Source organism: Cnephaeus nilssonii (genome assembly GCF_951640355.1).
Source record: "Cnephaeus nilssonii genome assembly, chromosome: 22".
Classification (NCBI taxonomy): Eukaryota; Metazoa; Chordata; class Mammalia; order Chiroptera; family Vespertilionidae; genus Cnephaeus; species Cnephaeus nilssonii.
In genome coordinates this window covers 14595753-14659962 of record NC_137093.1, presented here as the reverse complement: position 1 = coordinate 14659962, position 64210 = coordinate 14595753, and the positions used below count along the sequence as shown (strand labels likewise).

The 64210-nt window shown below is 45.6% G+C and overlaps 2 protein-coding genes across 10 annotated transcripts; one reads left to right on the top strand and one right to left on the bottom strand.

Annotated features, from left to right (window-relative positions):
* The first annotated feature begins 28086 nt into the window (after positions 1–28086).
* On the top strand, positions 28087–62100 carry MSANTD2 (Myb/SANT DNA binding domain containing 2). Of its 9 annotated transcripts, XM_079762464.1 has the most exons (5): positions 39250–42894; positions 49238–49346; positions 51422–55356; positions 57105–57165; positions 60890–62100. In XM_079762464.1, exons 3-5 carry the CDS (start codon positions 55281–55283, stop codon positions 61740–61742), a joined length of 990 nt encoding a protein of 329 aa, XP_079618590.1. In that variant the 5' UTR covers positions 39250–42894; positions 49238–49346; positions 51422–55280; the 3' UTR covers positions 61743–62100. The 9 variants fall into 9 exon arrangements, with proteins under 9 accessions (XP_079618594.1, XP_079618595.1, XP_079618593.1 ...); XM_079762461.1 differs by lacking the exons at positions 39250–42894; positions 49238–49346 and adding an exon at positions 28178–29050 and having other exon boundaries at positions 55101–55356; XM_079762462.1 differs by lacking the exons at positions 39250–42894; positions 49238–49346 and adding an exon at positions 28179–29050 and having other exon boundaries at positions 55257–55356.
* LOC307093960 (endothelial cell-selective adhesion molecule-like) lies at positions 34876–39607 on the bottom strand (the record flags this gene model as incomplete). Its single annotated transcript, XM_079762334.1, has 3 exons — positions 34876–38348; positions 38948–39256; positions 39601–39607. 3 exons carry the CDS (start codon positions 39605–39607, stop codon positions 38098–38100), a joined length of 567 nt encoding a protein of 188 aa, XP_079618460.1. The 3' UTR covers positions 34876–38097.
* Positions 62101–64210: the final 2110 nt, after the last annotated feature.

Sequence of the window (64210 nt, the reverse complement as noted above, 5' to 3'; positions counted from 1 at the left end):
CTACACCTGTAGGCTTTGTATACCACATATCACTCAGGCTGTCCCTACACCTGTAGGCTTTGTATACCACATATCTGTGAAAGACTTGCATCTGGGAGTAGCAGAAGGAAGACTCCCCCTGCTCCCCTCCTCTCCAACATGTTACTCACAAATATATAATTCTAGTAACAGAATGACTTCTACAGTCCTCTGCTGAGGATAATCCACTAAGACCGCCAGATCTTTTTCTATCATTCTGTTTTTAGTTCCTAAATCCCTTAGTCCCTGCTACCCATCAATAATTAAACCTGCTGCTCTTTGCATTTGCTCATTTCTGTGACTGCCGGCACTTTTGCAGTTAGTCAGAAGTGGACTCTATTCTGTATCACTCTCCGTCTCAGTTTGTCTGTCTTCATGCCCACCCCCCCTTCCTCCCTCTCTCTCTGTAGGTGAGCACCAACTTCACAAAGGAAGAGACCAATTAATATATTCAAATCCCCTACATCCAAAGAAAGATGTCCCCTTCTTCAATGAAAAAGGATATTCCCTCTGCCTCTAATGATTTACATTCAAAGGAAGATGCATTTGCATTGAATACACATGTGAGAGGATTTCCCCCTTACACACTGAGTCTTCAGTCTGTGTTTTTGGGTTGCTTGTGCGGCTGTTGGTAGATGTATTTGTATTCCTAGAACACTGGGCCTATCTCCAATATCTGCAGGGATCCCTCTGCCCTGGAGTCCCTCTTCCCACATTGACCTTCTTACATCATCAAGGGCATTGTTTCCCCAAAATATCCTGGAGCTAAATTCCTTGAAGATGACTCCAAGATATCTCTGGGTTTCCCCAGAGAAGCGCAGTCTGACCTGGAAAAGTTCAGCCGCATTGTGACCTCATCTACACAATGGGTAGGATGCAACTGGATTTTAGGGTCATGCAGGGAAGTCACTCCTCTGACAAGTCATGGGAATGTACTTTTCTTTTACTTCCTTTCTTTTTAAAAAAAAAATATTTTATTGATTTTTTTACAGAGAGGAAGTGAGAGGGATAGAGAGCTAGAAACATCGATGAGAGAGAAACATTGATCAGCTGCCTCCTGCACACCCTCCACTGGGGATATGCCCCGCAACCAAGGTACATGCCCTTGACTGGAATCGAACCTGGGACCCTTCAGTCCGCAGGCCAACGCTCCATCCACTGAGCCAAACCAGTCAGGGCACCTTTACTTCCTTTCCTGTGTCCCTCTCCTTTTCCCATTGCGTCCCTTTCATGTGTCTCTTCCATCCTCCCTACCCCCATCCCACTGCCTGTTTATGTTTAAGGCCTTACCTCCTAGGCCCTGATTGCATCGCTCATAAATATTCAACATTTCCTAGAAGCAACCTCGGAATGCTGTTTCGCCATTTGGTGTTGTTCCCCCATCTAATCAGAAATGGGGCTAGACTTTTCTCAGGGTCACTTGCCTCCACCCCCTGAGCCCCGCGCTCATCAGCGTGGGGCCTTCTTTTCCTCCCCGTGGTCTTAATCATAAAGCGACTGCCCGCTGTGGCTTTGGTGCCCCTTATGGCTTCCAATCTTGATAGGCCCCTGTCTCTAAATGTGAGAATTTTCCAATATTCCATGATGAGAAGGTTTACCTATTCCATGGCAATAACCTGGCGTTTGGAGAGGAGAAAGAAAGCTAGGAATGGGTCTGGAGTTATGATCCAGGTAGAAAAATTATAAGCACCGTACCTGGCACACAGAAGACATGTAATACACACTTTCATTGTGCTGAGTGACTTCCTCTATGCATATAAAAGTGGAAAATACAACCAAAGTGCAATTAATGGTTGAATTAGGTGTGAAGGTATATGTACACTTTTTCCATCTTTCTTTCCCCCATGTAAAAGTATTTTGTTGTTAATATTGAAAAATATAAAAGTATCCATTTTAAAGGGTTAATTAGAGAAAGCCAGCAGGCACATTATGGGTCGAGGGGTCTCTTCGGGACACAGAGCTCCTGCCTCGATGGGCCACCCAGAGCAGCTCCAGCCCAGGCAGCACCCAGTCAGTCTCTCCTTCCCTCCTTTGGTTTGGAAGAGGGACCAGCCACGCTGTTTGTGTTGAGGGGAGGGGGCACAGAGAGGTGGGAACAGGAAGCAAGTGCAGGGAATCAGAGAGTGGAGGTTCCCTTTGCAAATACCCTCCCCAAACTCTCTCCTGAGATATTTTAAACAGATCTTAGCCGGGCTTGACTTGAATCCTGGCAGAGACAGGGAGCTCATAAGCTGGTGGGGAAGCCTGGTACAAGCCTGGTACGAGGCAGCTCCCGCGAGGAGAGCGGCTCTTGTCCGTGGATACCTGTCTCATGTCAGGGGCGTGGCTCTAGTTCTGTCTCTAAGTAAAGAATTGGTTGGGAAGTGGGTAGGAATAGAAGTCAGATCAAGAAACAGAGATGGCCGAAACCGGTTTGGCTCAGTGGATGGAGCGTCGGCCTTCGGACTGAAAGGTCCCGGGTTCGATTCCAGTCAAGGGCATGTACCTTGGTTGCGGGCACATCCCCGGTGGGGGTGTGCAGGGGCCAGCTGATCGATGTTTCTCTCTCATCGATGTTTCTAACTCTCTATCCCTCTCCCTTCCTCTCTGTAAAAAAAATCAATAAAATATATTAAAAAAAAGAAACAGAGATGGAGTCCAAGCATGAAGGAAAAGAAACCCTCTTGGTAAGATTCCAATAGGAGCTGAGACACTGGAGACTGAGGGCCCAGCACATCTTTTAACGCTGCCTTCAGCCAACCCACAGGGGACTTAGACTGGCAGAGGCTGGGGAGGGCTGGGCAGCAATGACGTGGGCCATTGTCCAAAGAAGCAGCTTCACAACCCCCACGCGGGCCCCATCTCGGCACAGCTTAGGTGGGAGGTGGGCGTGGGGGATATTCCATGGGCTATTTCCAAAGGCCAGGGCTGCTGGCAGAGGAAGCTGCAAAAGTGTGTGTGTGTGTGTGTGTGTGTGTGTGTGTGTGTGTGTGCGTGTGTGTGCGTGTGTGTGTGTGTGTGTGTTGGAGGGTCGGTGTGGGGACAGGGCCCATGTGTTTTTGGCTCTATTAACTAACTCCCTCCCATCCATCACAGCCTCCCCCCTGGGCTGCTGCGGCCCTGGCAGCTGGGTCACCCCGGGGAGGCTGGGCTGGAGGTCCCTGAAGGGAGCCAGGCTTCGGGCAGAGCAGCGGAGACACATGTGTGCCTGGCTGAGTTGGGGCTGGCGCCTCATTGAGAAGGGGGCTCTCCAAGCTGGGCTTCATTAGGGCAGTGGCACTAATAGGGGAAGGGGTGCCGGGGGCCGGGCTGACAGCCAATTACTTGCTCGTCTGCATTATGGATTAACCCATCTGGGCCTGGGAGATTGGCTCTGAAAGGGGCACAAAAGGGGGGGCGTGACCACAATCACACACTGAATTATCGCGTCTGAGCGCAATTGTCCACCGACAAATGGGCCTCAGGATGGGTGACCCCCTTGGGTTCTGTCCTTCCCCCCCCCAACGCCCCCCATCCCACAGGAAGAGCCAGAGATAATCTGCCGCCTGGTTAAGAGGCCGGTCTGGGACAGGGAGAACCAGGATGCCATTTCTGGGGACTTAGGGGCGGGGCTGGCTTTGAGGTTAAGCCAGAGGCGCCAGGAACCAAGACAAAGTTCTTCCAACAGACTTATTCCCGCCGCCCTCTACTTCAGAGGCAGAGCGGTCACGTGAAACTGACCTGTCTGGAGAAACTCCTGGGAGGCTCAGCGCAGCTCAGCCCAGCGGAAAGCAACTGGAGGCCCTCAGAGTCAGGGGCTCCTAGCTCACCCATCACCCGCCCGGGACTAATTGATTCCAGACATGAGTAAGGGGCCTTGGAGGACCCCTGCCCTGCGCTGGCATCTCTGATGCTCTCCCAGTAGGAGTGCCCGCCCCCTCCCCCACACCTCCTCCTTCAGGAATAAGCCCACTAAAGGACGAAGGAGGGGGCGCCAAGGGGGGTGAGTGGCTCTCTCCTCTGGCTAATCCCCTCATTACCATCTCATAATCAGAATCACGCTTTCAATGTAAATGGGGATGTTAAATATTGGTTTCTCTAGACACAAGCTCCTTCTCAGAGAAATTATGGATGTGCCCCGTGGTGCCAGCGCTGGCGGCTCCCACAGGGAGGGGGTGGGCGGCGGGAGTCACTAGTGGGGCCCGGAGGTTTCGGAGTTCCGTTGGTGGGGAGGCGGTGGGGTCTGACAAGAGGGGGGCAGACTGATGTGTTCTGAGTGGGCCTCGGTTTCCCTGATTCAGCAGGAGAAACTCAGCCAGAGGAAACTGGCTCATTTCAGGCTCATCAAGACATCGTTGGAGCTGATTGGCTTCTGGCCTCAAATTGCTCCTGACTGGAGGTCAATGAATTGTTGCAGATCCTAAAGTCAGGGTACTGGGCAGTGGGTGGGGGGCAGGGAGGGGTGTTGATTGGGCGGCCCAGGCACCTCGCCCTCTCGCCTATTGGTGGAACCCCCTGGCACACCCCAGGGAAGGGACCTGGACTTTTTTAGACCCAACCATTTCTAGACCCAAAGCACAACATCAAGTTACAGTGGCTTTTCACACGCAAAGCTTCATGTTGGTCCGTCTGCAGCAGCCTGGGAAGCAGGGTGCAGTTACTCCCAACCGCCAGGTGAGGCTCAGCGGCACCAAGCAACTCACCAGGGGCACACAGCTAGCTGGTCCATCGCGGATCCTACCGGAACACGGTTGGTTCTGGGTCCATACTGGGCCCCGTCCCTTGGCACCGGGCTCTATCCTTTCAAATTGAGGCCACTGCTCCTATGGGGACATGGAGACCGTTTGGTGCGTCCATAGCCTGACCAGAGGTGTGTGCACTGAGGGTGCATATGGGGGCTCAGGCCGAGGTCATTTTCTGCTTGGATCCCCCACTTCGGTTAGGACACAGCCACAGACTGCCAGAGGGGCACCCTGCTTGTTCCCTTTCTGTTCAGGGCTGGATCCCTTACTGCCTTGGCTAAAAACTGGGAATGAAAGAAGAAGAAGAAGAAGAAGAAGAAGAAGAAGAAGAAGAAGAAGAAGAAGAAGAAGAAGAAGGCGGAGGAGGAGGAGGAGGAGGAGGAAGACTGGCTTCTCACATTTACTTAGCATTTACAATTTACAAAGTCCTTTTTGTGGATTATATGATGAGATCCTTGAAACCTGCTTATGAAGTAGCACCATGGCTTAAGGACACAGGCTCTGGGGTCACTTGGAGCTCCACTGGTTAGCAGCTGGGTCCCCCAGGCAGGTAGCTGGGTGACCTCACGCAGGTTATATGTCCCATTCCCTGCCGCAATGCCCTTATCCATGGAATAAAGGTGATAATAATACAGCCTACCCCCCAGACTTTTGGGGAACAGTGAATGAGATTACCCATGCCAAACGCCTAGAGTAAGGCCCGGGACACACTAAGTGGGGTAAGGAGTATGATCCCATTTGACAGGCACAGAAACTGAGGCTCAGCGTACTGAGTAACTTGTCTGAGGTTACTCAGTACCGACAGAGCTGAGTTCTTCATTCAGGTGGGAATGAAAGCTGCAGGTGAGCTGGGAGGGGAGCCCTGCCCAGCGTCCCTCCAGGTGAGAAGAAGAGGGTGGGCTCTGTGGTCCCGTGCCGTGTCTTCCATGGCCAGGGCCTGTTCTTTCTCTGTCTATCTGGTGAGAGGCGGCGCCCCTTCTCTGCTGGGCCGGCCGCGCAGAGCCAGTGCACCATGTGGCTGCGCTCAGCCTCCCTGAAAAGAAAGGGCGGAGATGCCTTCGGAGTCCACCCGCCACCAACGCCCCCCTCCCCACTGCTCAGCTCCCTCCGTTTAGCTTTCTCCTCATTAACTCCCTGGCCTCATTAATCAACCCCATGAAACGCACCCCAGGGAACACTGCCTGCCAGCTCTGCAGCTTGGTGCTTTAATTATCCTCCCAGCGGGAGGAGGAGGGTGCCACACACACACACACACACACACAGCCACAATCTCCCACACTCATATACACACAAACATACATATGCAGAAACATGCACCCATACACATATACACATACACACACACAATCTCCCACACTCATATACACATATATACACATACACACAATCTCCCACACTCATATACACATATACACACACACACAATCTCCCACACTCATATACACGTATACACATACACATGCAGAAATACACACCCATACACACACACACATAGCCACAATCTCCCACACTCATATACACACATTCATATGCAGAAACATGCACCCATACACATATACACACACACAATCTCCCACACTCATATACACATATATACACATACACACAATCTCCCACACTCATATACACATATACACACATACACACACACACACAATCTCCCACACTCATATACACATATACACACATACACATACACAATTTCCCACACTCATATACACATATACACACACACAATCTCCCATACTCATATACACATATACACACATACACAATCTCCCACACTCATATACACACAAACATACATATGCAGAAACACGCACCCATACACATATACACATACACACACAATCTCCCACACTCATATACACATATACACACACACAATCTCCCACACTCATATACACGTATACACATACATACACATGCAGAAACACACACCACACACATACACACACAGCCACAATCTCCCACACTCATATACACACATACACACATACACAATCTCCCACGCTCATATACACGTATACACATACACATGCAGAAACACACACACACCACACACATACACACACAGCCACAATCTCACACACACACACACACACACCACACATACACACACAGCCACAATCTCACACACACACACACACACACACACACACCATGCAAGTGCTGTTCGCACAGAAAGCACAGGATGCGAAGGACGGACAAGGAATGCCGCCCGCAAAGCTTTCCCTCCGAAGACCGAAGCTTGAAGTGGGAGGAACTGAAGTGGGCGTCAGCGGGCGGAGGCGTGGGTGCTTGAGGAAGCGCAGAAAACCCCAAGGACACAATATGGACAGCACGGTGCCTGGCGCAGCCTGGGCGGAGGACAGGGGCTTGACAGGGGCACAGCGGGAGGTACGGAGGCAAGTGTGGCAAAGACCCAGGTGCTGGGGGCCTTGTCAGGCGCAAAAGGTTGACTTAGGTCTCCCCTAAATGAGAGGAGGAGTTACTGACGGGTTTTAAGGATTTTAAAGCCAGAGAGTGACATGATGAGACTTACGTTTTGGGAAAAACAATTTTGAGGGAAAAGGATGAATCGGAGGGGGGCAGACATGGAGGCGGAGAGGCTAATGAGCGGCTAGGTGACTGACTGCGTGTGGGAGGCAAGAGAGGGAGAGGAGTTTGGAATAGTCCCAAGTTTCCTCTGCAAAGGGTGTTTTGGGGGTTGGGAGGAAGGTTACCTCGAGGTGTTCCCAGGTCTCTGACTCAACCCACATTGAAGGTCAGGCAGAGTCTGGCCGGCTCTCTCCTCTGGCGAGGCAGCCCGGAGACTCGTCGTCCTAGGTCGGTTGAGGTACTTCATAGTTCTGTCATCTGCCAGATGAAACACAGATTGAAACTGCTTTATAAACTCACAACTGCAGGGTCCTGGGAGAGAGAAAAGATCTGGGCAGACCAGGGCAAGAATAAATGCCCACCAGCTGTTTATCCTGAGGTGCCTTTGGGGTAGGAATGGTAAATCCTGGCCCCCTTCAGCCACAGCCTGCTCTAGCCATGCTGGAAGGGGCCAGGACTGCCAGGCCATCCAGAGGAGAAGCCAGGACTCAGGATTTTTAATAAGTACCTCCTAGTTTTAAAACATCCATGCAGCCCGGCCGGTGTGGCTCAGTGGTTGAGCATCCACCTATGAACCAGGAGGTCACGGTTTGATTCCTGGTCAGGGCACATGCCCGGGTTGCGGGCTCGATCCCCAGTGTGGGGCGTGCAGGAGGCAGCCCATCCAATGATTCTCTCTCATCGTTGATTTCTTTTTTTTTTTTTTTTAATATATTTTATTGATTTTTTACAGGGAGGAAGAGAGAGGGATAGAGAGTTAGAAACATCGATGAGAGAGAAACATCGATCAGCTGCCTCCTGCACACCCCCTGCTGGGGATGTGCCCGCAACCAAGGTACATGCCCTTGACCGGAACCGAACCTGGGACCCTTGAGTCCGCAGGCCGACGCTCTATCCACTGAGCCAAACCGGTTTCGGCTCATGGTTGATTTCTATCTCTCCCTCTCCCTCTCTGAGATCAATAAAAATATATTTTAAAATAAAAAAAAAAAAAGATCCATGGAATCAAAAGGCACTTGGTGTGAAACACATCAAATATATTTCAATCCATGAGTTCATAATGATGTTTTCAAAAAAATCATTGCTCACCTCTGGAGGATGCTAGGGAGTCAACCTATAATTTCAAGAAATAACGCGTAAAGGAAACGAATCGAGTATTTACCTACCAATTCCTACCCCAAAGGCACCTCAGGATAAACAGCTGGGGCAGTTTTCTTCAGAGAAGTATCCCAGCGGATACAGAAAATGGACTCACAGAGGCAGAATGTCATGACTTGGCCGTTTCTAATGAACAAATGGACGTGGGCCACGATCATGGCTGGCTGCTAACACAACAACAACAATGAAACAGACAGGCAGGCATCACTCCTGAGACAATACTGCCTATGGAGTAGTCTTGCAAAAAAAAATAATAATAATAATCAAGTATTAATTGGTCAAGCCTCTTCTATCTAACAACCAATTTACAGGAAATATAGAGGCAGAAGAAGATGTTAAATGACACCACGGGGATATATTCAACAAAATCCAGACTGTGAAATGCTACAGAATAAATGACCCAGCTTCTTCAACAAATAAATTGCAAGGGGGGGGGGGGGGGAGAGATTAAGGGGGAAACATCAGGTTAAAGAGACAGTCCACTCGATGGACGCATTTGGATCCTAATTCGAACAACAACAACCATGAAGAAAAAGAATTGAGACAATTGGGGAAGTTTGAAAATGGATTACACCTTTTAGGGGCCATAATGGTATTGTTACTATGTTAGTTACTTAGTAACCTTCCACCTTCTCCCTCAGCATCCCAGAGCCCAAACAAAGGCATCCAGCGCCCAGGGAAAAAGTACTAATAAAGGCGGGGATCTCCTAGATCCGTTCGGGTCAGAGGAGAGGGTCTCAATGAGGGAAGACAGAGCATCTGGGGCGGGAAGGGGAGCGAGTGGAAGTCCCCTCATCCGCAGGCACCCGGGGACGTGTCGGAGGCGGCCACGTTGCCATGGCTGTTGGGTGTCTCCGTTCAGTCCCCCACCCGCCTTCCCGGGGCTCGTGTCTGCGGCGGGGAGGACGCGGCGCAGGCGGACACAATAGCCATCAGCGGGGCGGCGGGTCCCTGCACAGCCCCGTGGGCCTCTCATTGTCCCTGCTCCTTCTCCCCGGCCGTGGGGGGCCCAGGTCAGAGCTGGCCTTAGGGGTTCGGCGCGGGTGGGTTTCTTGGCGGCAGACCCGTGGCGCCCCCCCCCCCCCCCCCCCCGCCCCGGTCCGGCCGCGCGCCCCCAGCCCCTCCCCTTGCGCTCCGCCCCGGGGTCCGCCCTCTGCGCCCGGGCGCTCGGCCCTCCCCGCTCCCGCCCTCTCCATCATCCGCTCCCGGCAGGTCGGGGTAATGAGCCGCCCTTGGCCAGACCCCGCGCCTTTGTCTGCGGCGCGCGGGGGTGAAGCGGGGTCTCCGCGGTGCTCTGGAGGGTGACCGCGCGCGCCGCGGCGAACCCCGCTCCACACCTGCTCCTGCTCCGCTCCCAGCCCGGGGCCGGGGCGGCACGGCCCCTCCCTCCCCGCGGGAGGGGTCTCAGCTGGGGCTGCACTTGGTAAAGAGGCCGTGGAGAGGCCGGCGACGGCCCGAGGACGAGCTATAAATTTGGAGCAGATGCGACCTGACAGTCACCGGCCGGGGGAGGTGGGGGGGGGGGGGGGAGGGCCCGCGCCCCGCCCAGGCCCGCCTTCCAGGCCGCAGCTGAGTTAGATGGACTCCAGGCCCAGGTGCCCCGGACTTTGGAATCCGGAGCCTGTGCCCCAACACGGGCTTCGGCTCTTTGTGGGGCCCGGGGTGGGGAGGAGGCGCGCGGGGCAGGGAGCTGAGTGAGCGTGGGCCTCCCCCTCCCCCTAAAAAAAGTGGTTTCTTCTGAACAGACTGGCGAAGTCTGCGCCCTGGGCTCTGAGCTGGCACATTTTTGGCAGCCGCTAGGAGCAAATCTGAAAGCTAGCAGAAGCATGCTTCAGCTGTTTATTTCACATTGTTAAGTGCCCACTTCGGTGCTAGAAATGCCAGGGCGAGAGGCACAGACAGACGGGTGCTGGAGGGTGAGACAGGGTGGCAGGAAAAATACGAAGGAATAGTGCCCGCCGAGTGGCATCGCGCGGACTGCAACACCGCGCACTTAAGTAGCGACTCCCTTTAGTAAGTAGGTTGGTTGTTGTTTTTTTCCTTCAGCCGAGGAGGAAGCAGGGTACAGAGTGCCTGCGGGGTTGGATGAAGTTGGTGTTCAGTCCAGGAGTACCCGCCCCTGGAGGGGGTTTTCCCTGCACCACGCCCGCTGCCGCCGGGGAGGTGAGATGAGATGAGGCCTCCAAGGTCTGGAAGGCAGTGGAGAGCGTTGGAGCTGAGCGTGGGTGGGGTGGGCATAGCCTTGCTCCAGCTTCCCTGCCCTGGACACGGTAGGGCTCCCTCACTGGAGCAGTGTGAATTGAAGGCTGAGGCCATCTCCAATCTGAAGGTCTTGGTTCCGTAACCCATCTGACAGAGGGTGAGTTTGGGGGTTAGTGTCCAGGCACAAGTGCCAAACTGAGTTGGCCGCAGCCTCTGCAGTGACTGTCATCTCCCTCTGCAGCGGCTCCTCAGCTTCTTCTTCCACTCTGTGGGGTGAACTAGAGTGGCCTATGCAGTGGTTGGCAAACTGCGGCTCCCGAGCCGTGGTTTGCCGCTCTGTTGACTAATGAGTTTGCCGACCACTGGCCTATGGGGTCCATTGCTCTATCCTTGCCTGCAACTCACTCCCACCAGTCTCCCTGGTCCATATTGACAAGGTTTTCTAGACTAGTGGTCCTCAAACTTTAGCATGCATCAAAATTGCGGGGAGGGGGGGGAGGCGGGTGTTAAAACACTCCCAGGGTGTCTGATTCACTGGGTCTGGGGCAGGGCCTGAGGATTTGCATTTCTAAAAGTTTCCCAGGTGATGACAGCGTTGATGCTCAGGACCATTGATGCTCAGAGCCTAGATGGAGAGGAGAAGTAAGGGTTGGTGAACCGGGAAGGAACGGGAGTGTTTGCAGTGCTGGAGAAGGTTATTGGAAGCTCTCCCAGGGTCCTGGGGTATCTCCACTCCCTGCGAGGGATAATAGGCTGAATCCCCAAGGAATTGTGGGCATATTCCAGAATTAACCCAGTGTGTGTTTCCTTTCTGGAGACTTAGCACTCCCCCTAATGGACTCTTAGTGATGCTGCCCTCTCCTTGGCCTTCCCAAGGAAGCAAGAATTAATTATCTGATTTATCTTCCCAACCTAACATAGCCATCCACTGTCTCCTTGTCACTGAAGGAGTGTGTGTGTGTGTGTGTGTGTGTGTGTGGTGTCTTACACATTTCTATTTGTAAATTAATTATTGTCGGTTTGGGGACTCAGTAGTGACTCAATGAATGATTGTGTATGAATGAATGAATTCATGCTTTCTTTCTTCTTTACCTGCCAGCCCCTCCTCCTCCTCACCTTTGTTTCTCCTAGCTTTTCCAAAACATTTCAAAGGTGTTTTAAGATGGCGGAGCTCCAGATATTTGTGGGAAAATTCTCCCCAATGTGTCAGTGCCACTAGTGTCCGTTGGGGGTCTTTGGCTGGTGGCAAACAAGCAAGCCCCAAGTCAGAGCCTATGGATGGGTTTGCAAAGATGGAATTAAAAATAATGTTGTATAGAGATTAGATGAGAAGAGCTATTGGCATTTTATTTCTTACCGCCAGGTGGCAGAATTAACCATGCCCACACTTGAAGCCAGGCCTAAACTCTACTCCTTTCCCATCAGAGCCATGACCAGAGCCCGTTTCTCTCCTTCGGTGACTCAGAAGTGGAGGCAGGGAGAGCAGTTGCTTGAAGTAACTTTGGAACTTCCACCAAGGTACTGGGGTGGCCCCTTACATTCCTCGGTGACAAAGCTCGCTGAAACATCCTAGCTTTTTTATTCTGAGAAAGAGGTACATCCCTTTGTATAGGTAAGACAATGGATCGCTTATCTAGAAAAATGCAAAGAATGGAACTTCAAACTAGAGGTTTCAGACGCCACATGAACACGTGGCAGCCCGGGGCCACTTCACCTGTACGTCACCTGTATTCTTCCGCCAGCACCTGTCTGCAGGCAACCTCCTCTCTTCTACCACCCCCAAGAGTCCTCTGTTCTGTTGCTCATATGGAAGGTTCCTCAAAGTAAGAACAAAAGCTTTATTCTAATTCTAGAATCTGCTCAGGGGCAATCTTACTGAAGTTCGGTTTGCTATCTAATGGGCATGTGGATGGTCTTTATTATGCCCCAAATGATCATGACCCTCAGATGACATTCAACATACTATAACTATAGCAAGAGTTATACATGTACATTCTTTTTTTGAAATATTTTTTATTTATTTTAGAGAATAAGGGAGAAGGAGAGAGAAATAGAAACATCAATGACGAGAGAGGATCATTGATCTGTTGCCTCATGCATGCCCCACAATGGGGATCAAGCCCGCAACCTGGGCATGTTCCTTGACTGGGAATCAAACCATGACCTCCTGGCTCATAGGTTAATGCTCAACCATTGAATCACGCCGATTGGACACACATGTACATCCTTATACAATGGCTCAAAGAATGTTTGGGAGAAGAGGATGTGAAGGCGCCTTATACACCTTTCTTATCTCAGGTGTATGTACATCAGATACTGATAATATATTAGTATCCACCACAATGCCAAGGTCAGAGCAGATATATCCCTTGTGGAGAAAACAGGGAATTGTCTGTACCAATATTAGGTTCTCTAACGTAGGTGGGAAATTACCCTTCTGGGTCATTACTTCTCTCAGTTGATCCGTGTGAGGCCTCCTCCCTCATTTGGGGTGGACAGATCCCTGGTGCCCACAGACAATCTTAGACGAGGTGAAACTTGCCAGCCCAGAGTGCTTCATGGGTAACTCCCCTCTGCTGCAGCCCCCTGTTCACCTTACGTGCTTATAGATATCTGCACTAAAGACAGAGACTATGAGAAAAAAAGACAACTGAAATAGCACATATTTTTTTTTTTTCCTATTTGGGTTGTTAACAGAGTCAGTCAAAACATATTTATGGAATGCCCGCAGGGCACACAGCATGGAACTTCACCCTCCATTGAAAATCCATTAAAACAATTACCAGGTCACGCTTGGAAACTTTTTTTTCACGAAGGAATTTGCTTTAGTTACTAGGTTAGCAGGAACTAATTTGGGATGCAAAACCAACAACGCCGTTTGCACTAGGAAGCCCTTATGTAAACCATCCCACACTGTGAATAATACATGTGAATGTCTTTATACCTGTGTGAGTTTATGAACTTAAAAGCTACAAACCTAATGTGACAGTGTTCATATAAGGGAAGAAAAAAATTTTAAAGTTAGTGAGTGATTTTCTACTAGTGCTCCAAAGTTAAATGTTTACCTGGAAGGTGGTGCCCTGGTTATAGGCCATGAATGACCATAAGTAAATAAAAGTGTGTTCACATCTATAACACATCCTCCTGCCTCTCACACCAAGCTAAAAAAACCAAACCAGCTCCACCGGCATGGCTCAGTGGTTGAGCGTCTACCTATGAACCAGGAGGTCATGGTTTGATTCCCCATCAGAGCACATGCCTGGGTTTCGGGCTTGATTCCCAGTAGGGGGCGTGCAGGAGGCAGCTGATCAATGATTCTCTCTCATTGTTGATGTTTCTATCTCTCTCTCCATCTCTCTTCCTCTCTAAAATCAATAAAAATATATACATTTTTAAATTTTTATTTTATTGTTTAAAGTATTACAAATAGTAGTACATATGTCTTCTTTTTTCCCCATTGACCTCCCCCTGGCTTCCCCTACCCTTGGCACATGCCCTCACCCCCCCCCCCCAGTGTCTTGTGTCCGTTGGTTATGATTATATGCATGCATACAAGTCCTTTGGTTAATCTATTACCCGCCCCCCCAACCCTCCCCTGCCTTCCCGCTGTAGTTTGGCAGTCTGTTCAATACTTCTAATAAAAATATATATATATTTTAAAAATAAATAAAATGCTTAGTATAGTGTCTACTAGAAAGCATCAGTGAATGGAAGTTCTTGGTGTCCACCAGACCCAAAGCTCTGTGAGAATAGAAGACTGCTTCACTGCCGATGCTTCTGGCAGACCTTTCCCATGATCAAGAGGATATTATGCACTTGCAATTCTGCAGAAAAAAAACTCACTGAACTGTCAGTAAACCAAAGCACGGCATCATAAGAATTTTCCATTCGGAGAAAAAGCTCTACTTTGGGTAGAGTCAAAGATGAGCAACACTCTTTCCCTCCTAATCATTGGCTGGTTAGGTTAGGGCCTTCCGGGGATAGACAAGGATTAGAGTGCAAGGACTTTATTTGGGGGAAAGGATGTCCAGTAGGAGATAGAAGTGTGGGAGACAAAGGAAGAAAGCCAGTAAAGGATGAGTTGTGAGTAACTGGGGTTTCATTCCATCAGGGAACCCTGGGAGCTGATGTTGGGCACACTTCAGAGTTATCCCATATGAGGAGCAAGGAAGTTGGGATATTTATCTACCAACCCTCCCTCCATCATTGGTTAAGATTTGCTTCTGAGAACATTAACTATTATAGGCATGGCCACGCAGTGGAACTTTCAGGTCCACACTACAGCTTGGAAAAAAAAATATATATATATAATTGATTTCAGAGGGGAAGAGAGAGGGAGAGAGAGAAATAGAAACATCAATGATGAGAGAGAATCATCAACCAGCCACCTCCCGCACGCCCCCCACTGGGGATGGAGCCCGCAACATGGGCATGTGCCCTGCCTGGGAATCGAACCGTGATCTTCTGGTTTATAGGTCAATGCTCAACCCTGAGCCATGCCAGCCAGCCCACTGCAGCTTTTTTTTTTTTTTATGGAACTTGCAAGAGATTCTCCATGGCATACACATCTACAACAAACATTACTAACAACCGTGGAATCTACTGGTCATGTGGCCACTAAAACTGCAGCCAGGACCTGCTGCGGAGTCTATTCTTGCTCTGGGCTCCCCTCAAAACTTGTGTCCTCAGAGTCTCCCAATATATTGATTGGTGCGGTATTCCCAAATGTGGTGTATGCTGTCTCCATAATCCGAAGAGGCCTACCAGTACTCTGTCTCCGAGAGGTAGGAGCAAGGTACAATAATTGCCCCCAAACTCAGTGGATGTTTTGGCGTGCTTCAGACAACTGGCACCTACAACCTTCGCTGTATGGCAGGCCCCTGGATCATTTTAGGGTTTATTTCCTCTCCACTGGTATTCAAGTGGCCCAATTAACATAACGCCATCGAAATAGCACAACTTTGTGGTGTTCCATGTTATGTGTACCAAGACAATCAAGGTCTTTGGGGGTGCTACGTTGATGCTGCTGTGGGAAAACATCTTTAATAGTCTCAGAAGCCCTAGTTGAGAGAGTCCTGTAGGCATCGCCTTCAATCATTCAGGGGTCTTACTTAGCAAGGGTTCTTACAGCCATGCCCTTAAGTTGACTTTGGACCTCATACTCCTTTCACTTTGAGAAGTTAGTTCCAGCTGGAAAAACTGGTGATCTTACGAGACAGGTGTATTTGCCCAACCATCGAACCTTTTGGGCTTCCGTTTCTTCCCTAGATTCTGCCTGAAAGTTGAATAGTTCCTTCCTCAGCTCATTTCTCTCTTCCTGGACATTGAGTTAGAAGAAACACTTTTTATCATCCTGTCTGAAGATCTTATCGTATTTTTTTTTGAAGTTTATTAGGTGCATTTTCCTTCTTTCAAGTTTCCATTGGCAACGTGTTGCCGGTGATTACATCACCATATAACACAAGTTGTCCTTTCTCCAGCCTCTACTACCCATTTTCTCTCTGCATCCCCAGCCCCCGGCAACTGTTTATTCACCATTCCCCCAGTCTCTGCTAACAGCCTCTCTGGTGTTTTTCCAGCTTCTAACCACCAGCTGTTCTAGGGGCAGGATTCCAAGAGCAAGAGAATGGAAGCTGCAAGCCTCTTGTGGTGAGGCTCATCTCTTAATGGAAAGAGTGACACAATATTGTGACAATACTTCTCAATGTAGAGCAGACATCTTTGCACTAACATGTGGATACGTCTTTAGAAGAAATTCCAAAAAGTGAACTTGCTGAGTTAAGCGCAAATATGTATTTGTGAAATATTGCTAAGTCACCTTAACGGAGGTTATACCAATTTTGAGTCTCACCAACAACATAAGAGGGTGCCAGATGAGGTTTCCAATATATTTTCCTCTGCCAATCTGACAGGTAAAAATGACATCTTCTTGTCGTTTTAATTTGTGGTTTGCATATTATGAGTGCAATTGGGTACATTTTATTTATTAAGAACCAATTGTATTTTTTCCCCTTGAAGCTGCATATTTACATGTTTGCCATTTTCCATTTGGTTTGTAAGCCTGGCTCAGTATCTTCCAATGCGCTCCAGAACTTGTACATATTAGTAATGGGAGACTTGGATACCAATTCTGGGGCGGGTTCTCTTGAGTCTCTGAACTATAAATGTCCTTGCTTACCCATTCTTGGTCTTGCTGAAGGTAACAAATTCTCTTCTCCCTTGGAAAGGGCCATTTGTATGAGGAGCTCTAAGGAAATAATACCTGGTTCTATAGCAGGAAAAGACCTGAGTTTCTATATATTTCCTTCTAAATTTCACTGCCCCAAAAGGAGAAAAATCACAGGGCGGGAGGGTGGCGGTGGGGGGGGGGGGGGTGGGATCCTGAGTCCTAAGTCCGTAGTTGCTTCAGTTTCCTAAAACAGGCTAAAGGAGAGCTGATCCTAAAGATCCCCCTGCACATGTGTGGTCATTGCCTTCTGCAGTCCGTGGGCCCTGTGTAAAGAGCTCTGCATTTAAGTAGAACGCCTGTGTTTGAGTCTAGTGACCTTGGACAAGTGTCTTCCCCTTTACTTCAGTTGATTCACCCGTAAAAGGAGGGGAACATTGCCTGTTTTGAAGCTCAAATGTGAAAGCAACTTGCAAAGGTAAGTTGTACAAACATTTGGTTCTATGATGTTCACCTAGAGGTCCTGGATACCATCCAGGATCTAATGCAAGGTGTGGAAACTCAACGGTTCTAAACCATTGCCCACAAGACGCCACTATTTCTCTCAATCCGAGATACTAGATATTCCTGTCTCACCCCTTGTCATGCTCCCAGGAGTAGTCAAACTCGAGGTTAAGTGCGCAGCCTCCAGACTGCCATGTGTGCCCAAGACTTTAGGCACCAGCTGCAGTTCGGGGATCCCTTGGTTCCCCCCTCACGTCATCCCAACTGGCTAAAAATTAGGGGACAACCATGATCACCTTCAGGTTCAATGATTTGCTAGAATGACTCACTGAACCAAGGACTTCTGATTATAGTTTTATTGTAATGAAAGGATACGCATTAGAACCAGCCAAAGGAAAGAGACACATGTGGCAGGACCTAGAACTGAAAGCGTTCCAAATGCAAACTTGTGTGTCCTCAGGAATGTGGTTCCCTCCTGGCTTCGGTGTGTGGTAATAGGCGGAGTATTGCCAACCCAAGGAGCTTGTCCACGTGCTGTGTCTATTCAAAAAAGGGCAAGAAGGTTGCCCAGGACCAAACCAGAGAGAGTCGGACCTGCATTACCACCATTTGTCCACCATCCAGAACTGTAATGTCAGTGCCAACATGTACACATAAGGAACTGTTGGACATTGTAATTGGGTCTCAAAAGAACTGTTGGCCCAGAAAGAAACTCACTATAGACTGATTCATTTCCTGTCACCATAACCATTATTGCTTGTCTCATTTTCGGTTCTTATAAGTGTATTTCTAATAGCACATGATCTCACTCATCTAGTGGAAATAATGAACAACATAGACTGATGAACAAGAACAGACCCAGAAACAAGGAGGCACGGATCAGACTGTCGGGCCTCAGAGGGAGCGTAGGGGAGGGTGGGGGTAAAGGGAAGAGATCAACCAAAGGACTTGTGTGCAAGCATATGCACCTAACCAGTGGTTGGGGACAACAGGGGGATGGGGGCATGTGTGGGGAGAGATGTGGGATGGGAATGGGGGGATGAGGACAAATATGTGATACCTTAATCAATAAAGAAATTAAAAGAAAAAGAGCAAGAAGGCCTAGGGGGCAGCAACAGATGAGGTCTGAGAGGTCGCTGGATGGAAGCAGAAAGACCCTCTGAAGCAGTTCTTGAGGTAAACTAGGCAAGAGATCATGGTGACGCAGACCATAGTGAAAGTGGTAAGAAGTCCAGTTTTGGATACATTCTGAATGGGGACCCAATAGGATTGCCTGATAGCTTGGACACAGGGTGAGAAAAAGTCAATGAGAATTCAATGTGTTTTTTGTTTGTTTGTTTTGTGTGTTTTTTTGCCTGAATAACTGGAATGGTGACAAAGAGTGGAAGGAGCAGGCTTGGAGGGGAAGACAAGCTGCTTGAGAAGCCCATGAGGAAAGCATGTGTAGATGTCACATAGGCAGTGTATTGTATGAGGGCGCGCTTTGGAAGAGGCAGCTGGCCTGGAAATAACAAATTTGAAATCCATCAGCACGTGGGTGATTATTGAAAACCATGAGACTGGATGAGATCAAGGAAGTGAGTGGAAATAAAAATGATAAGAGGTCTACCCTAACCGGTTTGGCTCAGTGGGTAGAGTGTCGGCCTGTGGACTGAAGGGTCCCAGGTTCGATTCCGGTCAAGGGCATGTACCTTGGTTGCAGGCACATCCCCAGTAGGAGCTGTGCAGGAGGCAGCTGATTGATGTTTCTAACTCTCTATCCCTCTCCCTTCCTCTCTGTAAAAAATCAATAAAATATATATATTTTAAAAAATGATAAGAGGTCTAAGGACTGGTTCTAAGGCGCCAGCAAAGGAGACCGAGAAGGAGAAATAAATGTGGTTGGAGGAAAAGTAGGGACCAGGACGGTGAAGTGTCCTGAAAGCCAAGCGTTGAACGCATCTGAAGGAGGACGGTGACGTCAGCGGTGTCAGATACTGCTGCCAGGCCAAGTAAGAGGGAAATTAGGTTTTGACTCTAGAATTTAGCAACATGGAAGGCATTGGTGATCTGGACAAAAGAAGTTTCATTGGGCTTGTGGGGGAACAAAGCCTGACTGGAGTTGGCTCAAGAAAGAATTTGGCGGGAGGTGGAAGGAAAGAGACAGGAAGTGAACATAAAATGGTGACAAGACTCTTGAGAGGTTTTGCTCAAGAGGGAAGGAGACTGAGGATTGCTTCTGGATGGCAGTGTGAGGAGCTCTGCAGACTGTCCAGTGAGACAGCCCTAACTGATGACATTACTAAACAAACAAACAAACCCTCTAAGTCCCTGCAAATTGTTCTCAGGGCAGACAGCAAATGAAGAAATGTTTATTCAAGAAAAATCCACTGCCCAGCTAGTGTGGCTCAGTGGTTGAGCATCGACCTATGAACCAGGAGGTCATGGTTCGATTCCCGGTCAGGGCACACGCCCGGGTTGCGGGCTTGATCCCCAGTGTGGAGCGTGCAGGAGGCAACTGATCAATGATTCTCTCTCATCGTTGACATTTCTATCTATCCATCTCCCTTCCTCTCTGAAAGCAATAAAAAATATTTTTTTTAAAAAAGAAAGAAAGAAAAATCTACTAAATCCGTTTGAGCAGGGAGAGACTGTGGCATTTAAGCCACAACTCACTCCCTTTTTGGCCTGCTCCCCAGCTCAACATGATAGAAGCTCTGCCCTGGGCAGCAATGGCCTTTTCCCGCAGCTCCCAGTCACGGACCATGTTATCTCCCCGTGCGGGTCAGACCACCAGCATTTCTCATACCTCCAGGCTCCACGTTACAGAGGCTAAATTCCAGGGAAGTGCTGCCGAGAGGTTGGGGGCTCTTGTTTTCCACCAAGCCCCCATTTATAGGTCAGAGCCTCTATCCAGGCATGACAGGCCCAGAAGACGGGAGCCTAATGGCCCTCAGCCCAGTTCACATGGTGAGAGGCAAACCAAGACAAGAGGCTGACTACCCCTACCCGGTACCTTCTGAGACGCAGGCCACTCGGAGACATCTTGTCCACTGTCCTGGCCACCAGCTCTGAGGCAATAGAGCAGAGATTCGCCCACGGGAATGGTAGGCCACAAGAACAGAGAAGGCCGAGGCTTTCTATAAGGGAACCGACTTTATTTGCAACAGGGTGTAGGAAAGGTTAAGCCTAAGGGCGCTCTTGAAAATACTGGAGATTTTCGTGGTGAGCAATTAAAAGGAGGCCGGTAGATCCATGAGGATAATTAGCTGACTGTAGGCCACCACGTTTATCCCAGAGAACCAGGGGAAGAGACAGGGAAGAGCAGCTCTCCTGGGGGCAGGAGGAGCCTCAGACAGATCTCGAAATCTACCCTGAAAAGAGGACCAGATTGAACTGGTTCACACTGTGGAGTAAGTTGTGCCCCCAATGTCATTGTAGAAAACAGTAGAGCAATCCGCTGGCAATTAGCAGAGCCCAATAGTGGAGTATGAATATAGATGCAGAAATCCTCAAAAAAAAAAAACAAAAAACCAACAACAACACACACAAAATAATCAACAATTAACACACTGAATATATAAAAGGGATTGTCCATCATAACAAAGTGCAATTTATCCCCAATTGTTTAACTAAATATGAAAGTCAATGTAATTCATTATATTAATAGACAACAATCGCATGATCATTATATTTTTTGTTTTGTGTGTGTGTGTTTATTGATTTCAGAGAGGAAAGGAGAGGGAGAGAGAGAGGAACATCAATGATCAGAGAGAATCATTGTTTGGCTGCCTCCTGCATGCCCCCTTCCTGGGGATCAAGCCCACAACCCAGGCATGTGCTCTTGACCAGAATGAACCTGGGACCCTTCAGGGGTCCTTGGCTTCAAACAGCTTACATTCTAGATGGGGGTAACCCAATAAATACACGAAAGAAAAGTTAATATATATAAGTAAATTATTTTTTTTAAATGTGTGTCAACAAAGTAAAATGGCAGTGTAATAGAGAGGCAGTAAAAGATTTCCTAAGGGGAGGTGACATTTGAGGAGATGAATTATGAGGAGGAGGCTAGCACTTGAAGCGCTAAGAGAACAGTGTTCTCAGATAAGGATCTACAACAGAAATAACTTGACTTGTTCGATAGGACAGACACAAAGCCAGTGTGGCTGGAGTGCATTTAAGGTGGGAGTTGCGGTAGGTGTGGTAGGTAGGAAAAGACGGTAGGTCATTGTTCCAGTTACCCATCCCTGTATAACAAAGCACCCTCCAAGTGAGCGGCATAAGACAGCAATAACCACTATCAGGAGATGCCTGGGATCCGTTGGGAGCTCTTGCTAAAGGTCTCTCACGTGGTCGCAGTCAGGTGGCGGCTGGGGCTGGAGCCATCTCAATGTGTGGAGCCTGGGCTAGAGAGACAACCAGCTGGAGGCCGGAGCACATGGGGCTCCTGGGCCATCTGTCTCTCTCTCTCTGTGGTTTCCGCACGGGGACTTAGGGTAGCCCCAGTTTCTTACGTGGTTGCTGAAGGCTTTCTGAACAAGTGTCTCAAGAGAAACTGGAAGGAGCTTCCCCCTCGTTGCTTCCTCAAGGTAGTCACCAAGATTTACCCAGATCCAAGGGGAGGGAACAGACTTCTTGCTGAAAGAGTGTCGGGAAATATGCGTACGTGCCAATACATGCCATTCGTGCCAAGGCCCCTAGTGGATGCCTGAAACTTCAAATAATACTGAACCCTGTACATACTGTTTTTTCCTATACATACATACCTATGATAAAGTTTAATTTATAAAGTAGGCAAAGTAATATATTAGTAATAACTATGAATAAAATAGAACAATTGCAACAGTACACTGCAATAAAAGTTAAGTGAATGTTGTCTCTCTCTCTCTTCCTCACCCTCCCCAAATGTCTTATTGTAACCATCCCCTACTTGCAGTAAATGGCGTGGTGTCACCCAAAGTGTCAGGGCAACCTTTGCTGAAGTCTTCATATGGCTCAATAGTGTCTGGCTCAACACATCACCATGAATCAGAACACATTCTCTGCTTATGTCTTCCACCCACAAATTTAATCCCTTTCCTATTTTAACTAAGCACCTATCAGGCACTGTGGCCATAACTTGTGCCGTGTGAGGTGCTACAGCCAAACTAGCACAGATTTCTTTTTCCTTCCTCACAATTTCGTGGATAGAAGGTTCGTTCTTATTGCAAATCTTAGCAACCCGAGCATACAATTTTTTTCTTTTCTTATTAAGTCGAGAAATTGCACTTTTTCACTCAGAGGAAGCACTCTACGGCTTCTCTTTGGCATATCCAAATTGTCAGCCTCACTACTCTTGAGCTTTGGGGCCATTATTAAGTAAAATAACGTGAGTTGAACACAAGCACTGTGATACCATAACAGTGGAGGATCTCATGTGACTAACTGGTGGGGATCGGGCAGCATGGAGATGCTGACAAAGGGATGAGTCACATCCCTGGCAGAACAGAGTGGATGCCATGAGATTTCATCACAGTACTCAGAACACTGTACAATTTAAAACTTATGAACTGTTTATTTTTAAAATATGTTTTTATTGATTTCAGAGAGGAAGGGAGAGGGAGAGGGAGAGAGAGATAGAAACATTAATGATGAGAGAGAATCATTGATCCGCTGCCTCCTGCATGCCTCACACTGGGGAGTGAGCCTGCAACCCAGGCATGTGCCCTGACCGGGAATCAAACCGTGACCTCCTGGTTCATAGGTTGATGTTCAACCACTGAGCCATGCTGGCCAGGCTGAATTGTTTATTTTTAAAATTTTCCATTTAATATTTTCCAACTGCAGTTGGCCACGGATAACTGGAACTACAGAAAGTAAAAATGCTGATGAGGGGGAACTACCATACTGGCAAAAACAATTATAAAATAATTGTAAAAATGATATCATTTCCAAGAGTGTTAAAAAAAACAACAACCCACCAACTATTGAGGAACAAATCCAACAAAGATGTGTAAGAACTTTATGCAAAAACTATAAAACTTTATTGAGAGAAACAAAAAACTAAATAAATGAAGGGATATATCATTTCAAGGATTATAAAATGATTACAATAAAAAATCTCAGTTTTCCCCAAATTGCTCCATAGATTCAATACATACCAATCAAAACCCCCACAGCTTTCTCTGTAGAACCTGACAAGTGAATTCTAAAATGTATAAGGAAATGTGAAGGATCAAGAAGAGCAAGCCACTCTTGAAGGAGGAGTGACTTTCTCTACTTGACAAAAGACATCATAAAGTCAGTGTGATACATTATTAGGGCAGTATGATATTGTCACAAGGAACACAAATAGAAAAATGGATAGATAAATAGACCAATCTATATATATATATAAAAGGCTAAATGAACGGCCGAAGGGCCAACCGGCCAACCGGCCCATAGGTATGACACGCACTGACCACCAGTGGGCAGACACTCAACGCAGGAGCTGCCGAGCGACAGAAACTTTGCAGAGTGCCCTCTCCCACTCTGGGACCCCTCTGGGGATGTCGGACTGCTGGGCTTGGCCATCCACGAGGCTTCTAGTATAATAGAAGGGAGAGAGAAACAGACCCATGTACATATGGGCATTGATTTATGCCTACGATAGCACTGCCTGACAGAGAGAAAAAAATGGTCCCTACAGTAAATTGAGTTGGGATAATTGGGTGTCCACATGGAAAGAAGGAAGAAGAGAAGGGAGGGATGGAGGGAAGGAGGAAAGTATGCAGTCTGCAGAAGTACTTGCACTTCAATAGTGGGATGGAGAAATAAAATGAGATATATTCATAAAATAGAGTAGTTTGTGCATAATACAGAATAGGTGAATCTTAATTAAAAACATAATATGAATGAGGTAAGCCAGACTCAGAATATATTATTTCATTCATAAAACATTCAAAATCAGATACAACTTGGAGTGATGTATATAAAAGTGATAAATTATAGAGAGGCAAGTGAGGATAGTGGTTATCTGTATAAGGGAGATAGGGGTTAACACGGGGCAGGGGTTGTAGGACAGGGCTTATAGAGTACTGGCTATTCTATTTCTTTACCTGGATGGGAGTTATGTGGCACCTGCTTTATAATAATTCATATGGGCCCTGGCCAGGTGGCTCAGTTGGTTAGAGCATCATCCCATACTACCAAAGTACACCAAAAGGTTGGGAGTTCAGTTCTCAGTCAGGGCACATACCTAGGTTGCAGGTTCGATTCTCAGTTGGAGCACGTACTGGAGGCAACGATCAATGTTCCTCTCTCATTGTTTCTCTCTCTCTCTCTCTCTCTCTCTCTCTCTCTCTCTCTCTCATCAATAAACATATCTTTGGGGATAAAAAAAATTCATGTAGTAATTGTACATATATGTTTTATATATTTATGCATGTTATATTTCACAAGAAAAAGTTTTTTAAAACGAAATTCTCTTTTGTTACTATGTAAGCAGACAAGTGTACAAGCAGGAATTCCAGTTTTCTAGTAAAGACCTGGTGGAGGCTTAGACTAGGGTGGAGAAGCAGTCAGATTTAGAAAAATGTTTTAGAGTTGAAGGTAACAGAACCTGATGTAGAGTGTGAAGGAAAAGAAAAGACAAAGCAATGAATACACTGACAGTCATAAAACACAGTAAGAACGTATGCAACAGGATTAGCTAAGCTTGTAAATGCCGGGCTGTGTGAGTGGGTATGAGATGGAGGGCGTCTGTCCAACTGGTTAGGGGAGGCTTCATGGAAAAGCTGGGGGAACAAACACTTGACACAGACTCCGGAGAGAAGGGACGCGGGGATAATTCAAGAAAGGGAGTAGCTGAGAGTTTACAGGTAGAATAGTAATATGTATTGTTCTGTACTCTTTTGTACATTTTATTTTTGAGACATTTCATACATCATCTCTCAAATAGATTTTTTAAAATCAACTATGACTATCATTTCAATCCACAATGAAAGGTGTAGTACATTACTTCAGACACAGTGCCATTCCATACATTCTGATCGAACTATGAAGACCTCAACAAGCATGTCACACGATCCTGGAATCCAGGATCAGCCATGGTAAGCCAAGACAAAAAATGTGTGACTCTGGTTGCCTATATCACTAGGACTTTACACTATGTAATACACATTAATAACTTTTACAGCATTGGCTTAGTTTTAACTTTAGGATGTTACTGGATTTTTTTAAATTATTATTTTGATACAGCTTTTCCTTATTGGGTAGACTGATGGATGTGGTAATAAAGAGGGTTATATGGAAATAATATCTAGAAACAGAAGTTTGTGAGAAGGGAGATTTCTCAGTCAACCCACTTTATCTAGAAAGGCTTCCCTCATGAGTCATAGCTGATTTGAGATTCATCCAGAATTCACAAGAGAAGGCGAGAGAATTGTTTTTCTGACTTGTGGGAAAATGAGAATGGGATTAAGTAGTGATTTAAAAACTCTTTGGGTTTAGTGTTTGATTTAGGCATGACTCTCCCTTTCTTACACACTAAATATAACATAAAAAAACTTACTGTTGCACTGAATGAGAGTGAATTTGCTTAGAGAGATGTTTGAGATCCCCCTAGAGCCCGTGAGAGAACTGAAAAGGAGAACCCTGAAACCAGTAGTGGAGAGAAAGTGACGAAGAGAAGATTCTATTAACTAGAGCACAGGCCAAGGGAGATGAACAGCTAGAGATCACACAGTGTTAACTGTGAACCAGCCACCATCCCAAGGGTATTACCTGTTTTAATTCATTTAATTCTCACAAGAATACTGTATAGATGAAGACACCATGGTACTCAGAGGTTGGGTAAGTACGTTGGCTGAGATCACAGAACTGGAATTTGAAGCCAGGCATTCTGACTCTAGAAACCATAATCTTAACCAAGGTGTTGGACAATATCTTTTTCTTAGAAAAAGAGGAAGAAATAGCATAAATCCCGGAACTTCTTTGATTCTCCATACTGGTACTTAGAAACTATGGTGGCATCCTATATAATAAAAGCCTAATATGCAGCCGAAACCGGTTTGGCTCAGTGGATAGAGTGTCGGCCTGTGGACTGAAGGGTCCCAGGTTCGATTCCGGTCAAGGGTATGTACCTTGGTTGCGGGCACATCCCCGGTGGGGGGTGTGCAGGAGGCAGTTGATCGATGTTTCTCTCTCATCGATGTTTCTAACTCTCTATCCCTCTCCCTTCCTCTCTGTAAAAAATCAATAAAATATATATATTTTAAAAAGCCTAATATGCAAATCGACTGAACATCAGAATGACTGGTGGAACGGCAGATGCTCAACGCAGGAGCTGCCCCCAGCCTGCAGGTCCCAGGCCAGCCAAGGTGGGTGCCAGCGGCCCTCCACCCCCATTGCTCCTGCATGGCAACTGGTGGAGGGGGTGGGGCCAGCCAGCGTGCAGCGGCAGGGGGTGGGGCCAGCTGGTGAGCCGGAGGCAACTGGTGGCGGCAGCGGCGGCAGGGCTGGTGAGTGGGCAGCGCCAGGCCACCAAGGCTGGTGATAGCGGGGACCCCCAATTGCCCTGCTGGTCACCCTGCAGAGAGAGGTGACCAGCGGGGCTGGGGCCGGGGAGTAGGTGGCGCCAGGCCGGCCAAGGCAGGTGCCAGCGGGGGGGGGGGCCCCCCTATCGCTCCACTGGTCACCCCACATCGGACCCTACCCATGCACGAATTTCGTGCACTGGGCCTCTAGTTTTAATATAACATACTAAGACAATTATCTCCTCTACTTTATCATTATTGTTTATTCCTTTGGCTTTCCAATAACAGTTATATCATCCTCTTGGATGACTTGCAGAGTTAAAAATGTAGCTGACCTCAGCTCTATATTTTTTAACCTAACACATGTTTGCTATTTTAAAAAGTGTTGCATAGCTTATTCAAATTTTTTTTGGGGGGAGGGAATCTGCTGAGGTTTTTAAGTTAAAGATCCAAGATAAACAACTAGATTTTTGGCTTTCAAAAATACTTAAGTAACTCACAGCTACGTATTGGATTTGCTGTGCTATGTCCCTTAAATTGTAGCACTTTAAGGGGCCTTCTGGAGCGATTAATACACTAATTACTAGAGGTCACCAAAGCTATCATAATTGAAGTCTTTTTTTTTTTTTTTTTTTAAATCTCCTGCCAGTTGCCTGATTACATAGGGCTAGGGAAGAAAAGCTACGTGCAGCCGGGAGGGTATGGTAGGATGGGGATTGCCCGGTATGTGGCCAGTGTGTCTGCCTCCAAGATTAAAAATGTAGTTCATCTTTTCATGACAAAACAGCCCATTCCCGGGACCGAGAATGGTCAGCATTCCTGGGGCACACTCCCGGAGGGGGGGGGGGGGGTCAGTGCCCAGACAGGGCGACCAGGTCCAAGTGTGCCTTCTTGGATCAAGACAGAGCAGACACGGTTTGTATCTACACTGCATTGCCAGGGGCCCGCTATCCCCTCCCTGCCCCCATCCCTTACACGGAAGAGGATGCCAAACAGTGGGAAAACTATTCAACTTTCAAATCAGGGAGAATGGAGAATGGTATTGGGAAGTAACTTTTTCTGCCGGGCTCCCGAATCCCAACATATATATGTAAGCTGCAGATAAACTGCACAAACACGCAGCACGTTATCGAATCCTACAAACGGTCCCACCCACCCTCAAGAGCCTGGAAAATCTATCATAATTGGAATTGCTGTTCCTTAAATAATGCGCTTGTGTTTCGTGAAAAGCGACAGGGTTCCTGCTTTTTTAAAGCCTCCCCCCCCAGAGATGCTCGCCCTCCAGCTCCCGGCGCCTCCCTGGATGCAGCTCCGGAAGCTCCCCGGCCTCCGCCTGGACGTCGGCCCAGCGCCCCCGGCCGGGCTGGAGGGAGGGGCGGCCGAGGGGCGGCGAAGAGGAGCGCCCTGGTCCAGTCCCCCTTCACCGCGGCCCCGCGCGCGCCCTCCCTCGCGGGGGCTGAGATCGGAGAGGAAGTGGGGAGGCTCCGCTCGGTGCGCACCGCGGCGCCCTCATGCCCCCTCCCTTCTCCTCCGCACGGGGCCCCGGCGCGCCCCCTCCCTGGCCCTCGCCCCGGGAGAGGAGCGGGCGGCGCGGCCGGGCCCGCGGGGAGAGGCCGCGGGGAGCGGAAGGCCCGCGCCCGGCAGCGGAGAGCCTGAGCCGCGCGGCTCCCGGCGAGCCAGGGCCCTGGGCGGCCCCCGGGAGCGCGGCGGCCGGAACCGCGGGCGCGTCACTTCCGGGCGGTGCGGTGGCGGCCGCTAGGAAGATGGCTGCGCCCTGTGGCTCGGAGCGGCCCGCCAACTCGCCGCTTAAAATCCCAAAGATGGAGGTGCTCTCCCCTGCCTCTCCCGGTGGCCTGAGCGACGGGAACCCTTCGCTGTCCGACCCTTCCACGCCTCGGGGCGCCTCCCCGCTCGGGCCGGGCAGTGCGGCAGGCTCGGGGGCAGCGGCGTCCGGGGGTCTCGGGCTGGGGGGCCGCAGCGCCGCCTCGTCCTGGGGCGCCCCCGCGGCCGCCTGCCGCGGCATGTCGTGGACGCCGGCCGAGACCAACGCGCTCATCGCCGTGTGGGGCAACGAGCGGCTGGTGGAGGCGCGGTACCAGCAGCTGGAGGGAGCCGGCACGGTATTCGGCAGCAAGGCCCCCGGGCCGGCCATGTACGAGCGCGTGTCCCGGGCCCTGGCCGAGCTGGGCTACGAGCGGACCCCGTCCCAGTGCCGGGAGCGCATCAAGGTAACCGGCCGCCCGGCCCGGGGCAGCGAACCCCGAGGCAGAGAGGAGGCGGGGAGCGGACCTCGGGGGCGGGGCCGGTCCCAGCTCGGGGCTCCCTCCGGAGCCCGGTGGGCGACTCGCATCTCTCCGCCTTTTTTCTTCTCTCCCTGGGAAAGGGGTTTTTTGTTTTTTTTCCAGATGGCCGCCAGCCCGTAGGTTTCCTGAGTTTGAAGTTGGGCGTGCCTGCCGCCGCCCCTCTTTCTTGCCAATGGAAGACGTCCCTGCGCTCTGAAGTTGCTGGTTTCTCCCTTGCGCGCCGGTGGGCATCCCCGAGCCCGGCGCCTCTCACCCCACCGCCGGGGCCTCGCTTTGTTCCAGGCAGAGGGGGCGCCTAGGCCAGAGGTTGACCCTGCGGGATTGAGGAAGGGTAGCGGGGCCGGCGGGGGAGGGGGCCCGGCGGGCCCCCAGTTTAGGGATTTTCACAGGATCGCGGTGGCAGAGCCGTGCAGACAGAGAGCGCCTTCAGATGACTGGCCTTTGTGTCAGTCAGTCGCCTGGCTTCTCACTGGAGCTGCGAAGGACGAGTAAAACCGGAGATGCTTTGGAGAATTGGAAAGGCGTGATTGGAGCCAGATAGTGCGTTGTTCTGGTGGAGTTAGCTTGGCTGGTCTAGACTCTAGAATTTGGAGTGTCAGTGCCTCCTCCAGAGTTAGATTGGGTTGAGGTCTGTTTCTGACTTAGCTCCTTCATGGAAAGCCCGTTTTCCCCTGATGGAGTTGTTGTGCGGGATAGGGTGCCCAGTCAAGCTCTCAGTGTGCATCTTAGCTATCCTTGTGTACGTGAATGTGGTTATCGTGTTGCTGTTTTTTTTTTACTGACTTTTAATGTAGGCGTTCCAGTTTGGGTGTGTATTGTCAGTTGGTACGGAGTTGGTTTTTTTTAGGTAAGTTAGTTCCCTCATCGCAGTGTCTGCTAAAAGGTTCTGGTAGGATTCCAGTCTTCCCTGAACCACTTCTCCTTCAGAGTCATAGTATCTCTGTACTTCTTTTTCTGATAGGGATGGCGCTGTTTTTTGGAACTCCTTGGGGGGAGGGGACGCGGGGAGGGGGTAAAAACCAAGTAGGGACAATGGTAATCATCCTGAAGGAGGCGATTGCTCCAAAATTGAAGAGGTCTTGGCTCAAGTAGTGTTCATCTGGGGGCATTGTTCCTTAGAAAGTTTAGTCCAGGAACTAAGACATTGCAAACCTATTCACTGTTGGTCAAGGAATTTGACACCCATTTCTCAATTACAAAATTAAATTGGTTTACTTGATAACATGTACCTTTGGGTCTTATGACCCTCTCCCCCCCCCCCCTTTTTTTTTTAAAAACAGGGATGTCATTATAATGGCAGTTTATATACAGGATTTGAATTGTGCGGGTCCACTTATATGGGTATTTTTTCAATAAATATAGAGTCGGTCTCCATATCACCAAGGTTCGCATTCCCAGATTCAACCAACCCTGATTAAAAACGGTATTTTATTTTCGCGTTCCCCACCGTGGTTGGTTGAATCCGCAGGTGCAAAGGGCCTACTGTAATTGAGGTTTGGGGGAGTCAAAAGTTATTTTCTGGATTTCCATTGTATATGGGGTCAGTGCTCTTCACCTCTGGGTTTTGAAGGGATCAACTATAGTAGCTAATAGAAGCCACTGTTCTCTGACTCTCATTCATTCTTCTGTTCAAGGACAGTAAGGCTCAGGGAGGCGGAGTTTTTGCACTGTGCCGACTAGCTTCTGCCTGTGAACTTTTCTTGAGTTTAGGAGTGCACCTTAGGCATTTGTGACTGTTTTTACTTGATTGATTTTTGTCCACAGAATTTCCCAATCAACAGGGAAAAGTGTTATGCTATCAAAAATTCACTGACTATAAACGTATCGATGAAATGGTTTCTCAGGTGACTAGGAAATCTCTAGTTGGGATGTGTCTTTGTCCAGTTACGAGAAACTATAACCTAAAGCAAGGAAAGGAGATTGAGCTTCTCTGAAGAATATTTTTTAAAGGATCAGTTTACCTGTCTCCAAACAGATAAGACCAAATTGACCTCAAGCTCTTAGAATATTTCGAGAATATGTAGATGATGATAATGGGTTCTGTGATCCACAATAGCAGTTGACAAGGAGGACAGATAACTGTTAAGGGCTGTACTCCTAAGTGACTTCAACCAAGGAACAGACTTCTGCATTAACAATGTTGGTCTTTCCTGTCAGAATCATAAGCTCTGTAAGGGCAAGTTCTGGTCACTGATTCACTACTGTATCGCCAGTGCCTAGCACGGGGGTGGGGAACCTTGCTTTCTTCCAAGGGCCATTTGGATATTTATAGCATCTTTTGCAGGCCATACAAAATTATCAACTTAAAAATTAGCCTGCTACCACTCATAGATGTGTTTCTCACACATTGATATTTCTGTCTTTCCCTCTCTCTCCCAACCATCTCTAAAAATCAATGGAAAAATATCCTCAGATGAGGATTAAAATAAATAAATTTAAAAAATAAAAAGCAATTTAAAAAATTAGCCTGCTATATTAGGTCAGACATTTAATTAACTCACCTCTAATGCCTTGGCAGGGCCAGACCAAATGAGTTCACAGGCCTTATACAGTCCTCGGGCTGGATGTTCCCCACCCCTGGCCTAGCATATAGTAGGCTCTGGATACATATTTATTAAATTCACCAAATAAAGTCTAAAGAAGAATTTTGGAAAGTATAAAAATCTAGAGCAGCCCTAGCCGGTTTGCTCAGTGGATAGAGCGTCAGCCTTTGGACCAAAGGGTCCGGGTTCGATTCCGGTCAAGGGCACATACCTTGGTTGCAGGGTCTTCCCCAGCCTGGGCCATGGCCGGGGGCATGTAGGAGGCAACCAATTGATGTGTCTCTCTCACACCGATGTTTCTGTCTTTCCCTCTCTCTTCCACTCTCTCTAAAAATTCATGGAAAAATATCCTCGGATGAGGATTAACAACAACAACAACAAAATCTAGAGCAGTGTTACTTAAACTTTAACCTAAAAATAGAGACTTTGAAACCCAGTTTGAAAACTAAGCTCTGTCCCTCTACAAGACTTACTATGAATTTAATTTTAAGCATAGAGGCAAATGTGGTCAGTGAAATCATAGACTTACACCATTATGAGGTGGATGTCCCAAGTAATCCAGATTGTATTTATGAAAATAAAAACCTTAAAAAATTCTCAGAGAATCCCAAACCCCTGAAAGCAAACCTTTAGATCCCAGTTTCAGAAATGCCTATTTAGAACAGGTAATTCAGAAAAAACTTTCACTTTCTTGTTTTGATGAGACCTGCAAAAAGGAATTCAATAATCTCTTTTGTTTTAGGTTTACAAAATAGAAATAAAGTAGTGCAGTAAAATGGACCATGAGGAATTCTTAATCAGACTAATATAATGTGCTCACTTCAATGTGAATTCTGTCAGAGGCCCACAGGGAATATGTAGATAATGATAATGGCTCATCACAGTGTGTATCAGTTACATTTCTGGTCTGATATATATGAAATATCTATCAAACTTCAATTATGAAAACTCTAATAATTTCTTCTAAGTTTGGAAAGAGGGAGGAGATAATATAGTAACTTAAATTTGTTTTTTTCAGGAAACTTTCCCCTAATCGTAGTTTCAACATGTTGATGTAGCAGCTTTCATCTCATCATGTGAAGGCATCAGAAAGCTGAATCCTATCCCAGCCTCTTTCCCGACCACCTTCCCGAATAACCTTAAAGCACATCACTTTCCTTCTCTGGGCTGTGCCTTAGTCCTCTTATGTATACACTAGAGGCCTGGTGCACAAAATTCATGCGGGGGGGGGGCGGTCTCTCAGCCTGGCCTGCCCCCTCTCGCAGTCTGGGAGCCCTGGGGGCGGGGGTGGGGATGTCCAACAGAAGGCAGTTAGACATCCTTAGCGCTGCTGTGGAGGCAGGAGAGGCTGCGCTCGCCAGCCATGAGCCCAGCTTCTGGCTGAGTGGCGCTCCCCCTATGGGAGAACACTGACCACTAGGACACAGCTCCTGCATTGAGCATCTGCCCCCTGGTGGTCAGTGTACATCATAGCGACCAGTTGTTCCGCCATTGGGTCGATTTGCATATTAGCCTTTTATTATATAGGATGGAAGTATTAAAATGTAAATATTGAAATTAAGAGCTTTTGGATTTAGCTACCAAAGTACAATTTTAAATACCAACCAAGTGATTATGTATATCTCTAAGCACATAGGATTTTAACTTAAAGTCAGATATAAACATTTGTTTATTGCTGCAAAGAATTTCATTGAGAAGTCTGTCTGATATGTCATTATTAATATTTGTTTAATAATTTGGATAAAATGGATGTTTTTGAGACTGTGTTGCTGCCTACACTATTGTTTGGCTCTGATGTCTTATTGCTTTTTGTTTGTTTGCCAGAAGAAAATTTGTCTGCTACCAATTCCAGCCTAATTTTGGAGCCAGGTAACAAATAGGGTTTTTTTTTGTTTTTTGTGTGTGTGTAGTCATTACATGATATTTTATCCTTTTGTATATGTAGGCCTTTTCTTCACATCTCCATTCAGCAAATACTCAAGCGCTTACTATGTGCAAGGTTATCTGCCAAATGTTAGGCTGAATAAAAGAACTGTAATACACAGTCTGAGAGCTTACAATGCAGGCGAAGTTTGTATACACACATCAGAGAGTTAAAAGCTGTGCAAGACAACACAAGGAATGGTATGTAATGCAGTACTTGCTTAAGTGTCATTACTGAAATGCTTTAGTGTCATTCTAAAGCAGACAATAGGTGTGATGACTTCAAAGGAGGGAGAGAGCACATCGCAGGTCATCCTGTAGTAGTGGAAAGAGCTCTCTAGGTTTGGAATTCATGGAAACATTCACTCTGAGCCACATGCTCTATTCACACTTCCATCAGTTCATCTGATGCACTCCAAAGCTCATGCTCAAGTCCCATATTTTTGGGTTTTCTCCAACAATTTGCCTCTAGAGAGTTGGCTTTATGTCTTTGAAGCAGATGTGTTCTTCTAGGTCTACCTGAGGATGAAATGCAAACTGACTGCATGACCTAAAACACTTGTCTTTGCTGAATCCGTGCTGGTGCTCATCAGACCTATTTACTAGCGGTAGGCAGGATTCTACCCAGCAAACACAGTGACTGAATTTTTAGAGACATTGCTTAGATTTAGTCATCAGTAATTGTTATAATGTTTGGAACAAATTTCATACTTTAGCAGACCAATCACAGTATATAGTATGTTTGGTCTTTTTTTATTAGTATTATTTTTTAATCTTCACCCAAGGATTATTGATGAGAGAGAGAGAGAAACTTCAATGTGAGAGAAACATGGATTGGTTGCCTCCCATACGCACCCTGACTGGTGATCAAACCCACAACCTTTTTGGTTTACAGGACGATGTTCCAGCCAACTGAGCCACCCTGTGCAGCCTAGTCTTTATTTGTGAGAACCAATAGGGCAAAGGTAACTTGGACCCAAATGCTTGTTTCTGTATAAGCATCTTAATTGACTCTTCCCACCTCTGAGGACGTTTCTCTTGTGTTTGCAGACAAGACTTTTCCTTTGCGTTATCGTTGAAAGATTTCCAAAAAAATATGGTATACTATCATAGTTCATAAGAAAGATTTAATCAGACTGGTTTCCTTCCATTTTTTACATATTCAGTTTCTGTTGTTCCCATGCCACTGTTATCCAAAAGCTTGTGTGTTTCAGTTTGCTTGTCTGTCAGTGAATCTGACAGGGGCTTGATGTGTATCTTAAAAGAATATAGACCCACACCCCATAATGACATTTCAGTCAACAGTGGGCCGCATATATGACGGTGGTATACCATATAGCCTGTGTATATGATTAGTAGTAGTAGGCTGTAGTACATCCAGGTTTGTGTAAGTGCACTCACTCTATGTATGATTTTTCCACAATGAGGAAATTGCCTAACAACTTATTTCTCCACCCCTGGCCTAGCATATAGTAGGCTAACAACTACTTATATTTAGGCTTTCAGTTTTGGAGGTAAGGGATTTAACAAGCACATGTTGAAACTGGATGAATAGGCTTCCAGTTTCATTTTAATTAATTTAATTTTGAATTATAAGTAGCCACATGTTGTTAGTGCCTACCACATTGAATAGTGTAGGAAAAAGCTTGTTGTTCAGAGTATTAAAAGTATTTTTTATTATGAAAGGATTCGCTTGGCTACACACAAACCTCTGGGGAGTTCAAGATTCCTTCTTGCACTCTCCGCCACTTTACCCCTGAGTAGGAGGAACCTTGATAGAAGTCAAGAGAAATGCTCCACCATTCTAGGAGGAAGAGCTTTTAGTGCAAGGAGTAAAATGCTGTAACCTCAGTTGTCTGGGGCAGTGTCATACTCTTGGTTCTCTAGGACAGTGCTGTCCGTGGAACTTCCTGTGATGATAGGAGTTTCTGTGTCTGCACTGTCCAATCGCCACTGTGCAGTAGCCACTAGCCACAGGTGGCTGTTGAACATATGAAATGTGGCTAGTATGACTGTGAAACTGAATTTTTAATTACACTTAAATATTCATGTGTGGCTAGTGGTTAATGGCCAAATTTTTTGCTCATGTATTCCCAGAAGAGTTTTGAAATCCATGTACTTTCTTGAACATTTTAAAGCTGAAATTAAAAATGTTTTCATAATATGTTTGAAAGTTTACAGGTTATAGAAAATGTTAAATCTTGTATGAGATGAGTAAGACGAGGATTAACCATTAAATTTATTGAGTAGTATACTCTGAATGTGGTGAGAAATTCATCCAAAGTTCTTATCTGTAGGTTCTATTAAATGTATCTTGAAAATGTTGATGAACAGAAACCATTCCACTTACTTTTTTGTTTTGTTTTATTAATTCTCACCTGAGGATATTTTTCCCATTGATTTTTGAGAGTGAAAGTGGAGGGGGAGGGAGGGAAGAGAGCAAGAGAAACACCGATGTGAGAGAGACACATTGACTGGTTGCCTCCCACAGTCACCCCATGGATGGAACCTGCAACACAGACATGTGCCCCTGAGATGTGTGGGGCCGAGGCTCTAACCACTGAGCAACACCAGCCAGGACTCCACTTACATTTAAACAAAACAATATTACTAACCTGTATTGCTTTGGTTATTCTCAATTAAGGAGCCAAGCTTCACACCTGAAAAATACAAGACTGGGAATGACAGGAATCCCTAAGGTTTTAAGGCTCCTTGATCAGTCATTGAAGAAGGTATATGGATACCCCAGCTGAAGCCCACCGCTTTAGAACTCTGAGCATCTTTCTTGACTGATTAGTGGGCCCTTGAATTCCACTGCCCTTAGGAAATGGGAAAGGTGTGCAGCTTAACCCTTGGCTAAATCCAGGCTTCTGGGGGAGGGCTTGGAGCTCATGCTCATTCCCTTTTATCACACTCGATCGACAGAATCGTCTCGGGGTTTCTATAAGTACTAAGGTCTGAAATAAGGACTTTGTTTTTTATATTTACCAGTACATATTTGAGTGCCTTCTGCAGTAGGTCCTAGAAATACAGCAATGTACCACTTACCCTCATTGTGTCCACCTTCAGTGGAGAGTCAGACTACTAACACACCAGTCACAGTATTGTAAGCACGGTCTGTGTATTGTGTTGGCATTAAGCTCATGGTGCTACAGGTGCCCACAGGAAGGGCATCTCGTAGACTTTCAGGAGGTGGATCCTGAAGGTGAGGTGGGACTGAATTGGCAGAAGGGAGTAGAGACAGATGAGCAGTTGGGGTAAAGGCCCAGGGACCGTATAACTTAAAATGGTACAAACTGCAAATTCAGTAAAATACATTTTGTTCAAGAATCCAAAACAACCCATCCAAAAAATGCACTTGTTCCAAGCAGTTTATACACGATCAGCTGCTTAAAAGTCAAGCCTTTTGCCCTAGCTGGTTTGGCTCAATGAGTAGAGCACTGGCCCATGGACTGAAGGGTTCCAGGTTCAATTCCGGGTTCAATACCTCGATTGCAGGTTTGAGCCCCAGCCCCAGTCAGGGCGTGTGCAGGAGGCAACCAATTGATGTGTTTCTCTCACATCGATGTTTCTCTCTGCGTGTCTCTTCCCCTCCCTTCCACTCTCTAAAAATCAATGGAAAATTATCCTTGGGTGAGGATTAATGAAAAAATAAATAAGAGTCATGCCTTTCAAATGAAGAAAAATTTGCCATAGATTGGCATTTGGTGAAGGTATGACTTACAAGCTACAAATGAATGGTTGGTGGTTCATAAAGAAACATGTGAAAGGGTGGGAAAGATAGTTTGGCACATAATAGTACCAATTCCAGATACTTTATGAGTTTTGCTAAATAACATTTTTATAGTGTTGAATTGCAATTATGCAAATACCCATGATACATCTCTTTCCTTAATTTATGTACTAAAAGAAAAACCACAGCAATGCATCTTTTTGAGCATATAACAAGAATATATTTTACCCTGTGGCCTAGTACTCACATAATATATCTGTGTAACTGAAACAAATATCGCAAAATAGTCATATAGCTCACACTTCTATAACCCTCACTGTGCTGTGCACTGTTCTAAGTGCTTTACAAATATTAATCTATTTAATCCATACTATGTTCAATACTCTCTGGTATGTTCTAGTCCCGTGGTCGGCAAACTGCGGCTCGCGAGCCACATGCAGCTCTTTGGCCCCTTGAGTGTGGCTCTTCCACAAAATACTACGGCCTGGGCGAGTCTATTTTGAAGAAGTGGCATTAGAAGAAGTTTAAGTTTAAAAAATTTGGCTCTCAAAAGAAATTTCAATCGTTGTACTGTTGATATTTGGCTCTGTGGACTAATGCATTTGCCGACCACTGTTCTAGTCTATTTGAATACAGGTAATCTAGCTCCTGAATCATTAGGCTATAGATCCTCTTTAGTAACATAGTTATACGTGAAAGCACCCAACACAAGCTTGCACCTGGTAGCCCTCTTTCTCCACCACTGCCCGCACCCTCCTCCTCCCCAGTACTTGTCAGCACGGCCTTCCCTTTTCACCCCAGTCCCTCTGGTACCTCATCAGTCCCCAGCCCCAGCCCCCAGCCTCTATTGTCTCCAGAAGTCTCTCACCTAAAACTGGTGCAAAGAAAACCTCAACAGATGGGTGTAACCGCTCCCACTGGTACAGAGCAGCGGGCTTACTCCTTGGGGACTTGCAGCTCAAGGTCACATTGGTCCCCACACGGGGCGTACCCAGGAGATGGCAGGATGGAGGAGCTGGAGGAACTGGGGAAGGGGAGACAGGTTAAAAACTCACACCCAAGAGACCGACGGACACCCACCTACACACCCTTTAGTCCAGGCGTCCTCAAACTACGGCCCGCGGGCCACATGCGGGTGTTTTTGCCGTTTTGTTTTTTTACTTCAAAATAAGATATGTGCAGTGTGCATAGGAATTTGTTCATAGTTTTTTTTAAACTATAGTCCGGCCCTCCAACGGTCTGAGGGACAGTGAACTGGCCCCCTGTTTAAAAAGTTTGAGGACTCCTGCTTTAGTCACTCCGTTTTTCCCTCCTCCAACCTGAATACTCAGCCATTTGGGAGAGAGACCTGCCTGACCTCCCATGGGGGTGGGGAGGTAATGGAAAGTGTGTGCTTACCCCACACATCAAGTTTTTTGTTTTAAATATTTTTATTGATTTCAGAGAGGAAGGGAGAGGGAGAGAGAGGTAGAAACATCAGTGATGAGAAAGAATCACTTATCGACTGCCCCCTGCACGCCCCCCACTGGGGACCGAGCCCGCAACCCAGGCATGTGCCCTTGACCAGAATCGAACCCAGGACCCTTCAGTGTGCAGGTCGACGCTCTATCCACTGAGCCAAACCAGCTAGGGCCCACACGTCAAGTTTTAAAGTTTTGCTGCTGTGGCCCCTGCTTGTGCCTTGCTTGTCTTGCACGTTCACAGAGCAGCGGTAGGACCCGGAGTCTTTCTCCCGGAGGCCCTGCAGCCGCAGGGACACATTCCGGGAGGGCATGGGGTAGACCAGGGACGCTCCATCTTGGCTGGTTGTGGCCCCATTGATGTGCGCCAACACCTGGTGTGGGCATGACCCCTGCCCATTATCGCAGGCCTGCACTGTGCCCTCAGGCTCAGCCAGTCTCCCTCCCCCAACCTGCCAAACCTCAGATGCCCCTCACCTGCACCCTCTAACCTGTGCCAGCTCCCCATTCACCCCTTCTCCCTGGCCACCCTCTCACCACCCCAGGTCCTCTTCACCAGAACAGTTCTTGATCCCCTGTCTATTGTCTCCATCTCCCACTTGGGGTGTTTAGAAAGGGGATCACAGCCCACAAAATCGATTTCCCAACCCACTAATGAGTCATAACCTGCAGTTACATAAAAGAGGGTTAGGAAATAATGAGGTGAGATCGATTTTTTCCCCAGTCATTGTGCTCTTTTAGACTTAAGGTATTAACCCTTTGCACTCGCTTGCTTTTTTCTCGATTCCTACCGATGCTAACCGTGTCGAGTCACACTCGACATCCGAGTGCAAAAGGTTGAAACTCCAGAAACATTAATTATATCCTGGTGAAATGTGTTATGCTGGAGCCTAGGGCTTGAGGGAAGAGGGTGGGAGGAGGTGGGAAGTTGTAGGAAGTGAGACTGGAGACATAATAAGAGATCAGATGATGTGCCAAGGAGTTGGGACTTGATCCTAATCATCAAGGGATTTTAATTTTAAGCTGGAGATCGGCATGGTTAGTCTTAGGTTCTAGAACTGGCTCTAATGTGGAAAATGGATTGGAAAGGTTAAGACTGGAAGCCCCAGGATCATGTGAAGGCTTCTTGCAGTACTCTAGACAAGCCGTGAATAAAACCGTGCCGATGAAAATGGAGAAGAGAACCGATTTCAAATATATCAATATCCATGGGGCTGCTTGGAGAATCTGAAAATTCAAATTTATAGGATTTGTTAGATCTTAGCCTGTCATAAAACCCACTGTTTGCTGCTGTACTAACTCACACAGGATTCTTTGTTGTATCCTCAAGGATCATCACAATACTTCAGAGCTTAAGTTTTTAGAACCAATGAGATCCAACTCAAACACCATTTTAGAACAGCCCTGACTCTGTTACCTCTAGGAAATAGTCTCTACAGACACTTGGATTCTGATCTGCTCCCCAGTATTCAGAGGGATCATCCCCCTTTCTTTTCTTTCTCTTGTTTAACATTATCCGAGGGCAGGCACTAAAATCCAGATCTAAAATCTCAGATGTTAATTGTCGGAGGGCACTCAGAAGCGTATGCTCAGATCACTAGTTAAGGGAGGCTAGCCGTCTCGGCCCCTTTGGAAGTTCATAAGTGTAATGTTTAAAAATGTTTTGGAAAACGGGAGGAAAAAACTTCTTGAGCTTCAAACACAAAGACCAGTACCACAACGAGCTTTAGATTTTAAACAGTTGCTTGTTAGGTACTCTTTAAATTTATTTCTGCTGTGAGGTTCATGCAGTGCTTCTGCTTGCTCTTTACCATTGCAGAAGCTTTACTCAGTGTTCACAATGAAGGCTTAATGGATCTGAGCCTCACATGCATATGTTACAAATGATCTGGAGTTTATAATCTATGCGGAGTCTTACTCCCTATGGTTCTGAATAATTGAAAAGTGCCTTCATATTGGAAAAAGACATGTATTTAAATCTGTATAATACTTACCTAATTTGGGGAGGGGTCTTGAGAGCCAATAGAATTTTTTTTTTTTTGCACTAATGGAATTTTTTTTCCCTTGGCAAAAAAAAAAAAAAAAATCATGTGAGTGTTATCTTGTCACTTGGTGGCTTGTGTTATTCCTTAGGAAAATGCAAACCTGTGTTTATTTTCAGACATTTTAGGCATAACAGCCATCATTTTTTTAAATATAAGTGTTCTCAGCTATATTCATAAATTATAATTTTGAGCTACCAAATAACACTTCATTCAAAATAAATTGATACAGTAGAATGGAAGTTATTCATTTAGATGTTTTCTAGTTGCATTTTCTCAGCCCGTGTAAGACTACTTTGTTGTAACAGCCTAAATTTTTGAAACTCACACTATTGCTTCTCTACTCTCTACTTTCAGATTACTTCATTTATCAAAAAACTCTATTATGTTTGTAATTGATATTAATAAAAACCAGAATAAAGTCTATATCTACCCCAAACTGCTTTTATTATTATTATTTTGAATTTGCAAATACCTTTCTCTAAGTGGAAAGATCTGGTTTATGACTTAGAAAGAAGAGTATGACAGGTTAGAAAGTACCTCGAGCTTGCCATGGCCACTGTGGCGCAGTGGTTAGAGTGTCAGCCTGCGCACTGAATGGTCGCGAGTTCGATTCCCAGTCAAGGGCCCTGCCCACGGTTGGGAGGCAACTGGGTTGATATGTCTCTCTCACATCAATGTTTTTCTCTTTCCCCCTCCCTCCCTTCCACTTTCTGAAAAGCAGTGGAAAAAATATCCTCATGTGAGGATTAACAACAACAAAAGTACTTCGATCTTATATTGGATCTCTTAACTACCATGTATAATTTCAAGGAATTTTTATTCTTTTCATTTATTTATTCATTCATTTAGCAAAAATCTATTGGGCCACTTCTGCATGCCAGGCATTGATTTAGGTGCTGGGGATACATCAGTGAACAGAACAGGAAAAAAAGAATAACTGCCTTCCAAGAGCTTATATTCTGATAGAAAACGATATGCTACTTAAAATAAGTTAATTAACACAATTAGAAAGCCCCTTAAATATGATATTCCTTGATATCAGCTTTATTAACCTTAGAAAGGTCGAGTTCTCTACCTCACATTATGCACAAGAAATAGAAATACATTTGCCTTTGCTTTATTAAAAGTGATTTACATGATTTTATATTGTGCCTTTTTATTGTGATACGTCCAGTTGTCCCTGAGGTTCGCCTCACCAAGCAGCAGAGAGCAGCATTGTTAGAATTCATTCACTCGTTAGGTAATGAGCACCCCCGTGCTGGGTTCCTAGGTTCAGCCTTCAGCAAAACCAGAGAATGTTCCCTCTCTCTCCTGCCAATTAGAGAACATGGTTAATAGTTGGAGTAGAATAGACCAGAGTTGTGCCAATTTTTTAAAATTCTTTTTTTAAATTATATTTTTATTGATTTCAGAGAGAGGAAAGCAGAGGGAGAGACAGAAACATCAATGATGAGAGAGAATAATCGATTGGCTGCCTCCTGCATGCCCTGACCAGGGATTGAGCCCTGACCAGGAATGGAGCTATGACCTCCTGGTTCATGGGTCGATCCTCAACCACTGAGGCACAGTGTAAAATAATATTTTTTATATAAATAATACAAACCACATTAAGAATGAAGAAGAAAAACCAATGGAAAAATTTAACTTCATCATAACCACATATTCATGAAGTATTTTTTGAAAAGTGATGATGAATTTGATTTTAATTCCAGTAAATTTCCATTCACCAAAAAGTGAATGAGAGGCCTACATGCTTTTTGTTCTAGTGAACTCTTAAGAAAATATATGGGTCATTTAAACTTTTTCTTTGATTCATGCTGAGTTTTGCCTGCCTCTTGCTTCTTGTGAACACATTGTCCAGTAAGCAAGGGCAAGCCTCACTCTGGATTCCTTTTTCCTCCCTTTGTTTTATGTCAGTGTTTTAGTCACCAAATTCCTGCCAAGACTATAACCCTTTGAAAATGGTTAAATGATTGCTGTTATCTGTGAATGAAGAAATATGACCGAAAAGTTGAAGAAGCTGTGATGATATAGCCAGGTGTTTCTGAAACTTGAATAATAATGGGTGAGCAAAAACATGTATATAACAATGTTACTTACTCTGTAACAAACCTAAATCTATGTGTAGCTCTCACATGCTATCAAACAAAAACAACTTTATAAAATACTTTAAATATGAATAAAATACAAATAAAATCAAGCTAGTATTCCTTTAATGTTGGAGGACATGGGCTCGCTGAAACCTGTTTACTTTTCCAAACCAGGTTTCGATACTGAGTGCTGCAGTTAGGTCCTTTGAGTTTGTTATCCCTACCATTAGCTTTATGATAAAACTTTGCTGCTCATTTTTCTCTACTTGAACTAACCTTTATTCATAAGGCACCTTGGTCTCCATATTGTGTGACAGTCATTTTTGTAATAATAATAATGGCTAATATTTACGGAGTGTGAGCTATTGGGCAGACACTGTTTTAAATGCATTGGTTACATTTTTCATTTAATACAAGTCTATGAATGAGGTACTGTTATTAGCCTCACTTTACAGGAGGGGAAGTTGAGGCACCAGAGCGATTAATTTGTCCAATGTCACAAAGCTAGTAGATAGGGAAGCTAAACTAAGCAGTCTGACTCCATTCTCTTAACTATTTGGTTATACATATTGCTCCCTTATCATCAGCACAGCTTTATTAAATTTTGACAATTGAAGTGATATTTTGGCAATAGTCTGAGAGCGTAAACGGTCATAAAGGCAACACCAAAATCACATAGCAACACCCAGATGGATATTATGTTCATACATGTTTTGTATCATAGAAATGAAAACACAAATTTAAAAAATTCTGGCAGCCCTGGCCAGTGTGGCTCAGTTGAGTGTCATCCTGTGCACCGAAAGGTCGCCGGGTCAGTTCCTGGTCAGAGCGTGTGCCCAGGTTGGGGTTTGTGTGGGAGTCAGCTGATCGATGTTAATAAATAAATTATTGTAGATAGTTCATAGTGTCCTAAAATAACAAATACAATGAGATAAGAAAACAAAACCAAAAACAATTTTTTTAAATAGAAACTAAATTAATAAATACAGTGAGAAACCTTGATATGGAAGTCCCTTGCAAGGATTTAAAACAAAACTTTATATCTATTTATAATAATAAAAGGGTAATATGCTAATTAGACTGGACGTCCTTCCAGACAACCTTCCAATCGAAGCCAGGGCTTCGAAGGAAGCCTGGGTCCCGGGTGCCAGAGGGAAGCCGGTGCCAGCAGCCAGGGGAAGGAAGGCCTACTCTTGCACGAATATTATGCATCGGGCCTCTAGTATATATTTATTTCAGAGATGAAGGGAGAGGGAAAGAGAGAGAAAAACATCAATGATGAGAGAGAATCATGGATCGCTGCCTCCTGCATGGTCCCTACCAGGGAATGAGCCCGCATCCTGGGCATATGCCCTTGCCCGGACTCAAATTCTTCAGTCCGCAGGCCGACGCTGTAGTCACTGAGTCAAACCGGCTAGGGCGAAACAAACAAAACTTTTATTGTAGAAGACATTCAATCATTCATTCAAGTCTCTATAAAAATGATGGTATTTATTGGACTACCAACTTCTCTGAAAGGAAATAAGCTTGAATTATAGAAAGAAACGTTTACAAAGTAGCATTACCTTTTGACAATAAAAGCAGGTAAGGTTGTGGCCATGGAGCGTCCCGTTACCTTATGCCTGCCATTGTCCACCTTTTCCCAAGAGGTGATGGGGATGAGATGGACTGTTTTGTAATAAATCACATGAAGGTACCAACAAAAAGGATACGCCTGTGAAGAAAGCTAAATAAGAATCAGAAAAGAAATCAGTGCAGAGTATAGTAATAATCCGGGTAAATACGGTTACTTTAGCTAAATATTAAAATGAGCTATAAACTTATCAGCAGAAAGGTAAATACAGTGACTTTGTATACTTTTCAATGTCTGCTGAAGAGCAGCATACCAGGTTCCAGTTTTGAAACCAAAGGTTAATTTACGTTTGAGTACACTCTGGTAGTGACCTTGAATAAGTTGCTACCTCTTAGTTCTCTTTTCTGTTAAATAAGGATGCATCACATATCTCTAGTACTTACCTGATAACACTGCCCAGATTCCTCCTCCAGGAATGAGACATGAGTCAGTCCCCCCAGCTGCTTGGCGCGCTGATTGATGGTGGCTTCTGGTTGGATTCCTCCGGGGAATTTCTCTTTGCCCGAGGGAGCTGTCTTCCCCAAGGTTAGGCTCCCTGCCCTGGGGCAGCCGGAGTCCACTGACTGGTCAGTGCTGAAATGCAAAGGCGCGGCCTCCCTGCCTCAGTTCAGCTCAGCTCTGAAGGGTCATCGAAGTTCCGTACCTCACTCTGGGATTAACTAAAGCCTCTGTTCCAACTTCAGCTTCTCTGCCCAGTGCCGCTGCTCCCGGGTCTCACAAGTAAACCTCCTGCACACAGTCTCCTCAGAGTGTTTTCTGGGACCCTCTCTTTTAGCTTTATTATAAAAATGGGGAATAATAAGTTTACACTGTTTAGCCCCAGTCTCAGCACACAGTAGGCACTGAGAAAAATAGTAATTAATGATTTACTTTCATCACATGGGACATTGAGCTGTATATGGAAAATGTTTGATTTTTGTAGAAGTACAGACATTGTTTTCATATGGCCATTGCTTTTAGCAATCCTCATAAAGATAAGAATAAAATATTACAATGCTACCAAATGAGCTATAAAAAGTATGATGGACCTGGTCTAGTTGGAGCATCATCCCATACACCTAGAGGTAGCCGGTTTGATTCCCGGTCGGGAGCAAATAGAGGAGCAACCGATGGATGTTTCTCACATCAATGATTCTCTCTCTCTCTCTCTCTCTCTCTCTCTCTCTCTCTCTCTCTCTCTCTCTCTCTCTCCCTCACTCTCTCATCAATGAATATGTTCTCGGGTGAAGATTTTAAAAAAACCATGTATAATAATTACTTGAATTTCTAACAACTTTCTAAATAAGTTCAGGTTGCCCAAGAATAAGTGTATAAACTTAAAACATGCTTATTTTCAGGTTTTCCTAGGAAGGGTATGTGTCACATGTGTTCTTTTCACACACTTATGACCTGTAGTTTATATCGTGTAAATGCAAAAAAAAAACCCACACTTTTTGAAGTAATTCAATATTTGCCCTTTTTTAAAAAACACACAATTGACTGAATCTTGACTTAATGCTTTTCCCTAGATATCTTAATGGAGGGAACCATCTTTATGAAACCTTAATTTTTACATGATTTTATCCGTGTCAAGATGATTTTTTTCACAAACAACACTTTAAAATTTACTAATGAAAAAATATGTATTATAGGTTATTTTTGCATTATAGATGGTAGGGGTTTTTTGTTGTTGTTGTTTTGTTTTAATATATTTTTTGATTGATTTCAAAGAGGAAGGGAGAGGGAGAGAGAAACATCAATGATGAGAGAGAATCATTGCTCTGCTGCCTCTTGCACACCCCACACTGGGGATCGAGCCCGCAACCCGGGCATGTGCCCTCTCTGGGAATCGAACCGTGGCCTCCTGGTGCATAGGTCAGCCCTCATCCGCTGGGCTAGATAGTAATTTTTAGCGTCATCAAAGGTCAGGTCATTGGCGTCAGTTCAACACCAACAGGAATTCCAGTTTGGATGCAGTGAAGAAGGAAACTTTATTTAGTGCAAACAGCTCAATTGTGACACAGCATGTCTGTGAAACTAGTACTGCTGTTAGGAGGCCCTGAGGCAAGGCTCCTGTCCAGCTAGACAGCTCTGCTCTGCTCCTTGCTGGTCTGCTCTGTATGCCTGCCTAGTCTGCTCCAGAGAGGTCTTTGGTGTTTCAGCCAAGGACGGCAGTCTTAAGTAGAAAGGGAAAGTGTACTTCCAGAACCAGAGGTGAGCTGACTTATAGAGACAGAAGTCCCTGATTGGTCGGTCCTCATGCAAATTAGGACTCTTTAAATCCTCACAGTTTGATTGGTCCAAAGGACGTTGTCCTGATTGGTCAGAATGGAGCCCCCTCTGATTTACGAAGAAGCTGATGGGGATATAGCTGCTTATCTCTAATTAGGTGGAGCTGGTCTCAGTCCTGTTGGTTGAAATAGGATTCCAAGGACTCCTTCATAAAGGCTGGCTCAGATGGCAGGAACACAGTGCAGGCAAGCCTTTCTGTGAAGGATGCAGGCAGCTTAGCGCAGGCTTCTCCCTCAGGCCCTGTATAGAAATGGCTGCTAGGCTCTGTTTTCTTTCTTTTTTAAAAATGTATTTGAGGTGGGGAGGTGAAGGGAGAGAGAGAGAGACGGAGAGAGACCACTTATTTGTGCATTCATTGATTGGTTGCTTCTCATATGTGCCCTGACCAGAGACCGAACCTGGAGCTTTGGTGTATCCAGATGACACTCTAACCAATTGAGCTACCTGGCCAGGATCTGTTTTGCTAAGTGGTTTACTACTTTAAAGTTACCTTAATTCAGCCCAAGCAGTGTAGCTCAGTGGTTGAACCAGGTGGTCACGGTTCAATTTCTGGTCGGGACACATGCCAGGGTTGTGGACTCGATTCCCAATAGGGGGTGTGCAGGAGGCAGCTAAGTAATGATTCTCTCTTATCATTGATGTTTCTATCTCTCTCTTCCTCTCTGAAATCAATAAAAAATATTTTTAAAAAGTTACAGTAATTCATTTACTTAATAAATATATTGAACAGTCCTTATCTTTTTTAAAATATATTTTATTGATTTTTTACAGAGAGGAAGAGAGAGGGATAGAGAGTCAGAAACATCGATGAGAGAGAAACATCGATCAGCTGCCTCTTGCACACCCCCTACTGGGCATGTGCCCACAACCAAGGTACATGCCCTTGACCGGAATCGAACCTGGGACCCTTGATTCCACAGGTTGACGCTCTATCCACTGAGCCAAACCGGTTTCGGCTTGAACAGTCCTTATCTGATAGGTCCTATTCTGGGCTCAGAGAAACTGAACAGGCAGACATAATTTCTTCCTCATGGAGCTCACAATCCAGAGGAAACATCAACATTTTGTGGGTGGCACTTGGTAATTTATATATATACTAGAGGCCTGGTGCACGAAATTTGTGCACTTGGGGGTGGGCGGTCTCCCAGCCTGGCCTGTGCCCTCTCACAGTGTGGGAGCCCCTCGATCGATCACCCCAAAGAGGTAGGCCCCACCCACCCATCCGGAGCTCCTCGATGGATTGCCCCGAAGAGGTAGGCCGGAACTGCAGGTCCCGCCTCCATGCCACACGTGCAGCATCAAGTCCCCGCCCACCCACGCGCGGCTCACCACACATGCAGCCCCACCCACCCGTGTGCGCTTGCTGCGCACGCAGCTTCCTGGTAATGGATTGTGATGTGTGAGGGCATCACGGCTTGATGGCGTGAGGGCGTGATGACCATTTGCAAATTAGCTCTTTATTATATAGGATATATTTTTTAATTGATTTCAGAGAGGAAGGGAGAGGGATAGAGAGATGGAAACATCAGAGATGAGAGAGAATCATTGATGAGCTACCTCCTGCATGCCCCCCACTGGGGATTGAGCCCGCAACCCCAGTATGTGCCCTGACCAGGAACCGAATTGTGACCTCCTGGTTCATAGATTGACGCTCAACCACTGAGCCACGCCGGTCAGGCAGCACCTGGTAGTTTTTATATGCCAGGTCTCTTTTGAAGGAATACTTATTTGAAGGTCTTGGGGCCTTGGATCCTCATTGGACTAGGTGATCTCTAAGGTTTTTTCCATTTTAGAACTTCCATATATTTTGGAAGTTGGAAACTGGTTTGTCATTAGAGCCTTAGGCAGCTCCAACAACCCCTGGTCAATCAGTATATTATAGAAAGATTTTTTTAAAATATATTTTTATTGATTTTAGAGAGGAAGGAGAGGGAGAGACTGATAGAAACATTAGTGATGAGAGAGAATCATTGATCGGCTGCCTCCTGCATGCCCCCCACTGGGGATCGAGCCCACAACTCAGGCATGTGCCCTGACCGGGAATCAAACAGTGACCTCCTGGTTCATAGGTCAACACTCAACCACTGAGCCATGCCAGCCGGGCTATTATAGAAAGCTTTGTAAGAGATATTTGGCAAGGATAGGAACACAGATAATGAATGAATAGTATTAAATGCTCGGGAAAATCAAATGAGCTAAGGACTAAATTTGAGGACCATTTTTTCTTAACAATTAAGAAGACATTCCTGACCATGATATGAAGTTTCAATGGAATAATCCCATTGGGTTAAGGGTGGAATAAGTGTAGGTGTTGCCTAATTCTTTGAGACCCCTTTAGTGTTAAAATGGGAAGATGTTAAAGCTTGGCCGTTGTGACTACTAAGACTTAATTTCATGTCCGTACTTGTTTCTAGATATGTGAATGTCCGTTTTAAGTTGTTATCTTGGGAGATTTATCTAGCATCGATATTGATGTTAATCAGATACTGAATGCTCCAGTACGATGTGATACAGTCGGAACAGGTAACCAGCATAACTCTGAGTTATTTAGTATTGCTTAACTGCCACTTCAGAAAAAGATTTCTTTCCCAGGAAATAGAAAAAGTACTATATTTTGTTAAAGAGTAAGTTGATTACCTTGTATGCTTCTTTTAAGAAACAGGAGAATTTGGATAACTTACCTCTTAAAGGAAATATTAATGGTGCTTTATTTAAATGAGCAGAATAGTGAGTAAGGTGGGTAAATTGTACTTAAACTGGATGTCCCAATTCTTAGAATCTCTTGTAAACTGTAAGACTTGAATGAAACCTACCTTATCTTAGGATTTCTGGCTACTTCCTGTTACATTCTTTTATGGAGGAAACAATCACATACAGAGCTGTTTTGTTTTGTTTTTAAAATATATTTTTATTGATTTCAGAGAGGATGGGAGAGAGAGAGAGAAACATCAATGATGAGAGAGAATCATTGACTGGCTGCCTCCTGCACACCCCCTACTGGGGATCGAGCCTGCAACCCAGGCATGTGCCCTTGACTGGAATCGAACCCGTGACCCTTCAGTCCGCAGGCCGACGCTCTATCCACTGAGCCAAGCCGGCCAGGGCCAAAGCAGTTTTTTAACACGAGGTTCTTGTATGGGCTCTTCACAGAGTCCATGTTCCCCTTGAAATTGTCTTGTATGTATTTTTTTCTGGGGAGGAAATCTATGACTCAAAACAGTAAGACTCTCTGCTCTGGAGAGGAAAAGGAAAAGGAAAATTTAAGAATAGTTCTTTCATTTGCCAAAACGTCCTATGTTTCCCTAAGAACTATGGGAGTGTGAAACAAGAACTGTATTTTTGTGGGTGTGCTTTTTTTGGGGGGAAGAGGTGTTTGGTTGGTTTTAAAGGATTTGGATGATGTGGCAAGTCCGTTTGCCAGATTTTCCTGTATGAAATCCTAAGAAAATAGAAGTTCTGCTGGCCCCAGGTGGATGGAGTGTGGCCTTAGATGATGCCCTAATCATTAGTTACGTCTCGATAGATAGATAGATACAGAAATTCATACTATATTCTTAATATCCCTCTTACTGTGCACAGAAATGTTTCTTTACTTGCAGGTTTTTTTCCTTTCCTACCTTTGTACTCACAGTCAGAAAATAAAACTAATTAAATAAATGTTGAGCCTTAAAGATTTTGAATGAACTCGGTGCTGTTGTTTTTTTGCCTCAATTAACTAAGAGTAACTAGTTACAATAAAATGGTAATTAAGTTTAAAGGAAGAAGATAGATCTGTTTCACAGAGACTTTTTTGCTCCAAATTACACATCTGCGTAGGCAGAGGAATTGTTCTCAACACTTTGATAATCAGTCACTGGAGACTTGCTCCCAGTAATTTCCCCCATTTCCGGTGGGATATAATATATGATTTTTAAGACTTTGTTTGCACATACAGTAAGTGTATTCTTTACTTAATCTGTTGGGTTAAAAGGACCTCCAATGTGTCATAGTTAGTTGGCAGACAGTTAAGGTAAACTATGTAACCCACTTCTGGAATGGCCAGTTTGGCAGCTAATTTGGAAATCTGTTTCACTGCTTGTTTTTTCTTATAACATTGTTTCCTGCTGTTACAACCAAGCTGTCCTCCCACGGTTGGACTTGAGTTTTCATCTGACATCTCAGACTACACAATACGTGTATACGGCTATTGTGCCCATTGCTCCCCCTCCCTGTTGTATGCCGTCCCCCCGCAGTCAGTTCTGTTAGAACAGTGGTTTTGTCATGGTGCTTACTTTATGATGGAATGAAATGGGGTACATTTTGAGAAAACGATGGAGCCAGTAGCATCATTAGTTGGCATATGCCCCTACGATTGGCTTAGCTTGCTTCCCACCTTGCCGTACCACGGAAGAATTCAATTCTTCCCACTTCCTGGCAGTCAAAGGAGGAATTGGAGGACCCCGAGGCAAAAGAAACATTATCTGTATCCCCAAAGTAGCTTCTGTGATGGCAGAAAGGGCTTTGATGAAACCACTGGCCCTACTGAGCGATCTTATTTTCCAAGCCTTTCGTTATATTATTTGCCCTTTTCTGAACTCTACAATTTCCCTCTCTTGTAGCTGGTTCGATGCCCAGAACTGAATGCTGTGCTCCAGCTGTGGCCTCACCGGTGCTGAATAGAGAGGAAGAGCCACCTTCATAGCTTACATGTGATTCCTCTGCTTATACAACCCAATACTGGATTTACTTACTTTGGCAAGATAGCTGCATTGTGCGCTGTATTGAATGTTCCGTGTACTGTAACCCTGGGTCTCTCTCTGCATTGCTGCGTTAAACCCCCCAACCCCACCCATCTCAAACCCCTGCCTTCGTTTACCTGCCCTCCCCCCACCCCCGTAGACCCCCCTTACATTCATCCACAATGAATGTCATCTTTATTCTCTCGTTTCTTTTCCGTCTAATCTTAAACTTGGGCAAAGCTTTCCCTCTGTCTATAAATTGTCGGTTGTCAGCCTTCTTATTTGTCTCCCTGCTTTGGTAATGGGACACCTTCCAAGTCTTTCCTCTGGTCCTCTTCCTCCTGTGGTCATTGTACAGTTGGCACGGGGGACTTAGTGAGCATTCGCCTGGCATTGCTTCGCGATCAAATACCTGGGAAGTCCTCTGGTTTGACCACCACCGACTCAAGTTGTTACCTACACTCTCGGGCCTCCGTTCAGGTTTCCTTAACTCCTCCTGACCTCCCTCCCTGTGGCCTCATTCAAGATGCCCCGTATCTCACAGCTCTTCCCCAGGGAGGGGCCCGGAGGCTTGTTTACCATGGAAATTTCTAACAACAAGGAAAGCGTTCTTCTTAATTGTGAATAGAATGGTCTTTCATAATTTTAAGCAAATTCTTCCCTCCCCCCCCCCAAGATATTCGTGTTGTTGTGTGTTTTTTAATGCTAGAGCTTTAAAAAAAATAGAACTTAAATCACTATAAATTTCTCAGAGGAGTGAGGTAAAGGAAGAAGGAAGGGAAGCAAGGCGATGGATTGTTCTGAGCAGGAAACAGGAACTGGCTCTCCAGGAAAAGCTAAGGCGAGGTCCTCGCTGTGTCTGGTGCAGCTGTCAGAAATGGGAGGCGAGACTGTTTTTTCTAGATTCTGGAGCACTGTCTTCACTTTAGACTTAGAGCTGGTGTTTCAGCTGGTCTGTGTGGGACTCCAGACACAGTGGTTTAAGTGCATGCTTTGGTTAACGGTTGAGAGTGTGGAAGGTGTAACCTGTCTGATTTATGGGAGATAAGGATTGGTGAGGACACCTCCATGTGTCCCTTTTGACTCATTTCTAAATCCCTCTGGTTTCTTACAGTAGCCATCAAGCTGAAGTTTGAGCTCTTACTTTTTTTTTCTATGCCCTATTTCAACAGCTTCTCCTTAGATCTGTCATCTTTGCTGAACCTAGAAGATACCTCATATGTATTTATGGTTTGAGAGTTAAAATCAATTTGGAAATCTTTTTAACATTTCAGTACATCAAATTTTATCATAACGATTGAGGATCACCAAGCATTTTTCCTTCAGACCCTACCAGTCGTTTTACATACCAGCATATTAACTATTAAAGTGTATTTCACAAGTACAATGCATCATCTGACTGAGCTTCCCCATCTAAGACCATTAGATATGGCTGGTTTTCTTATTCACCGTCACATAGTGAATGTAAGCTCACTTTGGAGGTTTCAAAGAAAGTGAATCTTCCCTGTGGTTTTTCACTAGAGGGTCGGCAATCGGTGGCTTTGTTTATGCCCAGGTCACAGCCCGATAAGCGTGCTCCTTTCTTCAAAGGAGCATCAGTTGTGTTTCCCGGCTTCGGAACTCGCCCTCAGTGACAGCCAGCTGGCCCCTTTCTCGTGCCGGGCGCTTTTCTCAGGCCGCCAGGCGGTGGTGGCGCGGCTCCCACGTCCATTTATGGCCCTGGAGGGTGAGAGGGACCCGGCCGGGACTCTCCATGTACGGTCCTTGAGGAGTCCAAAAGCGTGGTTGGGGTGTTCTTGGAGGCAGCAACTAGACATTGCGAGATAAAAATAAATTGGCAGGAGATGTTTGCAATTCCAGTTCCAGTGTCTGCCAGGAGGGCAGAGAGCACGGGGGAGAGCAGAGAGTCCACGGAGCTCTGGGAGGCATCTGTCTCCTTCCCCCGTGACACTCCCCCAGCTCGCTTGTGCTCTTAGAGCGTTTGAGCTGCCTTCTTGTGTGACCATCCCTTATGAAGAGAAAGCTCCGTCCTGTGAGGCATCAGTGGAGGCACCAGAAGCGATCTCGAGAGAGGAAGAGGGAGGAAGGTGCTCGTGCAGGGGGCAGGCTGGCTGGTTTGGGGACAGGGTGATGCTGACCACCACTCTGTCTGTGTCTGAGGAATATCGTCCTAAGTGTCATGCTCTTATTGTTCCTCCTGCCCACCTGGGTTTCTGGCATCAAGAGGAGATCTGCCAAGTATCTTACGGAGTGTCTTGTGGTTTGTCAGCTGCGATTTAGAGACACTGAACTTTCATGGAGGTTCTGTCAAGGTTTCTGAGTTGTTTTAGTTTGGTGAGAACAGGTGATGTGTTGGCTTATGGGACGTCGCCTCACATTTAGGAGACATTTATGGTCTGGCAAGTGCACGTACGGAAGTCTGAGGTGAACTGCTTTTGCGCAGGCGTGTTAGAAAGTATTTGGGAGCCACCAGAGGAAAAGGGTCTTGTCTCAAGGAAACTCCCAGAGTGAAACCCAGTCCAGTAGAAGGAACCTGGAGGCAGAGGTGGGATAGAGACTGAGAACAACTAAACCAAATTTGGAAGCTGGGACCAAGTCTTTGATTTAGCTTTTGCAATATTGTTCAACCAAGGAAACTGAGCTAATAATATGAACTATGCCTTAGAAGACCCTGAAGAAAATGGAAGGGTTGTGTAAGATAATAAAGTCATCCAGGTTTTACATGTGGACTTGCAGAATGGTATTTATATGCTGTGCGTTAAAAGGCAGAAAGATAAATGAAATAACACCCCTCTCCCTCACTTTCCCCCAAAAAAGGAAATTAGCGGCTTCATTTGTTGGTTTGTTTGGCTGGCAGTTTGAGTTGATGGAATAGACTAGTCTTATTGGCTGATTTTTAGATGTAGGTATATTGTTTCTTGATAGTGGATGTTTGAGACTGGGAATCGGTAGCATTATTGATTTGACCTCTCTCAAATTTTAGCAACTTCCCCAAAGACAGAGTTAGTGAGGAATATGGACTATCTGAGTAATATGGCTCCCTAGTCGATTCATTTAGGGGATTGTTTGTACCCTGTATTCCTTCTTAAGAGTAAGGAAGGTAATATTCTTTGCTTCAGGGAACTCTCCTTTCTGTCCTCCCTCCCTCACTTTTTCCCAATTCTGGCCCCAAAGCAGCTCTATCTCTTCTGTGGCAGGTGTGCATCCTATTGGCTGGCTGGTATTTCTTGTTTTCTTTTTTTTTTTTTTTTCTTATTCTTTTTAAGTGGGGGAGGGGGTATAAAAATATGTGTATGGGGTACATGCAATAATGTTGTAATGATTTTTGTTTAATGGATAATTAATTGCAAAGTAATTGTTTGAATGATAACATGTTTGAGTAAATGCTAAATTAGTATTTTTTTTTCTAATATAATAATGAATTTGAAATCTAGCATTCCTGTAACAATGTGTCTCTGTTTGTCTGTCTGTGTCTGTCTAATAGTAATTAATATCTGTGGTCCGTGCCTGGAAGAGGAAGGACAGCTTTAAAGGAATAACAAAAGACTTTGTGTCTTAGACCCTTCGCAGGTGTTACAGTCGGGTGAAAGAACATGGTGTTGGGAAAAGAAAGAGCAGTTACACATTTGAACAGTTGGAACAGGTGTTTGGTCAGGGAGGATGGGATGCTCAGCCCTGCCAGCCTGTACTTATTAACAGTAGTGGCTTGTACCAGGAGCTGGAGTCAGATGGCAGCACTATGGAGGAGTATTCACAGGAGGACTGGGGAAACCACAGTCAGGATCTCCATGGCTACCCAACAGATCAGGAATTGGGTAAGAAAGCCGACGTATCTGCTACTCGTCTGTGTCTGTGTGTGTGGGTATATATACCTTTATATGTGCACCGGGACTGGTACTGTCCCTACTGGCAGCACGAGGCATGAAGCCCGTTTATCTGGGGCACTTTGGGCGGCCTTGATTTAGCCTTAAACTGCCAGCAAGTGCTTGGTGTTGGTGATTTGGGTACCAGCAAACATCCTAAATCCACAGAAGAATTCCTCATTCTGAGCTGCCCAGGAAGCTGGGTGACAGAATCCTATGCCGTTTGGAATATCCTGCGCCTCTTCGTTCTGCGGTGCCTGCCACGGGTACTGGCTCTTGGCTCGGCTGCTATAGAGGAACTACCTTTTTCCCTTTTCTGTTTGTGATTTGGAAATGGTCCCCTCCCAGACTTCGGTCTGAACAAAATATGAAGGGAAGCCTCGGTTTATCTCAAAAAGGGCTCATATTTGAGCTTGATAAAGTCATATTCCTTCAAATTTCACAAAGGATTCCAACAACAGCTGAAATGATTTACCACAGTCTTAACGTTCAGAATGGAAATGAAACTCCTGGCCATCAAAGCTGAGCTTGTGTGGCCTAATTAAGAGGGTATATGTAAGTTGCTTTTTGTAGTAAATGCTCCAGTTTTGATTTTCGTGATGTGGAAGTCCCTAATCACATTTCTGCTGCAACCATTATAGCTTAATAGCGAGTTGTGTGATGAGTACTCACAAGTAAATGCTGTTACTCCCCAGTGAGAGAGTATAGTAGGATTGGCACTATCGGTGTACTTCTCCAGCTCAAGATAATTAGCATTACTCGATCATCATTCCTGCTGCTAATTCAAAAGAAACAGTATTAAATGCTACTTTGAATTATATGAATGCTGTTTTGTTTGTTTGTTTGTTTAATCTCAAATATTGGAAGTGAGAGGGAGACAAGAAAGAGGCTTATAACTGTAGGATTAACACAATTTAAGAGAGAGACTTTAAGATTGGAAGAATAAGCCCTGGCCTGTGTGGATCGGTTGAGCGTCATCCCATGCACCACGAGGTTACTGGTTGGATTGCCAGTCAGGGCACATGCCCAGTATGGCCTCGATCCCTGGTGGCGGGTGTGCAGGAGGCAGCCCATTGATGTGCTCTCATATCAATGTTTCTCTCTTTCTCCCTCTTCCTTCCTCTCTCTCTAAAAATCAATCAGTTATTCCTTAAATAGAAAGATTGGAAGAATAAACAGGGCAGATGCTAAGCGATTACTATCTCTTCACTTCAAAACAGTAATGAGGTCTGAATTACTTTGACATCCCATAACTCTGGTTTTGCCAGAGAGATTTAAGTCACCCAAATCTTTAGGAAAAAAAATAACATGCGGAATATGTGGATCCTGATATTGGGGAAATAATTCCTCTGTAAAACCTACATAGAAAATCTAAATCTCGCAGAATTATTTTCATTCTTGTTCCTTTAAAAATCATGTTTGCGGAGAAATTAAGCTTTAAGCTCCCAGCTAGAAATCTGCGGGTGACCTTGAAGAATTTTATACTTGTAGAGCTGGTTTCTGATCTTGCATATAAATGTATGCATCTCATTATAAAAGAGTTATATTTATAAATCTGGCATTGGGCAGCCGTTTGAGATTAGAATCAAGTCCTCGAATTGGGATGTGTGGATGAACAGTAAACATATAGCTACTTATCTACATAAATGTATGCCACCGCTTAGGAGAATATAACTTGTTTTGAAAACTTTGCCTTTCAGATGAAATACCTGTCACAAAGAGAACATTAAAAATAAAACAAGAGTCTTCTGAAGAAGCCCAGTAAGTAGACGCTTTCCTTCTCTACAAAGTGTGTTCATCTCGGTTTGATGGGAAGGTTCCCCCTCCGCCATCTCCCTGAGGAAGCACGTCTAGTCATTCTTCCTCACTCCCTTAGCTTAAGCTCTCCAGTGGTTAATCTAAAATGGTGGGAGTTTTACATACAACAGGAAGAAATAAATACGTTACATGAAAAGAAGCCTGTTTGTGGTGTTTGCCTGTGTGTGGATCTGGACACCTGGATGTTTTACTAAGATGGAAAGATGAGTCGCAGGACCCCGAGTTTACCTGATGTTAGGCAAAATGATAGGAGGGCTAGAGGACACGTAAATTTCTTAGGTTACATTTTGGGAACCAAAAAGCACGCTCTTGCCCGGCTGGCATGGCGCAGTGGTTGAATGTCGACCTATGAACCAGGAGGTCACAGCTCGATTCCTAGGCAGGGCACGTGCCCAGGTTGCAGACTCGATCCCCAGTAGGGGGCGAGCAGGAGGCAGTTCATCAATGATTCTCTCTCATCATTGACGTTTCTATCTCTCCCTCTCTCTCTGAAATCAATAAAAATATATTTAAAATAAAATAAAATTATGACATCAAAATACCCCAAAGGAAGGGTAACTTGGATGAGTATTTTACAAAATGAGGCTACCAGTCCAGACCTTCAGAGCCCTATTCTCCAAAGAGGCCATCGTGTCTTTCACTACGATGTCCCATCTCTCCCTTTAACCACTCGGACCTGCAGAGGAAGGTTGGTGTAACTGGGGGTGAACTTAACTTCACAGTATTGGGGTCACCAACCCGAAACCATCCGAACTTTTCCTATGATTGAGGTTTAAAAATCAGGAAATGTGACAGTTCTCAAGGACCGTCTCAACAACTGGGTCTCGTTCTCATTGTGCCCCATAGCTCCGAAGAGCGGGTCTGAGTCTTTAGCCCAGGGAGCTGCAGGCTGATCAGCAGGGCAAGAAACTGAGCAGGCTCTGCAGAAACATTAGCCTGTGCTGCCTCTTCTCCAGGCTCCTCCTCACGGGCTGAGGGCTTTGAGAGGTTCCCAACAGGCAGTTTACGTTCCAGTGCAAGTTTCCTCAGCGCTATTCCCTGCTGAGGACTTAGGCCTGTGATAGTGCCGAGTAAAATCGTTCATTCGTTTGGGTGTTGGATTTCTTTCCCTGTGTGTTGCAGGTGGCATCAGCCTGAAGAGCTGACATAACCTGTAGTAAAATACCATCCTTCATCCATGAGGAAGAGTCACCTATTCTGCTCATTTGTTCAACATATGTATCAAGAACCTTCTGTAGGTCAGGCATTGGGATACATCAGCGAGCAGACAAAATCTTTGCCTTCCATCCCAACTCCTTAGCCTAGTCCTTCTTGAGATCAGTAAAATATTTCCAAAGAGGCCCAGCCGGTGTGGCTCAGTGGTTGAGTATCAACCCATGAACCAGAAGGTCATGGTTCTATTCCTGGGCAGGGCATGGGTTGTGGGCTTGATCCCCAATGTGGGGTGTGCAGAAGGCAGCCAATCATTGATTCTCTCTGATCATTGATGTTTCTGTCTCTCTCTTCCTCTCCCTTCCTTTCTGAAATCAGTAAAGATATATTTTAAAGAATATTTCAAAAGAGGACAAAGAAGGATGGTGTCTCTGAAGTAAGTTTTTTTTTTGGGGGGGGGGTGTTTTTTTAAAGCATTGACCCATGGAGAAACATGGTCCTATATCTTAACCTCCCAAGTAGCACATTATAAATATTGGAAAAGTGGCCAAGTGCCTTTGTGTCCTCGGAGAAGAGGGACAAGTTCCCAGGAACACAGTGATTTCATCTCGATGGCCACTCTGATGCTGAGAAGCTCTCAGGGCACCCTGGAGGGCGGAGGAAAATCCGGGGCAGTGTTTGGCCTCAGGAAGCAGCTGACAGCAAAATATGTCACATCTTTGTCATCTCGCAGAGAAAGTCAAGGAGAGCGAGAGGTCAGACTGAGAATGACTGCATGGGAGATCCCGCAGTGTTAGCTAAAGCTTTTCCCCTGGAAGATTTGAGAATTTAACAGAAGTTCCCAGGGTCTGTCTCCTCTCAAGAAGCTAATAAACTGGCACGTACACCCTCTTTCTTGCACAAATTTGATGGTACATGAGTGGTTGGTTGAGTATTTTTGTAGCTTAAGTCTATCATTGTTGTAGAGGGTAATCGTTGGTTGCTAAGTTAATATTTAACAAACTTCAATCTTCCAGTATCAAAGATTTGCCATACCTGAGAAGCAAACTTGTAATTGCATATCCCCACATATATATGAATCATGGGATATCAGTTACAGTTATATGAGTTCAGCAGCATATGCAGAAAGAATTCCCTGCCTTTGCTGTCATAACTCTGTTAATTATCCAAATCAAAATTTCTTTATGTTTTTTCCCTTTATAAAATATTTTCTAGAACAGTCTCAGTTCATTATCTTGAATTTTTTTGAATCCTCACTCAAGGACATGTTCTTTTATTGATTTTAAAGAAGGAGGAAGAGAGAGAGAGAGAGAGAGAGAGAGAGAGAGAGAGAGAGAGAGAGAGAGAGAGAGAGAGAAAAGAGAGAGAGACATCAATCGGTTGCTTCCCGTACATGCCCCAACTGGGAATCGAACTCTAAACGTAGGTATGTGCCCTAACTGTGAATTGAACCCATCACCTTTTGGTGTACAGGACGACACTACAACCAACTGAGCCACCCAACCAGGGCTCATTATCTTAAATTTTTATCTCTTAAAAGCTAAGCCTAATATGGACCTTCTACATCTGAATTCTCAGATCTTAAATCTGTGTTGAACTAACAGTTCTTTTCAGTTTGGAAGAGGTAATGAATTTCTTCTACAAATAGAAGAAAATGTCATTTTCTTTTTGCAAGCATGTATCGGCCAAAATTATTGCACTTTCAGAATTTCCAACTTTGAAATTAAGATGTTCATTATTTTAAATGATACTGTATACCTTTCTCTTTGGTTGACTTATTGGGATGACACTGTTCAACATGAGCATATAGGTTTCAGGTGTGGGTTTCTATGTTACAAAATCTGTATATTGCACCGTGTGCCCACCATGCAAAGCCAAATCTTCTCCTCTCACTTTATATTAGGACTCCCACCCTCTTCCCTCTGGCAACCAACACACGGCTGTTTGTGTTCATGAGTTTCAGTCTTATATCCCACATATGAGTGAAATCAAACGGTTCTTAGCTTTTTCTGACTGACTTACTTCACTTAGCATAATGTTCTCAAGGTGGATACCTTTCTGAAGACAGCTTTCTTCACTTGCTCTTGGTTAGGTCTGAAGGCCATCATGCGCATTATAATAGCCACTTAAAATAATTCATGATCCTTGGGTTCTGAAGTCCTAGGGTCTTACATATCAATGGTTGCTAAGGTTAATACAGCCAGCCTATCTAAGTAATGGAAGGCAGCTTATCATTCATTCCTAGAAACTTCCTAGGGGAGAGTGTTCTCAGATTTTATTCTATGGTTATCTCAACCTGCCCTGACCCATGTGGAAGCTACTAATCACATGTGTTTATTGAGCCATAATTTCAAATTATAATGAAAAGTACCTCGCTCACACTGGCCACATTCTGAGTGCTGATGCTAGCATAGTGGACAGCACAGATAGGGACTATTTCCATCATTGCAGGAAGTGCTGCTGGACAGTGCTCATCTAGACCCTTGAGGAATTTGATTTTTATTTCTCTTTCTAGGAAGAGAGACATCATGCAGAATATCGTCCAGATTTTGGAATCAGTGCAGTTGAAATGGGAACTGTTTCAGAGCTGGACGGACTTTTCAAGGCTTCATCTTTCTAATAAACTGGCCATCTTCGGGATCGGTTATAACACCCGTTGGAAAGAGGATATCCGCTACCATTATGCTGAGATCAGCTCCCAGGTGCCCCTTGGCAAACGACTCCGGGAGTACTTCAACTCCGAGAAGCCCGAGGGGCGGATCATTATGACCCGTGTGCAGAAAATGAACTGGAAGAACGTTTACTACAAATTCCTGGAGATCACCATTAGTGAGGCCCGGTGCCTGGAGCTGCACATGGAAATTGACTGGATCCCCATTGCCCACTCCAAACCAACTGGTGGCAACGTCGTTCAGTATTTATTGCCAGGAGGCATTCCCAAGAGCCCAGGCCTGTATGCCATCGGCTACGAAGAATGTCTGAAGAGGCCCTCCTCCCCCCACATGGAGCAGAGTTCCCTGGACCCAGGAAAGGAGGGCAGGGTTGACCTGGAAGCCCTTTCCGCACCAGCCTCATTGCAGGTAGAAACAGAACCCACCCGGATCACCTATTGCTACCTCGGGATCGCTGAGGTCAGGACTCTGCAGCAGTGCTTGTTTTTACACTTCCAAGCCAATACCAAAACCTTCAGCAAGGACTGGGTTGGTATTAATGGGTTTTTGTCTCAGAACTGCATTGTGGATCCCGGAGTCTCCCCCAGATCCATCTACATCAAGTTTGTGGAAGTAGAGAGGGATTTCCTTTCCGCTGGCTCTTTAGTCGAGTGCCTGGAAAAAGCCATCGGGTACCGCTTAAAATTTAACAACTGAATGTCATCCTTCATAAGGATTTGGGCTCTTACCTCCCTCTTCTCACTCCCCGCGACCTGACCCAGACTGTCCCTCATCCAGATGCTGCCATCAGACTCTCCATGGAAACTCTTTCCACCACTGGGCCAGTATAACCCTTAAAGGATCACACTAGACTCTGAGCAAACAACACAGACCTCACCTAAAAATGCTCACTTTGAGCAAATGAGATTTACAGCGAACTTGCATGGTGGGTCGACTGTTTTTTAAAAACAAAACATTTTTAAATGGGTATTAGAGCCCTAATATAAACAAACATAGGTACATTCCATATTGGACAAAACTTATACTTTGAGTTTCATATAAAATTGAAAATTTGTATTTTTTCCACAATGTTTCATTTTTACACATCTCTATGTCTCTATATAAGTATTATTTACAACCCTGAATAAATAAGCAATAGATAATGGCAAGTTAAATCTCGAGTCACAGTCAATAAGACTGTTTTTTCAATATCACCTTTAGCTACTATTGTATATAATTTAGAGTTTCATTTTTTCACCAGCCAAGTGTTTTGCTATTCCCAATCAGTGTTGCCTGCAAAGACCTTTGTTTCTGTGATGTACCAACTTGACGGTTGTGTTGCCGTTTAAACTTTTTTTTAAAAAAAAAAAATTAAAGTAATTCCTGGCCTCTTGGCGTAGTAGTTGAGCTTTCTGTAGCAGAGTGTGGCCACGCTGTGCTCTGACTTCCTGCTGAGAATGAACCGAGCAAACAGCAGATCTTCACTTTCTTGCACTCTCTGCACCCCAATGTCATTATTTCTTGTCAGCGTGTACCCAAGGTCATTGGACATTGCATTTTGTATTTCTTTTTTTTTAAATGACTACAGTATTCCTTCTGACCCTGAGTACATTAAAGTATAAGAGACTTTCATTCCTCATCTTTCTACGCAGTAACCAGCGGCAGCTCTCCCAAGGAGTAAAGTGGAGGATTGGCGTCATCATATTGCCTATTAAAAAAAAGAAAGAAGAGCCCAGCTGGCGTGGCTCAGTGGTTGAGCTTCAGCCCATGAACCTGGAGGTCACGGTTCAATTCCCGATCAGGGCACACGCCTGGGTTGCAGGCTAAATCCCCAATAGGGGGCGTGCAGGAGGCAGCCCATCAATGATTCTCATCATTGATGTTTCTATATCTCCCTCTCCCTTCCTGTCTCTGAAATCAATAAAAAATACTTTAAAAAAGAGAGAGAGAGAGAGAGAGAAGAGCCTACAGAAAGGTCCAAAAAAGTTTTTAAGTGATCTGTAGGGTAGGAAATTGGGAGGTATCGGTCCATTAGAAAGATGACTAGCACATTTTGATCTTTCCGAGATTTCTGTGGGTCAAATAGCACTCCACTTAGAGGTCAGGACTCGTGACGAAGAGCCAGCTTACTGGTAGGGTAGTCAGAGGTCACTTTGGTGTCACGGTGGGGACTTGTTAGATTGGCTATCTGTAATGATTCCCTAACAGCTCTCGGGTGCTCTGCTCTAAGTGGGCTGCAAATCCAGGTAAGAGCTATAATTCTCCCTGTTTTTCTATACAATTGAAGATAAAATTACATATTGATAAATATTATTTCCCACACCAGTGATTTTCTCATTCTGATATCTCTTGGTTGGTTGGCACTTATTTTTCTAGTGGCTAGAGAGCTTATAATCAATGTCATTTGGGTCTAGGTTTGTGGAATCGGCTGTTTTCTGATGTGAGCTGCTAAAAACAGGTGCTAGTTCAGAGAGAGTATAAATATTATGGGCTGTTTGAGTGTAGCACCCCCTTTCCCTGGGCACAGTCTGCAGGGACAGGCCTTGGGAAATTCTCATGCGTTTTCTCTTCTCTGCAACTTGAAATTGTAGTCCAAGCGTGTTAAACTCGCGGTGGGCTTGTTGTAGTCCTACAGTCCTATAGTCCTTCCTTGAGGGGGCCGAGGCCGCCAGGGAGCACCGGGGGCGGGGGAGGGGCAGTTAAATGAAATTGGCCAGAATGAAGCTCCATGGACCATCTTGTGGCAATAACCCTACAGTATTCAGTGCTAAGAGCTGCAGGGGGAAAGCATTATTACCAGCACTACATCCCTAAAACTTTGCCACTGATCCACCCCAAAACTAGTTATGCTTCACTTTCCATCGCTGTTAAGTACTTAGCTCCAGCGGAGCATTTTGTGAGCCTTGCTTGAGATGGTTCAGATCTACCTCACCTTACAGAGAGTGGCACTGCCAGACCGCTGTGAGCAGCGAGGGGAAGATGGCAAGACTGGTCCAGCCCATGATTCCACCATTGGGCTTGGGATGGGTGAGGGATGGTGGCAAGAGGACAAAGCCGAGCATCGAGAAATGGAGACCTGGAAAGAAAGTAGCTTGTTGATACTGAATATCCAGTCTCGTTGGCCAGAACATTCTAGAAAAGGGGGCACCCAGGTGTCAGAAAATGACATGTGTGCTGCTAAAAAC

Coding starts and splice junctions, on each gene's coding strand:
- MSANTD2 (XM_079762461.1), top strand. CDS start 28,334: ATGCCCCCTCCCTTCTCCTCCGCACGGGGCCCCGGCGCGCCCCCTCCC. Junction 29,051..55,100: donor AGTGCCGGGAGCGCATCAAG/GTAACCGGCCGC, acceptor TTTGTGTCTTAG/ACCCTTCGCAGGTGTTACAG. Junction 55,357..57,104: donor CCCAACAGATCAGGAATTGG/GTAAGAAAGCCG, acceptor TTTGCCTTTCAG/ATGAAATACCTGTCACAAAG.